The sequence below is a fragment of the Podarcis liolepis genome (genome assembly GCF_965112155.1).
Source record: "Podarcis liolepis genome assembly, chromosome: 4".
Taxonomy (NCBI): domain Eukaryota; kingdom Metazoa; phylum Chordata; class Lepidosauria; order Squamata; family Lacertidae; genus Podarcis; species Podarcis liolepis.
In genome coordinates this window covers 78,019,740-78,072,572 of record NC_139558.1, presented here as the reverse complement: position 1 = coordinate 78,072,572, position 52,833 = coordinate 78,019,740, and the positions used below count along the sequence as shown (strand labels likewise).

Genomic DNA, 52,833 nt, shown 5'->3' with positions numbered 1-52,833 from the left:
GTGTTTGAGTTCCTATAAATACTGTAGAGGGGTGTGGTGTATTGCCTCAAAAGTTCTGGGCAGAGGGGAAGTTCCCAGGCTAGTGTTCTTTTCTTCTTTTGTTCCTTAATTACTTGAGGGATATCTTGAGTGATTTCTTGAGTGATATTCTGAGTACCACTTAGGTGGGTCATTAGGTGTGGATTAGTTGCTAAAGCCTTCGTGTCTTGACCTCTTGAATTTGTGAAGAGTTTTTCTGGGAAGATGGCTGTACTGCACTTAGTTGTGCTTTGGCTTGGCTTCGTGTATAGGGGCGAGCTGTGGTTTTGTGCCCTGTGCCAGCCAGATCTGTGTAGGGATTGCAGGGGGGTGCAGCATCCGGAGGTGCCACTATGGTTTGGTTACTGGATGGTGTCTGTAATTTATCTGTGGAGAGGGTCTGGGTTTGGGTCTGGTGTGGTTGATTGGTGGTGGCGTTTTGTGTGCCTCTGGATCTGGTGTCGGTTTTTGTGGGGAGGGCTAATTTCCAGATGTCTGGCAGGCGGGACGTGTCGTCACGCTTGTTCATGTTGTGAGGGTGTTTCTCTATCTCGATGGCTTCCATGATTATTCTCTTGTGGTGATGTTCCATGTTAAAGAGCAATTTGGAATCTGCAAAATTAATTTCGTGTCCTGTTTCTTTCATGTGTTGGAAAAGAGAGGAAGATTTTTCTTCTTTTTTGACGGCATTCTTGTGTTCTGCGATACGTGCATTTATTCGTCTGTTTGTTTGTCCAATGTACGTGGCTGGGCAGACTTTGCAGGGTATTTCATAGACCCCTTGGTTTTCCAACTGGATTTTATCTTTGGGGTTTCTGAGGATATTGGCTATTTTTTGGTTGGTGCAAAAGGCTGTTTTGATATTGTGTTTATGGAGGATTTTGCTAATTTTATCTGTAGTGCCCTTGATATAAGGAAGGAGGGCCATGCCATTGTTTTCTTCCGTGTCTTGGTTTTTGGGGGGTGTTTCTTTTTGGATTAGCTTCTTAACCCTGTTTTGCTGGTATCCATTGGCGATTAACACATTTGAGAGATTCTGTAACTCAGTTGTCAAGTGGTCTTTGTCAGCCAGGCGTTTGGTTCTGGAGATGAGGGTCTTGGCTACGGAGTTTATTTGTGCAGGGTGGTGGTGTGATTGAGCATGTAAGTAGCGGTTGGTGTGTGTTTTTTTCCGGTAGATAGTGTGTCCTAGGGAGCCATCAGGTTTTTTGTAGATTAGGACGTCAAGGAAGGGAAGCTGGTTGTTGGCTTCTATTTCCATAGTGAATTGTATTTTGGGGTGTAGGCTGTTGAGATGTGTGAGGAAGCTATCTAGTTTTTCTTTCCCGTGTGGCCAAATTACAAAGGTGTCGTCAACATATCTGAGCCAAAGTTTGGGTTTGTGTTCTGACTTGTCTAAAGCATTGGTTTCAAAGTGTTCCATGTACAGATTTGCGATGACCGGTGAGAGGGGTGATCCCATAGGTGCTCCTTCTATCTGTTTGTATCTTTGTCCATTGTGGATGAAGTACGTGTTGGTTAGGCAGTGGTTGGTCAGGTCCAGGATGTATTCGGGGGGATTGTATTTGTTTTGAATGGCTGTCAAGGCTTCATTAATGGGCACTTGTGTGAAGAGAGATACAACATCGAAGCTCACAAGTAGGTCATCGGGATGTAGGTTTTGCTTCTTTATTGTTTCTATGAACTGGAAGGAGTTTGTAACGTGTGAAGAGATGGATTCTGCATAGGGCTGAAGTTGCTTAGCGAGAAATTTAGCGAGATTTTGTAGAGGTGAGCCTATGGAGCTGACTATTGGTCTGAGTGGTGTTCCTTCTTTGTGTATCTTGGGGAGGCCGTAGAGTTTGGGGCATCTGGATGATTTTTCTCTGGGGATGATTCTTAGCTGGATTTCTTCACTGATAGGAGAGGCTTTTATTTTGGATTTGGTGGTTTTTTCCAGATAGGTGGTGGGATCTGTTTTTATAGGTTGGTAGGTAGGGTCTTGGAGTAGATTTGATAGTTTTGCTTGGTAGTCCGATGTGTTCATCACAACAGTGGCATTACCTTTGTCTGCTGGGAGAATGATTATGTTGTTGTCTTTCCTCAGGTTGGTGAGTGCTTTCTGTTCTTCTTTGTGTAAATTGCTTCTGGGTGGTTTGCTGGAGCAGAGGATGTTGGTGACTTCAAGTCTGATTTTATTGGCTTCATCTGGGTTGATTTTGGTTAGGCTAGCTTCGACTCCGCATATGATGTTTTCCGTGGGGATGCGTCTCGGGGTAACTGCAAAGTTGAAACCTTTGGAGAGTACTTTGGTTTCAGTTGAGGTGAGGATCCTGTCTGATATGTTATGTACTGTTTGTTTCATGGGTTGTTGTGGAGGGTGGCTGGGCTTCTGGCGTCTCTCTAGTTTGTGGAGTTTGTTGGTGTGTGTGTCTGTCTTATGTGAGGTCTCAGTTTCAGCTCTCCAGACGGCTAGTTGTTTGCATTTGTCCCAGAGTGCAGGGTGGATTTTGTTACAGAGTTTGAGGTGAAGAGTGAGCAGATCTTTGTTGGTTTGGTTTAGTAGGTATCTTTTCTTATGTAGTTCGTTTCTGATTAGGGATAGTTCAGTTCGTTTCAGGATCCTTTCGGTAGCTGGGGTTTTAGAGTGGAATTTAAGTTGGAAGCATGTGGGAATTAAGTTGTTGTCTCGGCAGTTGCGTAGGAACAAGAGATCACATAAGATGGTGGCTCTTCGGATTTCTAGTTTCTCGTAGGTTCTTGTCAGCTGGAAGGTTTCCTCCCCGTAGAGGTGAGATATTTGTTTTCGTAGATTTTCACGGGTACAGGAATGCAGGTTTTGGTGTCCTCGGGTGTCTTCCCGTGTAAAAGTTGGGGTGTCTAGGTGACGTTTCGACGAGGTCTCACTCGTCATCTTCAGGCTGGTGCTTTCGGCTTCTTGTTACTGGAACAGAGCGGGATCTCAGTGTTTGAGTTCCTATAAATACTGTAGAGGGGTGTGGTGTATTGCCTCAAAAGTTCTGGGCAGAGGGGAAGTTCCCAGGCTAGTGTTCTTTTCTTCTTTTGTTCCTTAATTACTTGAGGGATATCTTGAGTGATTTCTTGAGTGATATTCTGAGTACCACTTAGGTGGGTCATTAGGTGTGGATTAGTTGCTAAAGCCTTCGTGTCTTGACCTCTTGAATTTGTGAAGAGTTTTTCTGGGAAGATGGCTGTACTGCACTTAGTTGTGCTTTGGCTTGGCTTCGTGTATAGGGGCGAGCTGTGGTTTTGTGCCCTGTGCCAGCCAGATCTGTGTAGGGATTGCAGGGGGGTGCAGCATCCGGAGGTGCCACTATGGTTTGGTTACTGGATGGTGTCTGTAATTTATCTGTGGAGAGGGTCTGGGTTTGGGTCTGGTGTGGTTGATTGGTGGTGGCGTTTTGTGTGCCTCTGGATCTGGTGTCGGTTTTTGTGGGGAGGGCTAATTTCCAGATGTCTGGCAGGCGGGACGTGTCGTCACGCTTGTTCATGTTGTGAGGGTGTTTCTCTATCTCGATGGCTTCCATGATTATTCTCTTGTGGTGATGTTCCATGTTAAAGAGCAATTTGGAATCTGCAAAATTAATTTCGTGTCCTGTTTCTTTCATGTGTTGGAAAAGAGAGGAAGATTTTTCTTCTTTTTTGACGGCATTCTTGTGTTCTGCGATACGTGCATTTATTCGTCTGTTTGTTTGTCCAATGTACGTGGCTGGGCAGACTTTGCAGGGTATTTCATAGACCCCTTGGTTTTCCAACTGGATTTTATCTTTATCTGGATTTTATACAAGACATATATATATATGTCTACTTTGCATCAGACTATCTATATAATTGGGCTAAAAGAAACAAGTTGCACAAGGAGATGCCCATAACAGTTTACAATTTACTTGTTGCTCTTTTGAGGCCATACTATTATAACAAGTTCATCAGTGAAGTGTATCAAAGCCAAGGAGGGTCTATCATTCACATACAGTGGTACCTTGGGTTACATATGCTTCAGGTTACAGACTCCACTAACCCAGAAATAGTACCTTGGGTTTGCTTCAGGATGAGAACAGAAATCGTGCTCTGGCGGCACAGCAGCAGCAGGAGGTCCCATTAGCTAAAGTGGTGCTTCAGGTAAAGAACAGTTTCAGGTTAAGAACGGACCTCCGGAATGAACTAAGTACTTAACCCGAGGTACCACTGTATTCAATCAATCCCAGAGTTTCAGCACTCATTTGAGCCCAGAAGCTAAACATGGAAAATGAAATGCCAGTGTGAGGATTCCAGTCTGTTTTCTTCTGTGTCACGGTTGAGCGCTATGCACTGTAAAACTTGGGGAACGCAGCCTCAGAGGCACAAATGATCAGAGAACTGAAAGTAAAGTTAGCCTGGGCCACTGTTCTGCCTACGAAGAAGACATAATTCAATTCATCTGGAGTTGGCTTTGCTGCAGCTGCACACTTTCTGGCCTGGGGGATAAACTGTGTCCCTGTCGAACGCAGATGTGCCAGTGAAAGTTCTTTTTATATTGTTTTTCAGGTATACTGGAACAAGTTATCTCAAGCAAAAGTACAGAATGTAGACAAATATAATGAATCCCCGAGTCGACATGAGGCACTTTGACTTGGCTGAAGCGAAAATAATCTCCCTGGATTGCAGGAGGACACTCTGATGTCAAATAATAAAACTGATACATTAGAGTCACACCCAAGAAATGTCTAAAAAAATTGTTAACAGTTTAATATATAAAGCAATTAAATCAATTTCATCTATAAAAAACAACACAATCATTTAAAAACAATTCCATGTATAAAAACAGTTGAAAATAGCTCCAATATAGATGCAGGTTGGGATAATGAACCCCCACTTGGAACACATGTTGGAAGAGGGAGGTCTTCATTCAATAGGTGCCAAAAATAGGTGAATAAGAAATGGGAAGAAATGCTAAAGGAAGAAGAAGAGGAGGAGGAGTTTGGATTTGATATCCCGCTTTATCACTACCCGAAGGAGTCTCAAAGTGGCTAACATTCTCCTTTCCCTTCATCCCCCACAACAAACACTCTGTGAGGTGAGTGGGGCTGAGAGACTTCAAAGAAGTGTGACTAGTCCAAGGTCACCCAGCAGCTGCATGTGGAGGAGCGGAGACGCGAACCCGGTTCCCCAGATTACAAGTCCACCGCTCTTAACCACTACACCACACTGGCTCTAAAGGATAGCTGCCACAACACTACAGACCTGATTCCTGTATCAGACAGAATGGACTTTCTGAGATTGAATATCAAAGATAATCTTCGGGTCATGCATCTTATCTTACAAGGGGAGCACAACCCCATTTAGAACGAGCTGAGTAACCTCTCCCAGATGCCAGAATTCCTGGGTAACTACCTGGATTAATTTCCATCTTGTTCAGCTCCCATCTGTCCTGAACTGTTGCCAGTGACTGCTGATGTTGTAATCATTTGATGTTATAGTTATTAAGCATTGGCCCATGATATCCCTTACGGTTGTCTGAACTAAGAAATGGAGTGCTTAGTATGATCACTGGGAGGAGGCTGTCTCAATGGCTCCCCCAATTCAAGCAATGCCCTCCCGGTTCAAAGCATCTCAAGGTCCGCTTCTCCCCATTTGCACCAACCCTGTGATCATCTGAGCCCTTGTCTCCACAAGAGGTCTAGAGGGTGGCAACAAGAGAGTGGACCTTTTCTATGTTGGCTTCCTGTTTGTGGAATGCTCTCTTCAGGGAGGCTTGCCTGGTGCCATCATTATATATCTTTTGGTGCCAGGCAAAAACTTTCCTCTATTTTCCTTCGGCCTTTAACTATCTGTGGCCTTTTAGAATTGGGTGGGGTGTTTTTAATGTGTTTTCTTCCACCCCTTGGTTTTATTGTATCAACATGGAGGGCATTGTCTGTTATTGGTTGGTTTGTTGTAAGTCACTTTGGGTTGCCCTGTGCAAGATAAAGCAACTAAAAACTCAATAATAATAATAATAATAAGCATTTGTAAGTGGTCATCACACTGAGAGTTTGCATCCTCTCCTGTTGTTTCCATAATTTTCAAAGGTATACACAAAATGTCTGGGTTGAAATTTGGAAGTCCCAGCTGGCGACTTTCTTTTATCGGTGGTGTTTTGAAGGTGTTAGCATGCCCCAATTGTGTATTATTTAAAATTGCAGTCAATTTTCTTATCCTATAGTTCGGGTCATTTATTCTTTCCTTTTTTTATGACAGGGATAAATAATGCCTAAGTGGTTCTATTTTTCTTTTGCAGAGGCACATAAAAGACGGAAGATTAATCTTCCAATTTAAACTGCGGCTTGAGGCATTTGCTAGATGCTTAAATGACAGCTAAGAGATAGTTTATGATTCCCTAGGTTGGGGCTCAAGGAAGAATTCAAATGCCCAGAATTTATGCAACTATTGTGGGGAATCAATAGCTACCTTTATGAAATAAATTACACCAGCGTTTAGCAGATGGTTATGCATGCAAAACAGCAGTACATGGAACATCAAAGCCGTTTATTGCAAGTTCCTTAAATGATTTTGTGTCAAGGTGTGTAGGTTATAAAACACAAAATACTTATTCCCTGCAGCATCTGGGACAGAGCAGAGAATCAAGAAATTGACTTTGTATTGTGCCTAAAATCCCAATCACTTTCCTCATGCAGTTAAGATATCAAGGGCAGCAATTTGCGGAGGAAAGCAACTCTCATTTTGACTCATTTTTCAAGAATTCATAAAGCATTTGATTTAGCATTGTTCGCATGGCAAACAACGACAGCTTGCCTATACTACAGATTAACTGTAATACATGGGCGTAGCCGGGGGGGGTCCCCCCAAATCAATAAAAATACATAGCTAACTCAGGTTCTGCCCCTTCCTCAGAAAAGGCCTGCCCCCCCCCCCCAACAAAAATCCTGGCTAAGCCCATGCTGTAATATGGCTTGTTTGTTTTGGCACCAGCTTAACTGTAATATGATTTATTTGTTTTGGCATCAAGTAGCTTTAAGAAAACATCCCATTTATATCGATGCCTGTGAATAGTCTTCTGTAATTGCATGTACTGTACTTTGGCATAATTTTTGTTGCACATCACTCCAACTGCCAAGCAGACAAAAGATTCCAGGGCTTCCAGCACTTATCTGGGGTTTGGTGTCCTTGGAAGGCAAGTCAGAGGGGCCTGTGTCATCTTCTGGGTATATGGTTTTATTTACACTTATATACAACCTGAGCATAAGGCAGAGGGGCTCACAGCACAGACATCCCAAAAGATCTTGCTTCTCCATTAGTCACAGCTTTGGACCCGGCACAGAGCAAGCAGGTGTCTGTGTCTCCTGTTTCCAGCTCAGTTCACACACACGACCTCGGGCTGTTGTTCTCCTACCTAGCAGCTATAAGGGGGTGGGGGTGGAAAGGCCCACCCATTTGTTCTAAGCCACAGAGCATCTTCTTTGGTTCTGCTAATCGTGGTGTTTAACTAGTCAGCCGAAACCATTATCTAGACCAGTGATGGCCAAACTTGGCCCTCCAGCTGTTTTGGGACTACAATTCCCATCATCCCCGACCACTGGTCCTGTTAGCTAGGGATGATGGGAGTTCCAAAACAGCTGGAGGGCCAAGTTTGGCCATCACTGATAGACAAAGGGACTGCTTGGGCAAGCTTACTGTCATACATTCTACCCCCCAACAGATACAGGATCCTAGGAATTGGAAGGGACTCAGGGCATCATCCAGACTGAGCCCCCCCCCCAATTCCAAACATTATTATTACTGCAATAAATGGTGTCAGAGACTCCTGTCATTTTCCGTTCACATGCAGTAACTTTTTCTACATGTCTCCTTGCAAGCTGAAAAAACAATCTGGCCACATGATGGAGTGACCAGATGACTAATTGCACCCTAATAGTCTCCTGTAGCGGCAATCTACGATACATATTAGAGATGCCCAGCCAAGGATGAGACCTGCCCATGTGAATTGCATCTAAAGGGGGAAATTAAGGGGAGAAACTTAATTCAGTCAACTGGCAGCTCTTATGAACATAGCTTGCACAAATCATTCATGGCTGATTCTGGTATAGTAAGTTCTACTACATTTATTAAGATTTGCCTTGAGAGCATCTTTAAACCTCTTTTGTTATCCACCGGTATTTTGCTTTCCATTCTTAAGTTGGGTGTAGTTCCAGAATTGGCCTCCACAGTCACCTACAGACTCACAGTTAAGACCTTGTTGATGGGAAGAAAATCTTACTTGGCTTCCAGTGATCAAAGAAGAAGAAGAAGAGGAAGAAAGTTCTACATATTTTGATCCCCAAAATGATTCTAGGACAGTCCAGGGTGGAAAATGGTTGTGTCCTAATAGCTACTCCCGTAACTGGGATGTGGCAGGAATCGGGGATGGTTCCAGACAGGCTGTTTATTCACATAAGGTTTGGTGGTTACCTCATGCTTTCTAGTGCAATTATAACATCTATTTTTCTAGCTGCGAAAAAAATAAGAAAAGTGACAAAAATTGCACCAGTGACATCAATCACTGCTGTGTAACCACTGTGTGAAGATATCAGAAAACGCTAAAAGAGAGAGAGAGATAAGGTTTCGTGCCAACTTCTCAGTGCAAATGTCCCATTAACAGCCAGTCTGGAAATTTCATTTGAAGGACCCTGCTCACAAGATCACCCTGTGAAACATTTTGCGTGTGACTTGCTTCCGGCATAACCTTTCCTGTTGCTGAAGCCTTGTTTTCAAGCTTAGCTTTGCAGGAGGCTTTTCCTGTAGGCCACCTGTCCACTGTCTGGCAGCTTCCTCTGCCTCTGAGGTTCTCTCTTGTCACCTGTCAACCTGATTCAGAGGGGGAGACTCCAAGAGCCTCCTTTTTTGTGAATTCAAGATAGATTTAGCCAGCTGCTGTCAAGAGGACCCCAGCTTGTCACGGACACTTCATATTTTGCTTTGGGGCACATGAAAAAAAAATAAGGGGACACCAAAAAAAGAAAAAGAAAAAACACCCACCAATAAGTAATGTGAAATATATGAAATTCAGAGTTTATATACCATTATTTTCTCCAAGGAGCTCAAGGTGTATATGGTCCGTCCCCCCCCCCCATCTCATTTAAAACTCACAACCCTTTGAGATAGGTTAGCCTGAGAGCAGGGGCAGCATATTCTGTTTTGCCGCCTGCAGCCAAACAGGAAAAGTGCTTTCCTTCCCACCGCCTCTTCACCAAAATCTTGCCTACTGAGGTTGTGCACCGGTGGCAGCTTCCAGTGAGATCTTGTGAGAACTTGCCTGGTTCTGCTGCCACACCCACCCAACCCTGGCGGTGGAGGGGCAAGTGGGGTGCCCATGGAATCCTCTGCCACCCAAGGTGGCTTCTTCAGCCTGCCCCATGGGTGGGCCGGCCCTAGCTGAGAGGCAGGGACTGGCCTAAGGTCACCCACTAAGCTCCATGGCCAAGTAGGGATTTGAATCCTAATCTCCCAGACCCGAGTCCAACACTAGGGAAATGCACTTAAAAAGAGTTGGACAAGGAAATGGTTAACAGGAAGACATATATACACCCCCACAAGCCAATCAGGATGAATGCTGAATGTTGTGTGGATTTTATGGAGGTTGCCCTAAACCTCCCATGACTTTCGTTGTGTGTGGAGATCCTGTAACTAGTTCCACATTTTGTTTTGTTCAAAAAATGCAGGCCAACAGGCAGCAGACTTCCTCTCCTTCGGTGAATAATAGCCTCTGCCACTTCTCTTGCTTTATTGTAGCATTTTTGCACCTGTGTTTCACAGGGTTGTGCTGAATTAACCAGGGGAACATTACGATTCCCATTGTGCCAAGAGGAAAACTGAGGGAAAGAGATACTGGCATCTCAATTAAGCCCAAGGAACCTGGCCCGTCTGCTGATTTGGTCTCATTGAAGTAAATGGGAACAAATCAATTTAAATTGGAATTACTTTGGCGAGTAGAGGAGAGAATAGAAATGCTTTCAGCACGATCCCACAGATTAGCTTTGGCACAGCAGAATCCTGTTTTAGCAGCAAGGGAGCACCTGAAACCACCAGCTCCTTGTGTTGCTTCCTCTTGAAGTTGGTTCTGAAAATCTCTAGGATCTCTGCTTTTCACTGCTGCATTTGGAAGAATACAATAGATTGTGCTCTGAAGGGATTAGTAATAAGGATATTTATCTGTGTGCCACTTTGGACTGGGACATTTTTCCCGTGGACAGCCTCGTGCAAATATTCTTATCTAGCTGACAAAGATCAACAAATGAACATAGAAAAATCCTTTGAGTAAACAGTTTCTCGTGAATGCCCTTTATAACTGCTAACATTGTAAGTCAGCGATAGTCTGTTTGCTTTAGATAAAAGTGCCTCTGTATATTAGCCACTCTTGCAAGCTCATCTGAATGATCCTTGATCCATTTCAAGCTTTGCAAATGTCTCCTTTAATTCATGGGAGCAGCAGCTTTCCACATCACCCCAGAGAACCAGGCAGAGGGCCTTCTCGGTAGTGGCACCCACCCTGTGGAATGCCCTCCCATCAGATGTAAAAACAGATAAACAACTATGAGACTTTTAGAAGACATGAAGGCAACCCTGTTCAGGAAAGTTTTTAATGGTTGATGTTTCATTGTGTTTTTAGTATTTTATTGGGAGCCGCCCAGAGTAGTTGGGGCAATCCAGTCAGATGGGAGGATAATTATGATGATGATGATGATAATAATAATAATAATAATATAGCTAAAAGTATTTTGTTAATTCTCCAACTAGGTTGCAATATACTTCTTCAGATGCTGGAGCGCCACTGGCAGCCAGAGTAAATAATACTGGGGTAGTTGAGCAAATGGTCTGGCTTGGTGCAACTTTGTATGTCCATGACGTAAACCGGAAGCCAAAAAGAATCTTGCTTAACTACAAAATGAATAATATGCCAATAACTAAAAAGGATGCTAATGGTTTTTCTAAGCTGCTTCACTTATTATGATGAAATCCCTGCATCTTTTCTCTGTTCCTTTTGATAACACCTCTGTCTTAAAATAAAATAAAAACGGTGCAAAAACCAAAGCATGATTAGTCAGGCAGAACATAATGCATTTAAACGAATGGCTGAAAGAATTCTCTGCCTGCTCCAATCCAGGCACCTGGCAAGCACAGAATTCTATGAAGAAATCATTTTATTGCGCTTGACAGTATTATTAAACTTTAACCGCTTTCATTGTCTAATGCCGTGATGTTCCTTTAGCTGAAATAAAGAGGCTTAAAGAAGTATTTACTAGATTCTCTAACACAATGTCTCAAAGTGAAACAAAATTAAAGAGTGCTGCCAATCCAGGATTTGCAATAAATTGGCACCCATTTTATGTAAGATTTCAAATGCCACGCAGCACCAAGCAGTGTATTGAACAAGCAATGTGTGAAATGTTAAGCCTTTGGGAAGTTAATGATCAAGGACTGATGTCTCATCTCCCCCTTAGCTGTCAGTCCCAAAGTTACTTCAGGATTTGTAGAGGCGAGAGGGGAGCTGTTAGTCGTAGGAGCTGCAGAGTTTAATTGCCTGTCTAGAAGCAAATCATACACAACCCTCCCATTTGTTACTCCTCTCTTCCACTATTAAACTGCACAAGAAATGAGAGAAGAGGAACCCTCCAGACATATTATATACAGATTATGAATCATCTTCATCCTTATTTTTCCCCCCTGCTCATCAACTGAAAAAGCTCCTATTGGCTTTCAGAACAAGCAAGTTCCTGCCCTCAGGCTTACACTCTTAAAGGCCTATCACAAAGGGAAAGGGGAAGGAGAGGGCAAAGGAAAAAAGCAAATTCAGGCACTAGTTCTTAAATTTACAGAATTGCTATAACAATCAACTAGAATGAAAGAAGAGGTCAAAAGGAGCTGGTCTCTCAGCGGTGTTGATGGAATACCCTTGCTTTTGCAGTCTGATGAAATGGAAACTTTTGTTCTAGGTGACAGCAATTCTAATTACTCCATCTGAAATCCACACATGTTGTACCATTACATTTAACATGCTTCTCAGGTCTGCTGCAAAAGATTGCGCAGCCCCTTCCTCTTTTTGAAATAATATTTTTTTATTATTAATTTTCAATTATAGTCCGATAATAGCTTCATTATAACAATACCAATTTGTTATAACATACCAATTTATAATACAATTATTAATGTCAATTGTTCAAATACCAAATTATATAATTTAGATAAAGTAGCCCCCTGCGTGCTAATTTGATGGTTTTCTTTACTTCTGCATTCCAAAATCTTATAAATTTCAGTTACATTCCTGTTATAATAATAATCCCTTATACAGTGGTCCCCCGCAAGATGAATGCCTCGCAAGACGAAAAACTCGCTAGACGAAAGGGTTTTTCGGTTTTGCGTTGCTTCGCTAGACGAATTTCCCTATGGGCTTGCTTCGCAAGATGAAAACGTCTTGCGCTTTTTTTTTAAAGCCGCTTGAAGAGGCGCAGTTGCGACGGACCGTGCTTCGCAAGACGAAAAACATTGCAAGACGAAAAGACTCGCGGAACGAATTCTTTTTGTCTTGCGAGGCACCACTGTACAACAACTGCAATATTAATAACTTCTATTCAAGTTGACACATAAAATGATTTATAAAAATACAAGTGAGGAACTCAAACTATATGCTTGTTCTTCCTGTGTGGGGCAATTATTCTGTCTGTGGTGTTTCTTCCTGTCCTTGTAAGATTTTATGTCTTTCTTTCCCCTGGTTGTTGCTGTTATCAGTCATGCCGTAAGCAGAGCTGATACCCCATTGTTGTTCCAGAAATTTCTCCATCGCTCCACCCCATGCTTCATTGTTTTGCTTCCCTCCCTTTTTCCTTTTTTTACGCACACAGTTCCGTTTGATGTTATATTCCATATTTATAATCCAATTTCTTCCATGCTCGCTTGCACAAATATCATTTGAACTAATATTTAGAGGAGGGTTGCCAAATCATAAATGTAGAGAAGAAAACTTTAAATAAAACTGTAGGCTCCCCTCCCCCCGTCTTTTGCATGGAATGAAGTCTTGATCTCAAGTTCAAACCTTAAAGTCCTTGCAGTTGGTTTGTTCCGCAGTTTGCGATCTCATCTATTCTAGCACATGCCTGTACTTTAGTCCAATTAAGCTCTAATTAACAGGAGAGCCCCTGCAACACAGCCTCTTCCTCTTGTCTTCCCCCTGCTGCCCGTTTGACCTAATCTCCCTCCCCCAAATTATTCCCCCGCCCCATAGTTTTGCCACGAAAATTAGCAGCAGCACTGGTGCTTTCTCCCCTCCTCACTCTGAGGAAGAACCCACAAAAACCTTCCTCAGAGCATGGCATCCTGGTCGAGGGGGCTAGAAATGTGCCTGTACTGATCAAAAATTATGTTTGATCTTAGAAAAGGTTGAAAGTTACTGTGAGCCAATGAGCACCCTGTGAGCTCCCTCTCAACCGAACCTATTTCACAGGGTGGTTGTGAGCATCTTGGAGGGAAGATGAGGTGGTGGTGGTGATAGCTCAATCGGTAGAGTATGAGATTCTTGATCTCACTGTGCAAAAGATTTCTGCATTGCAGGAAGTTGAACTATGGTCCCTCCTGGTCCCTTCCAACTCTACAATTCTATGGTGGTTAATATTATTTAGAAAGAGGAGCTCATCTAACTTTGGAAGTAATCTGTCAATAGCATGTGTTAGGGCTCTCATTAAAATAAGGTTCACAAACAGCTGGTCTCATGTTTAGAGGGTGTTGAAATCCAAACCTTCAAGTGGTATAGAAGGGTGCGCTTGGTATAGCTTGGATGATGGGTTTTGTTAATATGCCCTAACATGGCAGAGGGCCTTCTCAGTAGTGGCGTCCGCCCTGTGGAACACCCTCCCATCAGATGTCAGACAGACAAACAACTACCTGACTCTTAGGAGACATCTGAAGACAGTTCAGGGAGGTTTTTAATGGTTGATGTTTTATTGTGCTTTTAATACTTTGTTGGGAGCTGCCCAGAGTGGCTGGGGCAACCCAGTCAGATGGGCAGCACATATAGATATAGATTATTATTATAGACAGGTATGCAGGGGGTTGGACTAGATGACCCTCGTGGTCTCTTCCAACTCTACAGCTCTATGATTCTGTTATTCTAAGTGCTGCACGTAGTGGGGAGTGTAGTTCTGATAGTGTGCTTACCATACAAATCCAAACCTCCTTTTTTAGTGGCATGGATTCACAGACAGCTCATTTCAATCTAGAGATGAAAACTGTTCACTCATTCCCTCTGCAAGACCTGATCCAGCGTTGTCTGAACCTGGTGGCAACAACAACCCCTGCTGCCTTCAATGCATATAAAACCAGGCCTGAGCATTCTTGAGTTGATGACAAAATCCATAAGAGGCAAGCTCACTTCAGAGTCTAGCTAGTGTATTTGTAGTTGATTAAAATCAATAGTTGTGAAGTTTCTGGGCTGTGCGAGGTCCTTTTTGATCTTCGCTGTCCACGGAAACAAGTGTCTGTGTCGAGCTTTTCTATTATTTCACAGGAAAGAGATCAAAGTTCAGGGGCCCATCAAGAACACACACCACATGCAATTCAATCTGGTCATAACAGTCAAGGTGCCACTGCTGTCAGGGGAAGGATAAGCAAGCTCACACAGCAACAAGCAGTATAGAATATCTGTCCATTGCAAGGCTTCACATACTGTTTCATTAGAGTCTGCACCAAGGTGTTGTTTTTGAAGACAAGCATTTATTGAAGACATACTCCTACTCAGTCATAAAGGGTACTTTGAAAGAAACTGAAACTAGATTAGACTCACGGGGGGGGGGGAGAGCACGTATGTTCAGTATCTTCCAGGCATAGCATGTGATCAGCGGCCTCAAAGAAAGTGAAGTATTGGGGTGGGAGAGCTGAAAATAATGCCAACATATTTCACATCTGGCAACCAATGGTTTCAGGTAGTACATGGGTAGACGAGTCTAAAAAGCCTGGGACAAAATCTTCACAACGCACTAGCAGCTATGGTGACACTGCTGGGGCCGGACATGAGGGGCAGGTCCTTGGGAGACAGGGAAAAGTAGCCTGGTTGTCATTGTGGGCCTGATGGTCTATAGCGGAGTAAGTTCAGGGACTCACAAAGCCACTTTTGTGTGTTTGACATTAGGGTGTGCCTGGACACAGTCGGCACACCCTGTACATACACCTATGATGCTGACCCTGACAACAGTCCTGCCCTCAGACCATGCTCATCAAGTTTATGCTTTCCTTATGTCCTTAGTTGTTTAGACTGTTGTCTTTTTAGTGACTGGGTAAGCAATCCACCTCACTTCATATAGATGTTCCTGTGGCTTTCTTTCAACTGTCCTGTACAGTGGTACCTCAGGTTACATACGCTTCAGGTTACATACGCTTGAGGTTACAGACTCCGCTAACCCAGAAATAGTGCTTCAGGTTAAGAGCTTTGCTTCAGGATGAGAACCGAAATCATACTCTGGTGGCGCGGCAGCAGCAGGAGGCCCCATTAGCTAAAGTAGTGCTTCAGGTTAAGAACAGTTTCAGGTTAAGAACGGACCTCTGGAACGAATTAAGTACTTACGGTAACCTGAGGTACCACTGTATTGTGAATGATGAATTATGCATTTTGCTTTGCTCTATTTTCACCAGAATTCCTTATTTGTCAGAGTAGCTTGCCTCCACTTTAGAAGATACGAGTGACACCTGTCACCTTCGTTGTTATGCTCTGCTAGAATCACTGAGGACATATTTTGAGAGGCCTCTCTGATCCTGGGATTATAAAACTAGGCCATTGCTTCTGAAATACTTGTCCTGTTTTCGGATTCCTTCCCCCCCACCATACACTCCAGTTCCTCAGGTCCCTATTAAGTCTCCAGTTCAGTTTCTCTTTAAAATAAGCTTTGCACAAGTGCTTATTTTAATTTTTGACAAGAAGCAAAAAAGCAACTTTGAACTGTATTAGAAAGGTAAACTGAATTGGAAAACAATAGCCATGATATTCCTCAGAGACTCCATTTGCTTTGATGCCCCAGCACTGCAATTTGCATTTGCAAATGATTTCTCTCCATGAACATACAACTGTGTGCCGCATTTTTAATGGCAATATCAATAAGAGCCCTTAACTGTATTCCCAGCATACTTCAAACATTTTGTCATTATGCAATGTCACTGGTTGGCCAAACACATTAATATCGAGATGCACTCAATATTCTGCATGCCAGAAGTGACTTAACTTCATTAGCAGGATGTGCATTTAGTTAAGAAATTGTATTTCTCTGACAGTAATACATGTCAGGGCTTTACAGAATATGCAAAAGCATATATTTGCATGCCTAATAAACACTTTGGAATACTTGCTTTGTAAAATTGACTACAACACCTAAAATGCTTAGTTCTATTTCCAGTGAAGTTAAGTAACAAATAAGGCAACTTCATGAAGAGGGCCAGCTTCACGGTCAATGCTTTAGAAATTGCACAACTACTTAAAGAGGAAAAACAGATTTTTTTAAAGGTATAGTATGGAAATAATGTGGAATACATTGCTGTCACCTCTTTTGTGTTAAGGGTTTTATAGGCTTTCACAATGCAGAGTAAAACCTTGATAATTTTTGTGGCTAGGGAAACTTTCATCCCACTATGATAGGAGAATCCTGATTGGATATGTTGTCACTGTAACTTCAGGAAATATATAAGGAATGTGGATCACAAATATGCTGCAATGCCCAAGTGATTAAAGTGTTGGACAAAGGAAACCTGGATTCAAGCACCCACTCAGTCTGGGTTTATCTCTTTTCCCATAATGGAAACTGTGAATTGATTTCCCTGTCTCTCAGAAAAATGTGTAGTAGAAGCATGGAAATCCTGATTCCACAAGCCCCTGTGCTATTCTTTTTCAAAGAAATAAACAAGGAAAATCATGCTTACCAGGATCTAGTACAAAAATACTAAGCAAAGGTACCATTTTAATGTCTCTGGTAAATGTTTGTTATAGACCAAAAGTGCCCGTCACTGGCCATATGTGTTCTGGGACACAGCTGTCTAGGAAAGCGTCTGATGAGTTGCTTTCATCTACTCAACAAATTGCATCTGGAGAGAGAGAGAAAGAAATAATTAATTCCTCTTGCTTCAGTGTTTGTTTGATGAACTCAACTACAGCAACGGAAACAAACAGACAAATATTGGGGGAAGAAAAGTATAACCACAAATCTTCATAGGGGTTTTCAAAGGTCCCAAACAGCTTCTAATGAGCTTTCAAACCCAAAGGGGACTTTAAAAGAAAAAGCAGAGAACAACTGACTTCTGTCGAATCGCTTCTTGTTCTTAGTGATCACCAAAGGCAAACAAAATACATCAAACCGCAGGTACAGTTTGAAAGATACTGACCTAATTAAATAGAAATTATGGAGAAGCCACACACAACATTTGTAATGCGCTAGCAGATGACATCAGTGTAGCAAAAGCCAGCAGTGACTGGCTGGGTTACTTTTGTTAAGGTAATGCAGGAAAGGGGGTTTCTTATTCCCTTTGGTGTTGCTGCTTTGGGGAGCCATTCTGAGGCACCACCAGAAGTGCTCCATCGGAGAACCTCAGTGATTGAGGTGGAGTGATAATATCCACTAAAGGCGTTTTTGAAATCCATTCATCTCACAAACATAAGGTATCAACCTTCACTTTGCCTCATTCGGGGACACATTAGCATCATGATAGCCCAACACATTACTGAAGTTTTAAAAAGACACTTTAATCAGTGATGTAATCCTGGGGAATTTTTGTATCTCATAACATATTTATGTTGCTATTTACAGGACAAGATTTCTGGCTACAGTGAACCATAATCACCTTGCCAAGACCATGTTTTAACACTAACCAAATTGTGATATGCCATCCCTTCAGGAAATAAGAAGAAAATCCCCTAACAATAAGTGAATTGTAATCTGATAATAGAAAAGGCATTTGTATTTGTTTTTTTATTATCTCATAAATGACATGAGACCTCACAGAATACCAAGGGCAAACAGTGCCGATTGTCTAGTTCACATGGATACTACAAAGCTTGGCTTGCTCAACTCCTCAGAAGCTGTGACGGTTCCTGGCTTAGTCTCTTGAGTTAAGTATCCAAAACACAGTTTGTTTCTGGTGTAGAGGGAAACCTTTTCTGCTTTTGAATATAAATGAGGGGAGATGGCTGAACTGAAGAATGGTAGCTGCACAACAAAGGGATATACCCCAAAGTTACCTGTCTCCAAAACTGCAAGAGGTAGGCAGAGGTGACTGTTGATCTGGGATTGTGCTGCTAAGCGTTTTCAGTTTTCGATATTGAAATTTGGCTTGAAATTTAAAATAAATCAAAATTGGAGTTGATTATAAAAAAAGAGCAGAAAGAACCAAATTAATCAATCAATACATATTGTCTGTTATAACAAGGGGGAAGGAGGGTTGAATGTCCTTGCAATCAATATTATTCCAAAATCTTTAGTCTTTTTTGTACCTTTTATGGTGTTATCAACTTGCTATGTTTAATATTTTTCATATTGTGTTCCCCTTCTAAAACCTCCCAAACTAACAAAAATCAACTTGGGGAATGCATGCACTTGGATTATTTTTAGGGTTGCCATATTTCAAAAAGTAAAAACCAGGACACACCGAATGTTGTGGACAAACCACAGAGTGGTTTTACAAAAATGCCCCAAAAGACTGGTTTTTCTTTCCTAAGATCCAGGACAAAGTGCCGCCTTTTGGAAATCCCACCACCACCCCCCAGACATCAATTCCGCCTTTGAAATACCAGTAATGTCCAGGAAATTCCGGGCAGAGGACAGCCCTAATTATTTTGAAAGGAGGCAACCTGTGTAGCTGCAAGAACTTGAGATGCGATCCATAGAGCTGGTCCAAATTAATAACCCAGCAGCTGAGTTTTGCACTGTTGTTCCTGGAAAACCTTCAAAGGCAGATGCACCTTCAGTGCATTGCAGTATTCGAATCTGGAACTCTCTATAGTTTTGTCTTAACCCACCCTAATCATTTACCAAAATCCCTGCAAGCAATTATCCCATTCAGAACAACACTATTTGCCTTGCTGAGTATTTGTATGTAAGGCACATACTTGCAAGTGTTCTAAAAATAACACTAATTATCAGGCTTTCATGAATCAGGAAGGCACAGTCGATAAATTAATACTTGTTATAAGTTTGATTTTTTTATTTAAAAAAGATTTTATATATAGACCAATAAATGATGAGCTCTTTCAGAGATTAGATCCCATTCATTCTGAGCTCTGATAAGCGACTGTCTTCCTCTGCGACATCAGAGATGGTCCCAAGTAAATAATGATGGGTCAATCAATCAGGTGGATGGATGCTAAAGGACCACAACAGCTACTTCTCTTTCAGAGACTTGATGAATGGTTGCATTCATGCCCAACCATCACTTAAATTTATAGTAGGGAAGAATTTTTTCCCCTCTGGCTAGACTGACTGGCAACTCTGGTGTTTATTTTTGTGGGAAGAAAAATAGATACAGATCACCCATGTGGGGGTAATTAATAAAAGAGTGTGCTGGACGCCTACCATCCAGAAATGCAGGGCAAGCAAACTCCAATAAGAAAAAGCCCCAGCAGAAGAGTTTTAAAGTCACAAAAGCAAGCAGCATGGAAATATAGGCTGTTAAACCTTTTAAATATCCCATCCTGAGTCTCTACCAGCACTTCCCTGTTTTTAACCCTCTTGCAATGAACAGATCACAACGCTAGTAAATTCAAACACTTTACTTACAAAACTTACAAAAATGTCAGATTCATGCATTTATCTATGCAGCAGCAAGTAAACACAGGATGAAATCTTGGGATACAAAACATAGTGAAATAGCTCTAAGCATATGGCCTGAGCTTATAGCGAGCAAGCTCAGGTACGTCCTATCTCAGTGAGTTCACATGGTGAGGAAAAAGGGTGGACAAGAGATGAGGGGCCTAACGTAGCTGAGTCTAGGAATGCAATTCTGTGGTCTTAACCCCTTCATGCATTAACTAGCCCTAAGCTTGCTTGTTATATTGACCACAATTTCCCACAATTTTTACCAGTGACTTGGATATATCTGGGTTTCACCATGTGGCCTTCCCTCCTCCCAAAAAAACTCCAAACTTCTGCTTTGTATTTAAGGCAGACCAAAGGATTTATTACCATAAAGCAAAACTGGTGGAATTTATTTCACCTGCCAACAGAAGGACAACAAGGAGGGAGCCAGTCTAGCTTCTCCAGGAAGGAAGTTCCAGGGTCTGGAAGCAGCTACCAAACTTGCCTGTGAGGGTGTTTGGAGTGAGAGAAGGGCCTCCCCTGTAGATCTCAAAACCCAGACGGGTTTGTATGAGGGAGTGCCGTCTTTCCGAAAGCTTGGACTGTTAAGTAGTGGGTTGACATAGCAGACGACACAGCGATTTCTCCAAAGCAGTTCTTTATTTTGTAAGCTGGAACAGAACTAAACTGAGGAGCTCAGTAAGCCTGCTTATATAGAGCTACAGAACAATTGTAACTGTTGCAACGTTCTAAAACTATCCAATCACTGAACGTCACTTTTCGATCCTTCATTTGCATAACTATCTACAGTATCCCCCTGCTGGCCCAGGGTGAGAACTTCAGTACATAACATGGACCTAAGCCGTATAGGGCTTTAAAGGTCATAACCAGTATTTTGAATTGTGCCGAGAAACAGACCAATAGCCAGTGGAACTGTTGTAACAAGAGAAGTCATATGCTCTCTATAACCATCTCCAGTCAGCAATCTGGCTTCTTTGAGCCAGTTGAAGTTTCTGAGCACTTTTCAAAGGCAGCCCCACAGAGAGCATATTACAGGAATCCAAATAGGATGTAACAAAGGTGTTTGTCACTGTGTCAAATAAATAAATAAATAAATAAATAAATAAATAAATAAATAAATAAATAAATAAATAAATCCAAAGTGTTACATTTTATGGAGAAAGAACTGATGCTCAAAGTTTAATGTGCTTTGCACTCATCCAGACAAACTTGGGAATATTATTAGGATTTGATTTTTCTTAGGAAGCTTAATAGGACTCATTACATGCTTATAATTACATATACATACAAGTGCAAATTTGGATCGGGATCTTCATTAGCAGTTATTGTAAAAATAAAAAATTCCTTCCAGTAGCACCTTAAAGACCAACTAAGTTAGTTCTTGGTATGAGCTTTCGTGTGCATGCACAATTCTTCAGGTATCTGAAGAAGTGTGCATGCACACGAAAGCTCATACCAAGAACTAACTTAGTTGGTCTTTAAGGTGCTACTGGAAGGAATTTTTTATTTTGACTATGGCAGACCAACACGGCTACCTATCTACCACTGGAGTTATTGTAAAGTTCTTCTTGTTGCTTTTGATCCTTTGCCATTACTTTCAGTTCAACATAACTTTGGTTTCTTTAAAATGCTCAGGTCTCCTGTCAAAACTGCCTTTCTAAGCTTAGGTATATAAGTGTGTGTGTGTGTGTATACATGCTGCATATGTCAGTGTACATACATACACACACTGCTTAAAAATATTTTTAATTTTCAAAACTTTATTATGCCATTAAATTAATAACAACCTAGTAAGGAAAGTAACCCCAAGTCCTGTCTCTTATTATTTTTTGTTGAGTCAAATATGGACTTTCTTTCTGTATCAGGTCAGTTTTTGTTGCAACATCTAATTCACTCTGTGGTCTCTTGAGAATGTTCTTTATTTTATGAGGTAGTGGCTGTGAACCCTGCGGGGGTTCCCCCCCTTCTTTTTTAGTTATTTTATTTCACACTTCTTCCTGCTTTCAAGATCTGAGATGCAGCTAGCAAAGAGAGAAGTGCTTGATAGTGACTTGTAACTTGAAGCCAGAGGGTCAGTTTCCAATCACAAGGCTCTCAAGTTGGGACATGAATTCCACTGAATGGAGATTAATACCAGCTGTCAATGAGGGCCCCAATCCCTGCAAATGTGCTTTGGTTTCACTGAACAGCACTGTGCAAGAAAAAATCCAAGTGATTTTCTTCTTGTAGTGAAAATACGAGATTTATGATACAATAGAAAGCATACACAGAACAACTGCATATACAAAAAAAAGTGAAGCATTTTCATATATAAAACAATTATATATGTAAAACAATTGTAAAACGACAACGCATATAGAATCAATTCACATCTAGCACAGATACAGATAAAAGTCTCCGCTTAGGATTGCTGAAAAAGGAACGTGTTGAAAAGACAATAGAAAACATCCAATAATTGGGCTGTTGTCATTTAACCATTTTTTGTTCAGTTCATTTGTATCTTTTAGTTCAAACCCCGCCCCCCCAATTTCTCCAAGTGGCTAACCAACAACAATTAACAAAATGCCGCAAAACATGGTTTTAAAAGCAGTGATATTAAAGCCAGCATCAAATAACATCAGGTATTTTTTTAAAAAAAATTACAGCTGCAGTTAAAAGAGGCCTCTCCAAAAAAGTAATTTACAGAACTAAATGTTCATTCTCACATCTGAAAAAGCTAAGTTAAGGTTTATACCAGGAGTGTCCATATCTTAAGCTTGTAGGATCTACTTTGATTTTTACTAGATCTCTGAGATCCACCAACCAGAACCAGTGTAAAAAACATACACCAAGGCTGCAATCTATACAGTGGTACCTCGGGTTAAATACTTAATTCGTTCTGGAGGTCCGTTCTTAACCTGAAACTGTTCTTAGCCTGAAGCACCACTTTAGCTAATGGGGCCTCCCGTTGCCGGTGCACCGACAGAACACGATTTCTGTTCTCATCCTGAAGCAAAGTTCTTAACCCGAGGTACTATTTCTGGGTTAGCGGAGTCTGTAACCTGAAGCATCTGTAACCTGAAGCGTATGTAACCCGAGGTACCACTGTACATGCTTACCTAGAAGTACAAGACCACCAACGGATGTGCCAACTGGGACCCTTAGACTTTCAGCTTTCTTTTTTTAAAAAAATAAAATAAAATATTTAAGTCTCTACCGCCCCCCCCAAAAAAAGTTATGAAGCTAAATGTTTAGGTACTCTTCTAAACAAATTGTGTCAGTTAGTCCAGTGTTTCCCAACCACTGTTCCGCGGCACACTAGTGTGCCGCGAGATGTTGCCTGGTGTGCCGCGGAAAAAATTAAAAAATTCGAAAGATTTTTTTTTTAAGTCAAATTTTCGATTGGGGCGCCGTCACTAGATGACCCCTGGGGTTCCCTCCCTCCCTCCCGCTCTGCGCCTCCCTCCTCCTCCTCCTCCTCCGGGGAGGCCCTTCCTGGCTCTCGGCCAAGGCTTGGTGGCTGCCACTCACTCACTCGCTCGCCCACCCGTCCCTCCATCCCTGCACCCGGCCTCTCCCCCTCCGTCCCCGGCATGGGGGCTGCCGGGATCCGTAGTCCCCTCGCCCTTGGGCTCTGCGCCCGCGCGGGGTGCGCGAACTACGTTTCCCAGCGTGGCCTGGCGGGCCGGGCGTTTTGTTTGAAGCGCTCTTCTCCCGGCCATGGAATGAGCGCAGCGGCGGCGGCCGGGCGGGCAGGGGCTCTTCCGCGCAGACCCCGCGCAGCCTGCCTGCGCCCCCGCGGAGATCGGGCGGCAGGATGGAGCCCGGGGATCCCCGCGGAGGTGGAGCAGCGGAGGCGGAGGCTGCCCCCCAGTTAGGGCTGCGTCGGGGGGGGGGTGTTATTTTTGCAATGCTGCATCCGCGCCGGAGGGGACGCATCGGACTGCGGGGAGACCCCTTGGCGGGCGTGCAAGGCAATGCATGCGTGCAGGCATTGCATGGAGTGCAGTGCAATGCAATGGCAACGCGGCGCCCTGCATGCATGCATGCAACTTCCACTGGCGCTCCGGACTTGGCAGGTGAGGGGGGTCCCCAGTGGGCGGCAGAGAGAGCCGGGAGGGCGAAGGGGAGCCGGGGGGGAGCAGCGCTGCTCCCCGAGCCGAGCCCGGGGGGAAACTTCGGCGTCGTTGCGCCGGGTGTTGGAAGCGGAGGCTGGCGGGGGCCCCTCACCTGCAAAACCTGGTCGCCTCTCATATATTTCGTGCATTGCATTCATCGCCCGCTTTCTCCTCCAAGGAGCTCCCGGGGGCGCGCATGGTTCTCCCCGTGTTATCCTCGCAACAACAGCCCTGCGAGGTGGGTCAGGCGAGTGGCCCAAGGGAGCACCCAGGGATTGTCCTGGCCAGGTGGGGTGATTTGAACCCTGCTCTCTGCCCGGTCTTCGTCCTCATTTAGCCCCCACATGTGCATGACTGAGGTTTTCCCCCCTCGTCTTGGCTATGGTGTGAGTCTGTGCTGTTAATTAATGGGGTTCTGCCTTCGGAGAAGATGAGCCAGCCCTCAAGGAGGTGATTATGTAATTTGCTAGCAATTCATGTCCCTCCCCGCGTGACGCTGCGCGCTGACGTCACGGGGCTGTAATGGTGGTGTGCCTCGAGATTTTTTTCATGAAACAAGTGTGCCTTTGCCCAAAAAAGGTTGGGAAACACTGAGTTAGTCAGCCTGGCTGCTCCCATCTAGCCAATGAGCGAAGGTAGAGCTGTGATTGACAGATGAATTCTGTGGGTTCCTAAAGAGCTGCTGTTTTGCCATGCCCTTCAGTGCAACACACACACCCCTTTCTGGCTTATTTTGCAGTCTGTGGATTTCTGTATTTTGCCCTTCTTTCCCCCTCCCCCTCTAACAACCAATATGTATCTTTTCTGTGGCGGATTTGTCTGAGATAAGGGATTCCCTAGGAGTTATTTTGTATTTAGCATGGCTTGCTGACTCCCAGGTAAGTGAGTGCAGGATTACAGCCTAGGCTTTTGTTTAGGTCTGGCATTGGGGCAAAGCATAGTTCCTGGGCATTTAACAGTAGTGTAGCAGGCAGAAATCCAACAGGTTGAGCATCTTCTAGTATGGATATACAGTAAGCCCACAATTTATGCACATTTAACTTGCACACATTCAGCTTTACACGCTTGGCAATTTTTTAAAAAAACTTTTTTTAAAAAAGTAAGTAAACAGGTCTTGCTTCTGAGGAGATAGCAATAGGATTGCACTGTTAGAATTACAGGATTTTGAGCCCAGGAATTTGTTGTGCTAGAACTGAACTGGTACTGAACTTGTTCTTCCCTGCTTTGAACAGTGTTCAGCTAATACAACCTGACTCATGAAAGGCAAGATACCAAGCTACAGCTGACCTTGGGGCTAGAAGCTCAACGTTGTCCATCATGCCTAATAATTAACTTCCAACGGAAGATACGAAATGGTTTCTTAGTACTCTTGTAGTTAAAGGAAACTATGGTGTCTGTTCTGTGTAACACAGCTGGACGTAAAATGGTCACAAAGATGAATTTCCCTTTGAGGTAATGTTCCCCTTAAGGCTTAGATGAAAGTAATTTGCTGCCAGAACTATAAACCTGTGTGCATGTGGCTGTAAAACGTTTGTCCAGAGTTGGATGTGATGCCCTGAAGTTCTATTTAAGGAGTCTGACCATATATGAAAGGTACAGTGTGGCTTCATCTAAAATAAGACATAATTTTATTTAGGAGCATATGGTAGGTGGCAGTGGAGATGTGGTGTGTGACCTGAAGAATTACAAAGTTTCAGATAAGCCTGTATTTTTTATTAATATACTGCGAGGAATGATCCAGCCCTGCCAAAGCACTTCTGTCTCATTGAGAGAGCAATGGAAGAGATTCTATGGGGTCACGAAGAGTCGGACACGACTAAACAACAACAACAAATTCTACTGAAATCAATAAGTTGCAGAAGTGCTTAACTTTGGATAGATGATTCCTTGTCCCCTGTGTGTTTTCTGTTTGTGAAAGTCTACAGCTGAAGCAGACTATCAAAAAGTTCCATAGAAATAAAACATCATTATTTTTGCTGGGGTTGGAAAGAGTGCAAATCTGAAGCTATCACCCTGGCAGAAACCTAGAGGTGGCATCAAGTAAACAGATTTTTACACTCTCAGAGTTGGTTCTCTGATGTTTATTTTGTTGTTGTTGTTTAGTCGTTTAGTTGTGTCTGACTCTTTGTGACCCCATGGACCAGAGCACGCCAGGCACTCCTGTCTTCCACTGCCTCCCGCAGTTTAGTCAAACTCATTTTAGTAGCTTCGAGAACACTGTCCAACTATCCCATCCTCTGTTGTCCCCTTCTCCTTGTGCCCTCAATCTTTCCCAACATCAGGGAGTCTTCTCTTCTCATGAGGTGGCCAAAGTATTGGAGCCTCAGCTTCAGGATCTGTCCTTCCAGTGAGCTCTCAGGGCTAATTTCCTTAAGAATGGATAGGTTTGGTTTTCTTGCAGTCCATGTAAAGTAAAGAAAGAACAAAACCCAAACTCCAGTTTTCCTTAATAGACATGACTCATTCTATGCTTGAAGGCTAACAAACAAGTTATGGATTAAGGTGTGCTAGAACCAAGAATGCTAATATTACATAAATATAGGATAAAAAGATAAAGGCAAAGGACCCCTGGATGGTTAAGTCCTGTTAAAGGTGACTATGGGGTTGCGGCACTCAACTCACTTCAGGCCGAGGGAACTGGTGTTTGTCCACAGACAGCTTTCCGGGTCATGTGGCCAGCATGACTAAACCACTTCTGGTGCAACAGGACACTGTGGTAGAAGCCAGAGAGAACGGAAACGCCGTTTACCTTCCCACCACAGTGGTACCTATTTATCTACTTGCACTGGCATGCTTTTGAAATGCTAGGTTGGCAGGAGCTAGGACAGAGTAATGGATTTGAACCACCAACCTTCCAATCAGCAAGCCCTAGAGGTTCAGTGGTAATACCCTCTTGTGAGTGTCATAGGAAACTCTCTTATACTGAACCAGATCACAGGCATTGTCTGCCCTAATTCCAGGATTTCAGGAAAGCCTCTCCCAGCCCAGCTGAAGATGCTGGAGACTGAGCCAAGGACCTTCTGAATGCAATGCAGGTCTTCCATGGCTGCGCTATGCCGCTTCCTCAGAGGAAGGTCAGTGTGGGATAGTGGCTGGTGTGTTGGACCATAGCTGAAGGGCAGGTTACCTGTCAGAGGACTTCAGTTTCCAGAACTGTAGCAAACTACAGTTCCCAGGATGCTTTGGGGGAAGCATATGCTTTAAATGTACGATGTGGATGTGAATTTCAAATCGCTGTAGGTGAATCTAGGCTGGTCACTTTCTCTTAACCCAATTGACTCTACAGGCATGGGCATAGCCAAGAAGGGGCAGCTGCCTTGCCCCCCCCCATCATGTAAAACAATAGAAATACTTAAATGACCAATCACATTGGATCTGCCCCCCAACCAAGTCCTCCCCTCCCCCACAAAAATCTTGGCTACGCCCATGTCCATTGAGTAGTTGCAAGGATAAATTGGGGATGGGTGAAAGCCAAGTCCTTTCTGAATTCCTTGGAGGAAGTACGGGATAAACAGAGAATTTTTAAAATCTTCACCCCCTGCTCAATTTAAGTGCTGCCTCTTGCTAGCAATTTCTCAGCATTTCCAAGGCCTTGCTTCCACAGGAAATGCATCAAAAACAGGATGAACTGTCCTGTGCTACGCTGTTCAGTTCTTTGCAAAGAACACCAAGGACTCAGCTGTACAGCTGCAAATAAAACGTTTTAAGTGCAATGTGCAATGTGGACAGCGATGGTGAGCCTTATGGAAAATTCAATGTATTTTTAAAAACAATTTTAAAAAAAGCATTTTCAGAACTTTTTTTTTCAAAATGTGTGTAGATTCCACCCAAGTGGGTCTTTGGAGAAATGGCTCTGGGGCCAAGTTGTGTTTGAAGGAGCACTTTCACTCTGTTTACACGTGTCGCTGTTTCTCTCTCTATTCTGCTTCTACATCCACATGTACTGTACTCCCAACAGCCACCAGCAATGGGAAATAGCAGAAAGCCAGGATCACACCGAAGCCAAAATCCTACGTGAAGCAGCACAAGCACGATTGAACCTGCCTGAGAACCCATCCCACTGAATATAAATAAGACTGACACCTGAGTAAATCTATAGAATTGGGCAGTATGGCTGCAATCTTATGCATACTTACATGGGAGTAAGCCTCATTAAGGACAGTAGAACTCTGAATGATACAAATAACAATCTTGCTGAAGCTTGTGTGAAATCTGTTTGGCAGATGAGTGAAGAAATCCCAGCTAAAATCCTGCCTCACTCAGAAACTCCACTCTCTGGGGTTGCATTTTCACTACACACTTACTTGGGAGCAAGCCCCACTGAATTCAATGGGGCTTACTTCTGAGTAGGCATGCACAAGGTTGTGCTGTAAGTCACAGTGTGTTAATCCCCCCCCCCCCAAGCTCATTGGAGAGAGTGAAATACGAAAGTGATACAAATAGCATAGGGCTAATACAACAGTCCTACCTTTCAGGCTTGTTGTAGCAATTTCTGAGATAATGACTGCAAAGTGTTTTGAACACATAAAGCACTTCAAGTCCTCCTTGGCAGCCCAAAGGCAAAGTAGAAATCATTTTAAGCATAGAATCAAATGAAAGCTTAGCAGTATTATTGCTGCAGAAGCAAACAGACACAGTTGCCTATACCAAGGTCTCTGGAGATAGGAGTGTCAATGGTACAAAGCATCTTTCTTCAAGCACTCCTGAGGTTGCATTATGTGCTTCCCTAAAATGAAAACAGGGGTGTGGGTTAAACCACAGAGCCTAGGACTTGCTGATCAGAAGGTCGGCGGTTCGAATCCCTGCGACGGGGTGAGCTCCCGTTGCTCAGTCCCTGCTCCAGCCAACCTAGCAGTTCGAAAGCACATCAAGTGCAAGTAGATAAATAGGTACTGCTCCAGGAGGAAGGTAAACGGCATTTCCTTGCGCTGCTCTGGTTCACCAGAAGCAGCTTAGTCATACTGGCCATATGACCTGGAAGCTGTACGGCGGCTCCCTCAGCCAATAAAGCGAGATGAGCGCCACAACCCCCGAGTCGGTCACAACTGGACCTAATGGTCAGGAGTCCCTTTACCTAAAATGAAAACTCAGAAAAATCCTGAACAGGAAGAGAAACTTAAGTATCTGTAGCTCGGATGAGATACCTCCCTTTTTTTTTACTCTAAAAAGTATCCCTCCCTCCCCCCGTTTTTTGAAGGAATCTCATAGACTGAGTTTGGCACTACACATCTGCTGTTATTGCAGCTCTCCATCCTTCAAACCACAAAAGACTGGCACAAAACATTAATTACGAAGAGCAGCCCTGATGATCTCAAGCAGGGAGTCTTGAACAGCCTCTCAAACACACAGAGGGAAACCAAGGAAGGAGAATAATTAGATCCTCAAGACTTGGCTTTATTCGTTTTTTCCTTTAACTAACAGATAAATGGCAAAGCAGGACTGCTCTCAGATTTACATCTGGCATCAAGTCACAGTTTGAAATATTTGCTACAAAGCCTCTTGAGGATCTTTAGCAGTTTTCTTATGAGAGTGATCAGAATAAAGAGAGGAATGAGCAAGTTAATATTTACAAACATTCTGTTGCTTTGCAGTCTGTGTGTGCATTTTTATTTATTTATTAGTGGTTTTGCAAACCCCCGGGGTTACCCAAGCTTTCCAGTTGGGCTGCTTCCCGTTTCTGCTGGCACTCAATACCTGACCTCAGAATTACAGGGAGTCAAAATGCTCACATTGCTGGGATCTTCTTAAAAAAGGTGCCTTCTGTCAGCAACAGAAGAGCTACCAGTAGCATGCAACCCTGTCAAGTTGTGGTCCTTCACCATGGATGGGTAGAATCTCTAAAATGTTTCGCCTCGCACATTATATAGGAATGATTGGGTATTAACCACACAACCTGAGACGCGCTTTTCGTTTTAAAGTGCAAGACTGTGTACCTGACCTGACCTGACCTGACCTGGGACAGATTTAGGTTTGATGAGGCCCTAAGCTACTGAAGGTAATGGGGCCCTTTGTATGTCCAGCTGCCCTTTGTCAACAACAAATTGTTGCTTTTTTTGTATTGAATATATGTTAATCTATGGACCTAACAGGTATCTGAAGCCATTTGCACATAACAAAATATGTATTTTTTAGAAATGTACATGCATTTTTTTTCCTTTAATTTTTTTTTGGGTGGGTGGGCCTCAAGGGAACGGGGCCCTAAGCTATAGCTTGTTAAGTTTATACGTAAATCCGGCATTGACCTCCGCAGCGCACCAAGGCAAAGGCAGGAAAACGGACGGGGAGAGAGAGATCCGGCTTCCTCCTCTCGCCCGCAAGATCTCCGGTTGCCACGGGAGCAGCCTGCCGCCTGCGGGCGAGCGCGGTGCCAGCGCCAACTGGCCGCTACTCCCAACAGTCGCGGGCGGCTTGAAAGTAAGCAGCGCGCACGCCGAGGCGCACCCGGAGGGGCGGTGCGACGGCGGTCTCCACTGATTGGCCGCCGCCTATATAGGCTCGGCAAGCGGCGCCCGGGAGCCACTTCGAGTCCTTGCCCACTAGTCCCCACCTGCGCTGCGCCGGGAAGGAGCAGGGCGCCCCCTTCAGGCACCAAGGAAGAACCGCCCGCGTCAGCCTCCGCTGCGGGTGGGGAAAGGCAGGTGGGCAAAGGCGCGGCGAGGGTCCGCGGGGGTCCCCGGGCAGAGTTTAGGGAGGCGCTGCCAGGGTGGCTGGGTGGGTTGGTAGCGTTCCTGCGGGTGTCTTTGTAGACCGGGCTTAGTTTCGGGGAGGGTCGGAGCGCTCTTGGGGCAAACACTGGAAACTTGGGACGTTGCCTTTGGTCCATGTAGCTGAACATAGTCCATATTTCCAGCATTTCAGATAAGGGAGTGTTCCTTCCCAGTCCTACCTGGAGGTGCTGGGGATGGAACCAGCAGTCTCAGAGCAGATGCTCTACTCCTGAGCCACAGCTCTTACCTCATTTAGTGATTCCCAAGTAGACCCCTCTGCAGTTATTGCCTCCAGCAGCCTCTGTAATTTGTAATTGGCGCTGCCTGCAGGCGGGCTGAGATGGGCCCAGGTCACTTGCTGCAGGGTTGTGTGACCACAATGCTATTATAGCTCTCTATGGGAGCACCTGGTCATCTTTCAGCTGCCACAGGACCAGCTGAAAAGGAGCTCTGTTTTTTTAGAAAAGGATGCTGCAGAGTAGAAGGCTGTTTGTGTTTTGAATAATAATAAAAAACTTGCTCTGTAGTATCCCTTAATAGTTATCAAATCCGAGAACAGGCTTGTGTAAACTTAGTAAAGGTAAAAAAAGGGTAAAGGATCCCTGGATGGTTAAGTCTGGTACCACAGTCCTATGTTATATTTGGAAGTAAGTTTCACCGAATTCAGCAAGGCAAAGGTGATGCATCCCTTATTCCTCGACATGTTTACTTGGAGGTAAATCCAGTGGCACTTGGTTCTAAGCCTTAGAGTTTGGGGGACCTTCAACTGTGAGCCACTTTTGCTGATTTAATCCCATTGGTTTCAGCAAGGTAAAGCTATTTGGTGGAAGGATGCCAGTTTTAAAGAAACATGTAATGCCAAGGTTGCTTTCATCTCATAAACTCTTTAATGTGATTGGCTTTCTGGGGGCTAAGGATACCGCAGTATTTTGTTTGTTACATTTATATCCCACCTTCTCCTCTGAGGAGCTCAAAGTGGCTATGTGGTTTTCCCGCTGCCCAGTTTATCCTCACCCAGTGAACACCATGGCTGAGTGAACATTTGAACCTTGCATGATGGTTGTGGCCCATCTCTAATATTGCCAGGGTTTTGTTATTTTTAAATAATAAATAATAATAATAATAATTAATAATTTATTATTTATACCCCGCCCATCTGGCTGGGTTTCCCCAACCACTCTGGGCGGCTTCCAAAAGAATATTAAAATACTGTGATACATCAAACATCAAAAGCTTCCCTAAACAGGGCTGCCTTCAGATGTCTTCTAAAAGTCTGGTAGTTGTTGTTCTCTTTGACATCTGGTGGGAGGGCATTCCACAGGGAGGGCGCCACTACCGAGAAGGCCCTCTGCCTGGTTCCCTGTAACTTGGCTTCTTGCAGTGAGGGAACCGCCAGAAGGGCCTTGGTGCTGGACCTCAGCGTCCGGGCAGAACGATGGGGGTGGAGACGCTCCTTCAGGTATACTGGACCGAGACTGTTTAGGGCTTTAAAGGTCAGCACCAACACTTTGAATTGTGCTCGGAAACGTACTGGGAGCCAATGTAGGTCTTTCAAGACCGGTGTTATATGGTCTCGGCGGCCGCTCCCAGTCACCAGTCTGGCTGCTGCGTTCTGGATTAGTTGTAGTTTCCGGGTCACCTTCAAAGGTAGCCCCACGTAGAGTGCATTGCAGTAGTCCAAGCGGGAGATAACCAGAGCATGCACCACTCTGGCGAGGCAGTCCGCAGGCAGATAGGGTCTCAGCCTGCGTACCAGATGGAGCTGGTACACAGCTGCCCTGGACACGGATTTAACCTGTGCCTCCATGGACAGCTGTGAGTCCAAAATGACTCCCAGGCTGCGCACCTGGTCTTTCAGGGGCACCGTTACCCCATTCAGGACCAGGGAATCCTCCACACCTGCCCGCCTCCTGTCCCTCAGAAACAGTACTTCTGTCTTGTCAGGATTCAATCCCAATCTGTTAGCCGCTATCCATCCTCCAACCGCCTCCAGACACTCACACAGGACCGTCACCGCCTTCACTGGTTCTGATTTGAAAGAGAGGTAACTTTAAACAAGTTGCTCACCCTGTGCTTTGGGCTTACTGTGCTGAGTCTTGCCTCTCAGTTGGTTTTATGGAGGGTCACCAAAACACTAGTGAGAGAGCAAAGATAAGAAAAGGCAGGCTTGTACAAACAAAGCTACGGGAAGATTTCCGTTTTCTAAGAGTCAGAATCAACTTCAGGGTTGGGTTGCTCTTGAAGGGAGTCCATCTGAGGGTATTGTCAGAAATTGGGTGCATTCAGGTATTACATTAGTTTTTCTGATTTTAATGCTACCGCCTCTGTGCCGTTTCCTAACATACCTTTCACAATGCAGTAACTGTGTCCTTTTGACTGAGATACGGGCATGTCTCAGTAAACTTCATTTACACCAGTGGGGGTGATGTGACACAACAACAAATGTCATTAGACAACGTTGCTACTCCTCACACTTCCTGCACATGCATGCTTCAGTTTCCTCATGATTCTCCTATAAAAACGGCAGGAAGGAACAACTGTATGCCGCCCCAAATCTTGTCACTGCTCTCGTGATTTTCTAGGTTAATTGGGCTGCAAATGTATTTTTTTCCCCCTGGAAGTAATTAATACAGAAAGGGAGCACTAAACTTCCACTGCATTCTGCCAGGTTTCTGGAAGTGGCTGTCATATTTGGGTAGAAGCTCAAATATAATGCATGAGTTAACAGGGAAATGGAAAGGACTGCTGTGTGGGTACATCCTCAAGGTGTGTTTCTTTGTCTTTCCAGCATCAGCTGCTGACCCTGAGGAAATGCATTGCAGCCACAATGGTGATGAGAAGGCCCAAGATGAGCTTTGGGATGCCCTGCCGGCTGTTGCACAACCTCGAACCAATCAAAATCTCCACCAGAGAGCTATTCTGGGGGAGCTGACGGAAAATGGGCAGTGTTTGAGACCCTCTGCCCAGGTAAATCATGGAGGACTGGGATTCCTGGATAACTCATACGGAAGGTTCTTTTATCACCTGGGCTTAGGAAATCAGAGATTTATTTATTTATTGAGTGGTAAAGGTGGGAATAAATGGACCAATGGTCTGTCTGTGTAAGGCAGCTTCCTAGGTTCAGTAGCTGTTTGCTACTTGTTTTGAGGCTCACTAACCAACCTAGCAGTTCGAAAGCACGTCAAAGTGCAAGTAGATAAATAGGTACCGCTCCAGAGGGAAGGTAAACAGAGTTTCCGTGCGCTGCTCTGGTTCCCCAGAAGCGGCTTAGTCATGCTCTGATGGTGTTTCCTGCTTGGCAGGGGGTTGGACTCGATGGCCCTTGTGGTCTCTTCCAACTCTATGATTCTATGCTGGCCACATGACCCGGAAGCTGTATGCCGGCTCCCTCGGACAATAAAGCAAGATGAGCGCCGCAACCCCAGAGTCGGCCACGACTGGACCTAATGGTCAGGGGTCCCTTTACCTTTACCTTTAACCAACTAGGAAGGGACAACAACCCTGCAGTTTCATGTTTATCCGCACCTGTGCATCTCTGAAGCACCTCCTCTGCTTACAACTCCACCTTTAAAAGGTTAGCTTTTTTTTCAACTGTAAATGAGAACTGTAAGACACTTTCTGTGTTTAAAAAAAGTGTTATGGCACTTTAAATACTAAACAGATTTTCTAAGGGCGTGAGCGTTCATGGACTCTGGGCAACCCTACAGTTTATTGGGGTTAAATCTAGCTAAGTCACACCCTGGAGTATTGTAATCAAGGGACATAACCAACTTAAGTTGGTCATTTTATTGGGTCTGCTTTGAGCACCCAACCCTTAAGCTACAATTCTAATCCTGTTTACTTGAGAGTAAGCCCACTTGAGTTTATTAGAACTTACTCACGAGTAGACATGGCTAGGGTTGTGGTGGTGTTATTGCTAGCACAGCAACTCCTTTGGGCTTTGTATGTTAAAATGCTGTAGGAATGGCAGGTCAGAGAATACTGTGACTTGAGGTCCCAGCTGCACTGTACACTTAAAGCAGTTTTGAAAAGGTTGCCCTTCCCTTTGGAGGACGCTATATTTGCTGTCAAATGGCATCCTCTGTAGGAGGTACAGAGCAGCACTGTGAGTTGTTGACTCTTCTTTTGCTCCAGTACTACTGAAGTATGTTCTTTGGGCTCAACGGCACTGTTGGCGACTGTTAAAGGGGTTTGCGCATGCCATGAGCTGTGGAATGTAGGACCACTGGAAAATGCATGCACTCTTTTTAACTGCCAGTGGGTCAAGTACTACTGAAAGGTTCCATCTTCAGTTTCTTGGAAACTTGAAGCGAGGGATTGAGAGGGGCTAGAAGTCTTTCTCTCTGTGGTTTTCAGTGGGACTTAAGAATTCAGCATCTGCCCTGTTTTAGAGATATAGGTTTTTGCTGTTGTGCCAAGGAGGAGTGTTGAGCCACCAAACAGTTCTTTATGGGCTAGGCTTCCTCAACCTCGGCCCTCCCAATGTTTTTGGCCTACAACTCCCATGATCCCTAGCTAGCAGGACCAGTGGTCAGGGATGATGGGAATTGTAGTCTCAAAAACATCTAGAGGGCCGAGGCCGAGGAAGCCTGGTTTAGCATGTTATGTATCATGTTATCAACCATACACCTCTCTGTCTTTCATCCAAGCAAGCAAGAGGTAATCTCAGAGCTCAAGGACATATCCCCGCCAATCAAAAACACTCAAGGAGGGTGCAAAGCAGGGCTGGTAGGGAGTGTGGCTGGACGGGTGGTGTCGCCTAGAGAGAGAGAGTACTGAAGGCTAGGTAGAGAGACTTGGAGGACTGCATTTGGCCCCTGGGCATTACCTCCCTATCCATACTCTAGGCCAGTGTTTCCCAGACTTGGGTCTCCATCTACTTTTGGACTACAACTCCCATCATCCCTAGCTAGCAGGACCAGTGGTCAGGGATGATGGGAAGTGTAGTCCAAAAACAGCCAGAGACCCGACCCAAGTTTGGGAAACACTGCGCAGTCTAGGCTGTTATCCTGCCTTTCAAAAGTTTGGCAATTGATCATAACCATGACTTTCAGAGGACTTTATCAGACGCATAGAGTGTTGTCTTCAGAGACATTTTAAGTGTGAGAGATAATATGTATTATGCACATATGGGTGGAGAGAATTGTAAACTCTGGAGGGTCAAAACACCATGAAATGCAAGAGACTGTGAAAGAGGTCACATGTATGCAAAGTAAGCAGAGCGTGATGGACTATGTCGAAATGGCAAAAATTAACTGGGAAGCTCAGAATTCGGGAAGCCAAGAACATTAAAAAAAGAATGGGAAAAGTTTACAATTTATATATGAGATCATTGTAAGCAGGTTAAAACATTGGCAGGGTTTTAACCACACTTGTAATGTAACGGAACGTATGGACAATTTAGAAAGACAAAAAATTGGAGAAGTATTGATACGCAATTGAAAATATTATCAACAGGACCCATGGAAGGGATGGGGAGGAAGTCAGGAGATTCAGAATAATCTCAACATTTGGATTCTGAATTGGTTTTTGTTGTATGTTTATACTTTTAAAAAATAATAATAATAAAATTATATAAAAAAAGTAATCAGATCTGCCGTCCACAGCCATGTGAGGTTTGTGTAGAAATGTCACTGGCCCCCTTGGCCTTGTGTGGCCTTTTGGCCTTATTTTTTTCTCCCTGTGTGTGTTATAACTATGTGTAAAAGATAAGGTGTTCTGTTGTGCCAGAAGTGGTTTAGTCATGCTGGCCACATGACCCGGAAAGCTGTCTGTGGACAAATGCCGACTCCCTTGGCCTGAAAGCAAGATGCATGCTGCACCCCATAGTCTCCTTTGACTGGACTTCCCCATCCAGGGGTCCTTTACCTTTACCTTTTACCTATAACTTTGTGTACCAACTGAGGGCAATGCTTCTGTATCGAAATTGTGGACTTCCATTTCCAAAGGTTTGTGCTGCAGTTAAATCCATGTCTTTTTAAGATGCTACAAGACCAGCCTGGCTGAACCACTTTGGCTGAGCTCCCCACCCTCCCACCCCGTCTCTGTGTAGCTTGAAAGGCCTGGTATTCAGTCATGGAAATTCAGTCATGGACACAGTGTCTCTACGTGCTGAATGGTAAATAGCCACACCATGCAGTGTTCTGTACTGATATGGAGTACTAATGATGGTTGCTTCAAAACCAAAATGTCTTCTGGTGCTGGATTGCCAGGGCTCCCTTGGAATACTGATTTGCCGTTAACTTTAGTCTCTGTTTCTTGTTGGAGTTTTCCAGCTCATTTGCAGGCTTCCTTCTGCTTCAGAGTCTTCCCTGCCCACCTTCTTTCACAATGCATTAACTTGTTGTTATGTACTAAGCTTGGATCCTAGAACAATAGGAAGGTAGGATCCTAGAATGCAACAACTGATTGGCTTGAAGGAGAAGACCAATCAGGCTCCAGGAGGAAGTTAATCAGCCTGTTAGGCTGGTAGGATCGTAGAATGCAACAACTGATTAAGGGAGCCTGACCAACAGAAATCCTGTGCAAGGACTTCCACATTTGCAAGAGAGCTTTCCTTTGGTTAATATTGCTTTGTGAATTATGAGTGCTGGAGTACTTTGTGAATCTTATAAGATGACTATTGTTGGGTTTGTGCTGCTTCACTTATTTTTTTTTAGTTAATAGGGCTTTATAGAATGTGTCTGTTTTACTGATTATTTGCCATTGTTTTGCTGACGATCTGTTAATTACTCTATACAATTCGTGTTGTATTTGTGATGTACAGTGGTACCTCAGGTTACATACGCTTCAGGTTACATACGCTTCAGGTTACAGACTCCGCTAACCCAGGAATAATGCTTCAGGTTAAGAACTTTGCTTCAGGATGAGAAAAGAAATCGTGCTCCAGTGATACAGCAGCAGCAGGAGGCCCCAGTAGCTAAAGTGGTGCTTGAGGTTAAGAACAGTTTCAGGTTAAGAACGGACCTCCAGAACGAATTAAGTACTTAACCCGAGGTACCACTGTACTATTACGTTGTTGCTATTTATTATTTGCAAGCTGCTTTGTGATTCGTTCGAGCGAAAAGCGGCATAGAAATATTGTAAGCGAACTGAACTGAAATGCATCTTTTCCTGCACTCCTTGAAGCAGGAATATAGGCTGTCCCTACCAAGAAGATTCTCATTCTTCTTTTCAGGGAGCAAACAGGCTGAGAGGCTTCTCTGGATCCGAAAATGTCTGTCCTGCTTTAACTACTGGCAAGAATATGATGCCAGTCTGCGTGGCGTCCAAGCAAGGTTTTGTTGTTTACAGAGATGAAGTGGAAGGAAAAAACAGGTACAGCTGTATGGCTGTGGAAGAATCCAGCATGTGTGAAGTTGATACCTGCACCCAAAGACCCAACATTCACCTGCTGCTGAGCTTGAGTACAGGTACGTCCAATGGCCTAGCAGGGGCAGTGTTGATGATGGTAGAAACCTGTGACCCTCCAGAGGTTGTTGGCCCTTGACCAGTAGCCATTCTGGCTGGTGCTGATGAGAGTTGGGCTCCAACAATGTCTGGAAAACCATAGCCTACTAAGCCTTCTTTTTAAATTACAGTGTATGTTGCCTATAACATCCAAGAAATCTAAGGGTTTATGACTTCTGCTGATGGAAGCATACACTGAAACTAATGGCTAACTTAACATTTTTAAAATATATTTTAAAAATCATTCTTCCCGGTAATATGTTGGTGAATCCAGGCTCTCCGATGCTGGTGGATAAGTCGTTGCAGTCCCAAGATGAGGATCTTCAGTGTTATAAAGAGGACGTCATGTGTGCTGCGGAATATGCAGAAGATATTCATCGCTACATGAGAGAAGCTGAAGTGAGTGGCACTTTTAAGAAGCTCACTGTAGCCTTGGCTCAGAGATAGCACCAGTGTAACATGCACTCTGCATCCTCCCTTCTTTCTGATATTCATGCCGTGAGTGTGAACTTTAGCTTATGGAGCCTAAATTGCACTCAAATGCAAGTTTAGTCCTGCCCTCTGGAGGAACAGTCTCGGTTTAGTATCATGGACATCTTGAATTCAAACTTCCTGTAAATTAACTCACAGAGGGGCTTCACACACACACACACACACACACACACACACACACTCTTACACCTCCTGATTCTGAGGCCGAACTCTTTCCATGCAGGTGAAATACAAGCCCAGAGCATGCTACTTGAGGAAGCAGCCTGATATCACCTCGAGTATGCGTGCAATCTTGGTGGACTGGCTGGTAGAAGTCGGTGAAGAATATAAGCTTCGTACTGAAACGGTGTACCTTGCTGTGAACTACTTGGACCGCTTTCTCTCTTGCATGTCTGTCCTCAGAGGAAAGCTTCAGCTTGTGGGAACGGCGGCAGTTCTCCTAGCTGCGTAAGTAGGCTTGCGTGAGCGAGCAAACCTTTGGCAGATGACAACCGTTTAGGGCCACCTGGTGAGACTTGTCCAGATCTGTCTCTCGAGTGCTCATGTGTCCTAGCAAAGGCAGGAAGCCACTTTATTCCAAGTTAGTCTATCTAGCTCATGGGTGGGGGGACCTGCAGCTCTCCAGCTAGACTCCAACTCCCATCATTCCTTGCCACTGGCAATAGCGGCTGAGGCTGATGAGAGCTGGAATCCGTGTAGATGGCTGCAGGTTCCCCGCGCCATTCTAGGTCATTACTGCCTACACTCCTGTGTTACAAACAGGGCTATTGCCCAGCCCAAATTGGGAGATGCCAAGAATTGAAGCCTGGCGCCTTCTCCATTGTGCTCTGCCAATGGACTACAACCCTGTTTCCCCATAGAGATACTTGGAGAGTGGGCTAATAGTCTTCAGATGTTGTTTGGACCCATCACTGGTTTGCAGGACAAAGTGGGTTTTCACTTGCTTTTTCATTGCCGGTGGCTCCTGTGAGCAGGTCCCAATGATGTTCGGTTGCTGCTGAAATCACTATAGGTAAATTTTTTTAGCAAGCAAATGTTTCACTTGCATCTACAACCTTAATCCACCTGAATAGTTTGTGGATCCCAAGTTCAGAGAGTGAGGAAATCAAACAAGTTGGTATGCTTTAGTTATTTGTGTGGGGATTAGCCCGGGAGACCCAGAATCATATTAGCCCGGGATTAGCCCGGGATTAGCCTGGGAGACCCAGCCACAAAACTTACTGGATGACCTTGTATCAAATTGCTTACCTCTTGGTCTAACCTATCCCACAGGGTGGTTATTAGAATAAGGAGAAGGAGAGATGATCATATATGTCAACATGAGTTGCTTGAAGGAAGTGCAGAATAAATATAATATAACTTACTAAGGGTGCATTTATCTTATGTAATCAAATTTTATTATCGGTTTTGTGACTACAGGTAACTCACATCTGTACTATTGGTCCATTGTTCTAACATTCAATGGGTCGTCTCTTCCAGCTGGTGAATGAAAACTTTGTTCAAATTCTTAAGAGTGTTTACATACTTTAAGATTGGGACCATTTTATGGTTAGCATCCAAATGGTTCAGTAACAGGTTTGTATAGGGACCAAGACATATTCCAGGAGCCTGGCATAATGTTATCTTGGTCTGAATGAAGTCTATTCTGAAAGGTATAAACAGATTCTTTTGTTTAGGCCATAATGATAACATAATGCATGTGCTGGTGGTGCAGTATACAAATCACTTGAAGTGGTTCTGAAAGTGTGGGACCACCACTGAGAAGACCCTGTTTCTCTTGTGCCTGGCAGTCTCAGGATGGTGATGCCAAGGGATTATCTTAATGAAGCAGAATTTAAAATATGCAGTAAGGCTTTGTAGGTTGCTGTTTCTCCTGATCCCCAGGAAATATGAAGAAATCTATCCGCCAGAAGTCAAAGAATTTGTGTATATAACCGATGATACCTACACTAAAAAACAGCTGCTCAAAATGGAACACCTGCTCCTCAAAGTCCTTGCTTTTGACTTGACTGTTCCAACCATCAACCAGTTTCTCTTCCAGTATTTGCAACTTCATGGTGTCAGCATCAAGACAGAGAACTTTGCAAGGGTAAGGATATGACCTGTATGGCAAACACTTCAAAGGACATCCAGACCAAGTAATAATAATAAAAAATCATTAGCCTAACTTCCCTGATGCCCGTGCCCCTCCAGCTACATCTTCTCTAGAGAAGGATATGTGTCGTAGAATTAACAGAATTGTAGAGTTGGAAGGGACCATGAGGGTCATCTAGTCCAACCCCCTGCAATGCAGGAATCTTTTGCCTAATGTGGGACTCAAACCCACGACCCTGAGATGAAGAGTCCATGCTCTACCGACTGAGCTGGTTCAGTTTCAGTCTTTGCCTGGTGCCTCTGTTGTGCCCCTGTCCAGTCCTGCATCTGTCTGTCTGCATTTCAGTGGTGACCAGCATTCTTGACCAAAACTGAGACTGAGGTAGCCATGGGCAGTGGAAATCTATGAGAGAGCTCTCTCATACAATTTGGGGGGGGGGGTAAGTTAAGAGGAAACATTTCCCCTTCCTGGGCTACTGGGGCAAAACAAAACTCACAAGCAATTTGCAGCACTAGTTTAGATTTATAAAAATGTTCTAAATCTGCTAAACTAAATATTGGGTCTAGTCACACTTATTAGTCCATATTGAACTATGGATGGCATGTTTTACAGTGTTGACCATGGTCACAACTACACCTTAATTTAAAACACTACCATGCCACTTCAAATAGTCATGGCTCCCCTCCCCCCCCCCAAAAAAGTCATGGGAACTATAGCTGGTTTAAGGTGCTGAGAGTTGTTAGACCCGTCACAGAGCTATACTTCTCAGCACCCTTGGCAAACTACAGTTCCCAGTGTTCTTTGGGGGAAGTCATGCTCTTAAAGAGTACTTTATAAGAGCACTTTAAATGCCTGCTGTTGCTGTGGCCCATCAGTTTTCCACAAATGGTGACATTATTATTAGTCGGCGTCTCCTCCTTCTCCTCCTCCTCCTCCTTCCTCTTCTTCTTCCCATCAAACTAAAAACACCAAAATATATAAACACCAGCTATAAAATCACCATGGCCAATGGTTAGGGATAATGGGAGTTGCAGTCCAACATCTGGAAGGCTGGTAGAGAAACTATGGGATAGACTTGAATCTCTCTTGATTTCCCTGTGATTAAAATGGTGTCCAATTCTCTTTAGTATGTAGCAGAGCTGAGTCTCCTTGAAGCTGATCCATTCTTGAAGTACCTTCCCTCACAAATGGCAGCAGCTGCTTACTGTCTTGCAAACTACACCGTGAACAGGCATTTTTGGGTAAGCCTGACTTTTGAATATTAACCAACTCCTTACAGCTTGCTGGCTCCCGGTGTGTTCAAACCCTTCAAAGAATGAAACTGGATACAAAACGGGAAGGTGCCTTCACACAAGGTTTAGCTTTCCCTTTTTTTTAAAGCAACAAACTTAAAAAATGGCTGATGCAGTAGAAATCCTTCAGTCCAATACAATTACATTTTTGTCACTCAGGAGGCTATTAACTCTGCAGAGAAATGAGATCCGGAGCTTTCTGGGTTAAAAACAACTATGGGTTTGTTGTTGTTTTGTGGTTTAGTCATGTCCGACTCTTCGTGACCCCATGGACCAAAGCACACCAGGCACTCCTATGGGTTTAGTTGACCTTAATGGATCTTGGTTGCTGCATCTGTTCTACACCTGCTACCTTATTAACTTTATAGGCATAAATGAGATTTTTCACTGGCACCTTCCCAACATCTGCTTTAGGAATTTTGTGAGGTAAAGGATATGGCTGGTATAAAAAATAAACGTTTCCCAAGCGCTCATGAAAGCACAACTCTGCAGTGTCCCTTCCTGGGCGGTGCACTTTAGTATGGGCTGCTTCTCATGAAAGGAGCCACTACCTCCTGTGTAGGGCGGTGGAAAACCAAGGTTGCATTGCGTACAAGTGGAGCATAAGGAAGCTGCCTTATACAAAGTCAGCAAATTGACCTGAATAGCACAGTATTGCCAACAATGGCTGCTGGTGGCTCTTCAGAATTTCATACCAGAGTCTCTTTTCCTGCCCTGCTTGGCACCGTCTGCACCCAAAGCATGTGTTTTGCCACGGCCCTTTCCCCTAAAAAAGTGTTTCCCAAACTTAGGTCTCCAGCTGTTTTTGGACTACAACTCCCATCATCCTTAGCTAGCAGGACCAGTGGTCAGAGAAAACAGCTGGAGACCCAAGTTTGGGAAACACTGCCCTGGAATAACTGGGGTAGAGGGTCTACCGGATGTGAGTGGAGCTTCTCTGCTGGGTTTTGCTCTGTGCTTGCCTATTCGAGCATCCTTTTTCCCTTGTACCCAGCAGCAATTGGTGAAAAGTTGAAGCAAAGCTACTGAGTGAGGTCTCTCCTAAACTTGATGCTGGCTCAAGGCAGGAGAGTCTCTTTCCAAACGTATGTGATTGTGACACGTTCTTACCTGAATGGAATAATAAAACTCTAATCTCTCTTCTTCTGATCAGCCAGAAACCCTTGCGGCCTTCACTGGCTACTCACTAGGTGAGATAGTGCCTTGCCTAAGCGACTTGCACAAAGCCTGCCTTGACGCTCCACACCGACCACAGCAAGCAATAAGGGAGAAATACAAGCTGGCTAAGTAAGTTCTTGGGCCAACAACTGCTTTCTGAACACCTCAGCAGCTCTGTAAAATTGTGACCAGTGGAAATAATGGCTGTTAGAAGAGGAAGAAAGCTGGACACCATGTGGGAATATAATAGAGAGGTTGTAAATAATGCCAAACCATAGCTTAGCAGTATTGCAAGGGTGGGAAACTAGGATTGCACCTGGCCCTTGGCTTAGTTTCAAAAATCCTCTGTTAGCCCTCTGCTTTTTCCAGGCGGTTGAATCATCTGTCTCTTGCCCAGTAGCCTACTGGTTAGTGGGGAAGAGGAAGGGCAGGAGGGAGAGAATAGGGGTCATATAATGAGATAAAATGGGATGCGGGTGGCGCTGTGGGTTAAACCACAGAGCCTAGGACTTGCTGATCAGAAGGTCGGCGGTTTGAAACCCGTGACAGGGTGAGCTCCCGTTGCTCGGTCCTTGCTCCTGCCAACCTAGCAGTTTGAAAGCACGTCAAAGTGCAAGTAGATAAATAGGTACCGCTCCGGCGGGAAGGTAAACGGCGTTTCCGTGCGCTGCTCTGGTTCGCCAGAAGTGGCTTAGTCATGCTGGCCACATGACCCGGAAGCTGTACGCCGGCTCCCTCGGCCAATAAAGCGAGATGAGCGCCGCAACCCCAGAGTCAGCCATGACTGGACCTAATGGTCAGGGGTCCCCTTACCTTTAATGAGATCAAAGAGGCTGGCCTGCCTACCACTAACTTTGACCCTGTGCAGCCCCTGGCAGATTTGACCTGAAAGGAGTTCATCCCTTCAATGAGAAAGAGGTTGCCCATGACTCACTGAGGAGGATGAGCCGCTGATAGCTTTAGGCTCATGTGCTCCCCTCTCTGCCACTTGCAGAGGAGGAATTTGGACACTTCCGTTTCCATTTTATATTGACTTCAGCACTGCCTGCCTCTGAAACCCCTAAACCATGGTTAAACGTGAACAATGGCTCGTTCGGACAAACCAGCTGCTTAACCTGTGGCTTGAAATGGCTTGTTGAAACAAGACAACAGTTTGGATTAGCCGCAGTTGTTTGGATCCGAACAATCCATGAAGTTCAAAGTTAATCCAAAAACAGGAGGGAGAGCTTCCAAATTCACTCTGAAGAAGCCACCGGAGGGAAGATTGGGCGATGGGTGAGCCTAAGGCTTGCTGCATCTCATCCTCATAACATTCTGTCTTAGCATGACATGCAGCCTGGCTCAAAAGCGTGGGCAGGATGTATATAATGAGTGCCACACACATGCAATTTAAACTTTGTACTAAGAACAAATGATTTTTGTGAGACGCATGAAGCTTTCGAAACTGTTAAATGGTAGCTTCCCCTATGACCACAGGAAATCTGTTAAGAATTCCTCTCTGATATCTCGCTTGGTGTTGCCTATATGCTTTCAGGCTTATTTTCTCCAAGGAATTTTTTTTTTTAAATTGGAAATTGCTTCTCCCCTGAGGATGCTCCAAGGGCCAGAGGCACAGGCATGTTTTCTTTTATAGAAGCAGAGATTCCTAGGCACTTGCGAATAGCAAAATAACCCCCACAGTCACGGATGTGAATCTTTTCTCTTTTTAAACTTAAATCCAGTGCAGGTTTCCCAATCAAGATTACGCAATCTGCTAATCTCGAGTACTTGAATGGTATCAATGGGGAGTTTGCTAACTCTTTGTACTGAGTGGTTTCTTCCTTCGCAGGTACATGCAAGTATCCCTCCTGGAGCCCCCAGCCATTCTACCTCTGCTATGAACTGCAACAGACGCCAGTAAATGCACAGAAACTGAAGCACTTGCCTCCTGATCAATAGAGTTGATCTGGCCAAATTATTATGTTTTTAATAGGGCACTGCAGGTCATGTGTCTAATCTTGTTGCTTGAACTATTTTTAGAGGACCTTTAGTATATAGCTGTACTGTATTACAAGGACTCGGGACTGTAGTTTTACCACAAACTAAAAGCACTTTTAATAAACATCTTTTCATTTAAAAGAACTCTTGGTGTCTCTGCATGTGTGAATTGTTCTGAATTGCCATGTCTGCATGATGGCAGCCTGGAGAATGAACACTAAACTTCCCAACAAAATGAAAAGCATGAATAGGAATTAAAGAAGCTGCCATATACGGAGACAGACTGTTGGACAAGCCCTTCTGATCGGCAAGCCCAAGAGGCTCAGTGGTTTAGACCACAGCGCCACCTGCATCCCTATTCTACCTTTACCAACTCACAATTTCAACATTTCACTGGGAAAACTGATGATGGTGTACATTTTAAATATACCCTCAGAAAGCCGGGAGCGTTGCTATAACTAGAACAGACGAGAATGATAAATATGAGGCTGTCTCTTTGCCATTATAGAATAGTGCTGTTAATTCCAATATAGCATTGTAGAACTAGACTAAAAAGTACTTGAATGGTGGGCCAGCGCTGGGACTGATGGCAGCTGTAGTTCGAAACATCTGGAGGGCATCAGGTTGGCGCAGGCTGTTTTGGGGGTACACACCAGAACTTTGAATTGGGCCCAGAATCAGATAGGCAGCCAGTGAAGCTGTGGTGACTGGTGAGATGTGTTTGGAGTGAGCAATGTCCATTGCATTCTGCTTCAGATTAGTTGTCAGAGGCAGCCTGCATGATGTGTTGTGGTAAGTGAATTGGGATGTCTTCCTGTCCTACTTAAGACACAATCTTGTTCTTGATCTAGGATTGAGGAACATTTGAGGTCCAGAACAACACAACTCTTTCTTTCTTTCTTTCTTTCTTTCTTTCTTTCTTTCTTTCTTTCTTTCTTTCTCTCCTTCCTTCCTTCCTTCCTTCCTTTCTCTCTCGCTCTCTCTCTCTCTCTCTCTCCCTCTCTCTCATTTTTAATAAGCCAAGTACAGTACTACAAATATGGCAAATACACTGCAGGAAAATACACTGCAGAATCTTAATAGGAATTAAAGTACATTGGTCTGATTTAATTGTGATACATTTGGTTATTATCTTATGTGGCAAGAGAACAAATGCTGAATGTTTGTCCCCTTGGAGAAAAATAGTTCCACAAAGCAATCTGCAGTGTAATTAACACCAATGTAAAGGATGCACTCCAGAAAATGCAAAAAAAGAAAAGAAAACCAGGCCTTTAGAATTATAATAATGAAAGCCTGTAAATGAGATGGGAATGCTGCTGTGGTAAAATTAGGACAAGCCCAAATGGTGTTTGTAAAGTACATAGGAAGTATAACATAAATTCTTATCTTACTGTTTGGGCAGGGGGAAGTAGCCTGTATGCCAAGACCCCTCTAATCCCTGGATCTACCAAGTGTCAGAATTCAGTCAAGGCTTTCAGTTCTTGGAGTAGCCAAGCTAGTCGTCTGGTGAGCTGATAGCCTGAGTGATGAGCCATTAAGGAGAACAAAGGAAGGGGCTCTGTGGAAGATTGCAAATGGGTGGAACCCCTCCCCCTCCTCTTTCCCCACTCCCTAAACTCATAGATGGTAAAAAGGACAAAACCAGGGTTGAGAGTTTTGGGGGGCATTGATGTGACCTAGGAAAAGGTAGCAAGTTGGAGAGAGAGTCAGAGCAATGTCTGAGAGCAATGTTTGATTTCTGTTTAAATCCAAGGCTGTGACTATGGGAGAAACAAGACCCTCTTGGGATGTTGATGCTGTGAACCCCTCCACTGTGGGCTCAGGTTGTAAAAGGTAAAGGGACCCCTGACCGTTAGGTCCAGTCGTGACCGACTCTGGGGTTGCGGCGCTCATCTCGCTTTATTGGCCAAGGGAGCCGGCGTACAGCTTCCGGGTCATGTGGCCAGCATGACATTTGCTTCTGGCAAACCAGAGCAGCGCACGGAAACACCGTTTACCTTCCCGCTGGAGTGGTACCTATTTATCTACTTGCACTTTGACGTGCTTTCAAACTGCTAGGTTGGCAGGAGCAGGGACCAGGCAACGGGAGCTCAACCCATTGCGGGAATTCAAACCGCCGACCTTCTGATCGGCAGGTCCTAGGCTCTGTGGTTTAACCCACAGCGCCACCCGTGTCCCTGGCTCAGGTTGTATATGTGTGTAAATAAACTCATATCATAAAGACACCGCAGTATCACTTTGCCTCATTTCCAAAGGAAACACGAACCCTGGGTAAGTGGCACCACTTGGAGATGGGTGGTGTGTAACACTTGAATTTATACCACACCCTTCCCTTCTCAAGGAACTCAGGGAGATATATGTCCCTGTAGGTTCCATCTGAAGTTTCTAGTCCTGCTTCCTTGTATCACACTACAAGCAACTCAAGTAGAAGCAATGTGCTCTGAACTGTTGCCAGTAGTGGGTTATTTTCACGGTACCACCCAAGCGTGTAACTTTTTTTAAATAATAAAGCAGATTAGCCTGCCCTGAGGGGCGTTGAATCTAGAAATCAGAACAGATAAGACAACCATGCAAGGGACTGGGAAGGAAGCCTGGGATAAAGAGGAACAATATGCAGTCATTTCAGAAAACACTGGGGTCGGGGTGGGCAATGAAATAGGAAGGACCTCAACTCAGTGACTGAGTTCATTTGCTTTGAATGCAGAAGGGCCTCGATTCAATTCCTGACATCTCCCAGATGGGCTAGGAGAGAACTCTGACTTTAATCCTGGTGAGCTGCTGCCATTTAGGGCCCCAGCTGTGCTATTTGCTCGGTGAGCCTTGTACAGAAGAGGGAGGAAGAGACAGCTTGACTTCCAGAGCTGTCCCCAAGTTATTGCTCCCCAGTGGATTTCTAGGGCAGGATGTCCAACAGAGCGATCGCGATCTACTGGTAGATCCCCACAAGGTTTTGGTAGATCACGGTCGATCTCAGGCTCCCTTTCCTTAGCGTTGCTAAAACTGATTCCTGCCCTCCAATGTTGTTTGATCTCTAGAAGGGAAGTCGGAGCTTTCATCCACAGAGATCTTTTTGTGGAAGTTTTCCCCCCAAAAGCTTCTTCTTTTTCTCCTCCCTAAAAAAAGCTCAATAACTGAACCCCTAAAAAACGGGGCTTTCCTCCTGCCTAAAAAAAAAGCCACTCTGCTCTTCAACTGCAATACAGACCTCTGTCTCAGAGCCTGGGTGAGGCAGTTGCCTCATGCTTTCTATGTGAGCCTGCTGCACTCAGGTAAGATAGAGGATGCTGTTGAGATAACTGTCAACTGCTGGTCTTAGTAGCTCCTGTACCTGAAATGGGGAAATTGCTATCTTGCTATCTTTTGTCTCAGGCAGCAAAGCCAGTGATGCAAGCAGCTTGATGACATCATCTCCCTTCAGGGAGGGAGAAGCTGTGGAAAGCAGCCTCTCAGAAGGAATCTCTGGCCATTTTCTTAGTTAAGCAGACAAATGCATCATCTCATCTCATTACATTGCATTTATATTATATATACCTGTCAGGGGTTCAGGAGCAGAGGCGAGGGCAAGGGAGGAAACAGAGAGCGAGGGGGAGGAGTCCGAAGAAAAGATGAGTGACGACGACGACCCGAGATCTCCGAGCCTGTCCAGTGAATCAGAAGATTCACAGAAAGGAGCGCCAGTGGCCAGAGCAAGGGGGGAGCTTAGGGGGACACCCCAGGAAGAAGGGTCCAGAGAGGGTTCAGAGGGCAGCAGTTGGAAATCGGGGCCAGCGTCACCAACAGAGCGCAGTGGGGAGGAAAGGCGCCAGGTATCGAGCTCTGGCAGCTCGCAGCAGGGGGGAGGGCATGAGTCAGGAGTGGCCACACCTCCATCGGAGAGCGAAGAAACGGTCAAGCGGAAAGTGGAAGGTTGGGCGCGCGCGCCAAGTTCAAATGCACCGGAAGGCGGCGCAGTGAGCAGCCCGGAAAGGGAGCCAGGTCCTAAAGCCCGACGCAAGGAGACAGGAGGGTCCGGGGGGTCAGCGTCAGAAGAGTCCAGGAAGGAAGAGACCACGGGGGGCAGAGGGACCCAGAGGAGAACGGTCAGGCAGAAAAGGTGGAGTAAGGCTAGGGTATTAAGTTGGTGTACAAGGGGCGGAGACTCAGACGGAGCTTCGCCGGTCTAGCTTATAAGACGTAGAGCTGCACGCAGCAGCTTGGAAATGGAAACTGTAACTCAATAAAGACTTTTATAAAGTGAACGCTGGCTAGCGTGATCCTCTGTGAGCTAGGATCTGAGGGCAGCTCTGACAATACCGTATATATTATCTTGTGAACTGCTCTGAGATCTTCAGATGAAGGGTGGTATATAAATTTAAACCACTGAGCCTCTTGGGCTTGCTGATCAGAAGGTTGGCGGTTCGAATCCCTGCAATGGGTTGAGTTCCCGTTACTCTGTCCCAGCCCCTGCTAACCTAGCAGTTCGAAAGCACGCCAGTGCAAGTAGATAAATAGGTACCACTGTGGTGGAAAGGTAAACGGCATTTCTGTGTGCTCTGGTTTCCATCACGGTGTTCTGTTGCACCAGAAGCGGTTTAGTCATGCTGGCCACATGACCCGGAAAACTGTCTGTGGATAAACGCTGGCTCCCTGGGCCTGAAAGCGAGATGAGCGCCACACCCCATAGTGTGACTGAACTTAACCATCCATGGGTCCTTTACCTTTTTTTTTTTTTTACATTGCTGTCCAGGAGGAAAGAAGCCATGTTTTTGTCCTAAACAGGGTAGCGAGTTCTTGCTATAAAACATCACTCCTTTTAGAGCAGCGGTGGCAAATTAGAATGATCCCAAAGACTGAACATTTCTGTTTTCTTAATAAAGAAACTGCCGATAAGACTTTCTTTGAGACACACACACCCGCTGCACAATAGAGTATCACATAATTATTCACCAGTTTCTTTGGCATGAATTTAATTCCAGCATTCCAGTCACATCGTCACCGTGGATACTAAGAAACAGATCGAGTAATTTAAGTTTTACTGAATTTGGGTGCAAGTTCCTCGCCCGCTTGAAATCTATTATTTCCTTTCTTAGTGCATGTGAAATGAACTGGCAAAGTTAGGAGTTCGTCATGCATCAGTGATGAAGGGTCCCCAGCAAAACACAACTGGAATGAAAATGAGGGGAAAGCCTAGTATTATTCAAGGAAAAGGTTTCCATCAGTAAAAGTTACAGAGAGCATGCAAAGGGAATGACTGGTGTACTGGAATGCTAGCAGTTTGCTAAGAATAACTAGCATTTCTCTACCACATACTGGATATTTATATAATAAATAAAAATAATAAATTTTTATTTATATCCCGCCCTCCCCAGCCAAAGATTACAGTTATATGTAATCTTGCAATTTATAAATTAAATCAGCACTATACAAGTGGGAAGGGGGGGGGGACTGTTGCAAGAGATTCTTGCTCCCTAAGAGAAATATTCCTATTTAGGGAGCTTGCCACATTTAAGGAACCCACAAAGATGCCCGGGAGCTGTAATTTACCCCTTACAGAGTTGCAATTACCAGTACCCATATCAAACTACAGTTCCTAGGATTCTTTGAGAGGGGAAAAATGTGCTTCAATAGAATGTTTGCTGTGTTTGCAAACATTGTAAGCTACGAGGGGCTTAAGGAACATAGAAAAAACTGCTTTATAACAAGTCGCACCATTGGTCCAGCTCTTAATAGATTGCAGGGATGGGGCAGGATGTAGGGGCCCAATTCACATATCATGAACTGGGCCCAGGATATCCTCTTGAGGCCCCTGCATACCTGCTTCAAGGGGTTTGTGACTAATCTGATTTTTGAGCTGGCGATTTCTGACTTGTCTTGCATCAGCTTTTAGGCTGTGAGCCGAGTTCAGCATCATTAGTATGCATGCTCTGCTGTGGCTCTCCCAAGCAAACGGTTTTGACTGAAATGGTGCTCGAGAACAAAATGTTGCCATCATTAAAAGCCACAGGTTTCAGGAAGAGGTTCATATGTAGCAGCTGCAAAGGCAAGCAGTGTCCCTTTATAAGAACAACCAGAACTTGCAGGTATTAAATATGTTACTTTCTTGGCCCTAGCTTTCCTTAATCTGAACCACTGGGACTGCTGGTTACTCAGGTGTGTGGGGAAGACACTTCACGTATGTTCATAATCTTATCTATTTGCATATGTCATATTTTGAAAGGAGTCTAGTCTCAACACTGGGATACAAAAGAAGATGGTGGCAGGATGGCCTCAAATTACATGCTATAATTGTCTAAACGGCAGAACAACACTGGCTCTCACCTACATCTCTGAGCTAAAACCACTCAGATCTATTGTCTTACAGCCTATCCCGGGTGGTAGGCCTCAGTGGCATAGCGTAGGTTGCCAGTGCCCGGGGCAAGTATTGCATCCCCTAACATGTGGACCATTAGCATAGATGCCAAGAGGCTGCACCACAGAGCAAACACCATGGAGTGCATGTGTACTTGCCACTCTTGTCCCCCGCCCCCTCTTGCACCTGGGACACTGGGACGCTTACGCCTGGTGCCACAGCCCGTCTGTCCCCCCTCACCCAACACTATGCCACTGGTAGCCCTGCCCTTGCTTACAAACACCCCCAAAAAGCAGCTACTCACCAACAAGAGAGGGTCACATAAACAAGTCCCAAACACAGGGGCCAGACCCTGCAACAAGCTCAGATGCCAGCTTTGTCTTTATGTCTCCTCAGACAACATTATTTCAGTACCCAATAATGCCAGCCATAAGACCACAGGCAACTGAATTAAATGCAGGCCTGTAGCAGCTTCGAATATGCATAAGCTGTGCACACTTTTCCTGTGATGTTTGAGGAAATGCTTGTTTCATAACTACCCAGCAGGGCATTATGCATTTTTAAACTTAGTTGTTGTTTTTTTTCCAATCCAAGATTTTTTTCCAAGGCTCTTTTAGGCTTGAGGCTTCAGTCCTGGCAGGGGGAAAAGCAGTAACCTTTCAGACAGTCACCAACAAGAGGTTGTCTCGCCATAATGAATCTGGCTGCAATAGCAAGTCTGATGTTATGAGCAGTAAAGGCGCAGTAAAATCTCAACTGTGTGGTGGGCAGGTGCTTGTGTTGTTGGCACTGAGGAAAGCTGAAGCAGCTGCTCACATTGGAAGCTGCCTCCTATCAGATCAGGTCATTTGTCTGTTCAGTCCAGTATCATCTATTCTGATTGGCAGCTGCTGTCTAAGGCAGAAGTCTCTCACCTGAACCCTGATCATTTTTAAAAACTGAAGATAAGAATAAAAGCCATACCTTCCAAGTGCCTCGATAAAAAGAGGAACATCCTGTTTTTTCTCGCAAGATCTCGGCAGTCATTTTGGGTGCCTCAATCTCGTGCTGCACAATCACTCCCCAAAAAGCACTTTGTTCAGGGTGAGAGTGAGGCTTGAGTCACTTGACTCACCGACTCTCCAGCATTTCTCCGTTGAAAATAGGGATGTCCCATTATACCCCACACAGCTTACTGGGTTGCCCCAGCCACTCTGGGCAGCTTCCAACACATATGAAAACATAATAAAACATTAAACATAAAAAACCCCTTCTCTATACAGTATTGCCTTCAGACAGCTCAGGGGTCAGGTAACTCCAGCCCCTCCAACATTTATCCAATGAAAATAGGGACATCCTAAGGAAAAGTGGGATATTCTGGGATCAAATCAGAAACCGGGACAGCTTCTCTAAATCAGGGATGCCCCTGGAAAATAGGGGCACTTGGAGGG

At 44.5% G+C, this 52,833-nt stretch overlaps 1 protein-coding gene across 3 annotated transcripts; it reads left to right on the top strand.

Moving 5' to 3' along the window:
- The first annotated feature begins 18,127 nt into the window (after window positions 1-18,127).
- Window positions 18,128-45,219, top strand: CCNA1 (cyclin A1). 3 transcript variants are annotated; one of them, XM_083500130.1, is made up of 9 exons: window positions 18,128-18,256; window positions 33,401-33,579; window positions 37,790-38,024; window positions 38,336-38,460; window positions 38,777-39,000; window positions 40,438-40,642; window positions 41,776-41,889; window positions 43,094-43,227; window positions 44,927-45,219. In XM_083500130.1, the coding sequence occupies exons 1-9, from the start codon at window positions 18,181-18,183 to the stop codon at window positions 44,976-44,978; spliced, it is 1,344 nt and encodes a 447-aa protein (XP_083356256.1). In that variant the 5' UTR covers window positions 18,128-18,180; the 3' UTR covers window positions 44,979-45,219. The 3 variants fall into 3 exon arrangements, with proteins under 3 accessions (XP_083356256.1, XP_083356258.1, XP_083356257.1); XM_083500132.1 differs by lacking the exon at window positions 18,128-18,256 and adding an exon at window positions 30,177-30,319; XM_083500131.1 differs by lacking the exon at window positions 18,128-18,256 and adding an exon at window positions 30,348-30,543.
- The last annotated feature ends 7,614 nt before the right edge of the window (window positions 45,220-52,833 follow it).

What these genes read in the sequence shown, in the direction of transcription:
- CCNA1 (XM_083500130.1), top strand. Translation starts at nt 18,181, where the DNA reads ATGGCTGAACTGAAGAATGGTAGCTGCACAACAAAGGGATATACCCCA. An exon ending in GCTGCTGAGCTTGAGTACAG is followed by an intron (nt 38,025 to 38,335) that starts GTACGTCCAATG and finishes TGGTGAATCCAG; the next exon opens with GCTCTCCGATGCTGGTGGAT. An exon ending in AGACAGAGAACTTTGCAAGG is followed by an intron (nt 40,643 to 41,775) that starts GTAAGGATATGA and finishes AATTCTCTTTAG; the next exon opens with TATGTAGCAGAGCTGAGTCT.